Below are 72,089 nucleotides of genomic sequence, written 5' to 3'. Positions count from 1 at the left end.
AAACTATTAGAATTCTAGAGGAAAATGTTGGAAACACTCTCCTAGACATCGCCCTAGATAAAGAGTTTATGAAGAAGTCCCCAAAGGCAATCACAGCAGCAACAAAAATAAATAAATTGGACATGATCAAACTAAAAAGCTTCTGCACAGCCAAAGAAATAGTCATGAAAGTAAACAGACAACCTACAGAATGGGAGAAAATTTTTGCATCCTACGTATCTGATAAAGGGCTGATAACTAGAATATACTTAGAACTCACGAAAATCAGGAAGAAAAAATCAAATAACCCTATTAAAAAGTGGGCAAAGGACTTGAACAGAAACTTTTCTAAAGAAGACAGAAGAATGGCCAACAAACATATGAAAAAATGCTCATCATCTCTAATCATCAGGGAAATGCAAATCAAAACCACAATGAGATATCACTTAACTCCAGTGAGAATGGCCTTTATCAAAAAGTCTCCAAATAACAAATACTTGCGTGGATGTGGAGAGAGAGGAACACTCCTACACTGCTGGTGGGACTGCAAACTAGTTCAACCTCTGTGGAAAGCAATATGGAGATACCTTAATGCGATACAAGTGAATCTACCATTTGATCCAGCAATCCCATTGCTGGGCATCTACCCAAAAATCCAATGACACTCTTCAAAAAAGATACCTGCACTCAAATGTTTATAGCAGCACAATTCATAACTGCAAGGCTGTGGAAACAGCCCAAGTGCCCATCAATACAAGAATGGATTAATAAAATGTGGTATATGTATACCATGGAATACTATTCAGCTCTAGGAAACAATGGTGATATAGCACATCTTATATTTTCCTGGTTAGAGCTGGAACCCATACTACTAAGTGAAGTATCCCAAGAATGGCAAAACAAGCACCACATATACTCCCAGCAAACTGGTATTAACTGAGTAGCACATATGTGGTCATATAGGTACTACAGTAATAGGGTATTGGGGAGGGGAGAGGGGAGAGGGGAGAGGGGGTGGGTATATACATACATAATGAGTGACATGTCCACGATCTGGGAGATGGTCATGCTGGAAAATCAGACTTGTGGGGGGAGGAGGGAAAGGGCATTTATTGAAACCTTAAAATCTGTACCCCCATAATATACCGAAATAAAAAAAAAATAAGAGCAATCAAAAATGAAAAAAGGAGAAGTCACAACTGATATAATAGAAAACAGAACACTATCTTTGAATACTATAAAAATCTCTATGATCAAAAACTTGAAAACGTGAGGAAATGGACAATTTTATAGAATCACCTAACCTTTTATGTTGAAACAGGAAAAAATAGAATTCTTAAATAGATCAATATCAAGCTCTGAAATTGAAGCAACAATAAAAAAGTCCGAGACTAGATGTGTTTATATCTGAATTTTGCAAAACCTACAAAAACTGGTTCCTATATTGTAGAAATTATTCCACAACATTGAGGATGGAATCCATTGCAACTCATTCTATGAAGCTAATATCAACTTGCTACCAATGATAGGAAAGGACACAATAACAACAATAATAATAACAACAAAAAAACACAAAACAATGTCTCCCTTATGAATATAGATCCAAAAATTGTCAATAAAATCTTAGCAAATCGAATTCAATGGCACATCAGGAAACTAATTCATAATTACCACATGGGCTTTATCCCAGAGATGCAAGGATGTTTCAACATATGCAAATCTATAAATTTAATTCACCATATAAATAAAAGTAAGAGCATTGGGGGGAGGGGGGAAATGGGCATTTATTGAAACCTTAAAATCTGTACCCCCATAATATGCCAAAATAAAAAAAAAATTAAAAAATATAAAAAAAAAGTAAGAGCAAAGACCATATGATCTTCTCAGTGGACACAGAAAGAAATTTGACAAAATTCATCATCCTTTTATGATAAGAACTCTTAATAAAATAGGCATAGATGGGTCATATTTTCAAATCGTTAAAGCAATATATGACAAACCCACAACCAAGATCATATTGAACAGGGAAAAATGAAAGTATTCCAGCTTAGAACATGAACAAGATAATGTTGTCCACTATCTCCACTTCTATTCAACATAATGCTGGAAGTCCTTGCCAGAGCAATAGGATAAGAAAAGGGGAAAAAAGGGTACCCAAAGGGGGCAGAAGAGATCAAACTACTGCTATTCACTAACAATATATTATTTTACCTCAAAAACCCCACAGATTCTACCAAGGGACTCCTGGAATTGGTAAATAAATTCAGCAAAGTCTCAATATATAAAATCTATGCATACATATTAGTAGCTTTCATAAATTCCAATAAAAGTCAAGCTGTGAATCAAATCAAACATGCAATAACTTTCACAATAGCATAACAGAAAATTAAATATTTAGGAATATATGAAACTAAGGAGGTGAGAGATCTATATTGGGAGAACTACAAAACTCTGAGAAAAGAAGTTGCAGAGGATGTAAACAGATGGAAAACCATACCATGCTCATGGACCAGCAGAATCAATATTATTAAAATGCCTATACTATTCAAAGTGATCAACAGATTCAATGCAATTCCTAATAAAATACAAACATCATCTTGCAGATCTAGAAAAAGTAATTCTATGCTTCGTATGAAACCAGAGATAAATACATATAGCCAAATCAATATTAAGGAAAAAAGAACAAATTGGGAGGGATTATTCTGCCAGACTTCAGGCTATACTACAAGGCTATGGTAACCAAAACAGCATGTCGCTGACACAAGAATAGAGACATAACCAATGGAACAGGACTGAGAACCCAGATATAAAACCATCCTCACATTGTCATCTGATCTTTGACACAGAAGACAAAAACATACAATGGAGAAAAGCATTCCTATTCAATAAATGGTGCTGGGAAAATTAGATAGCCACATTTAGAAGACCAAAACAGGATCTCCACCTCTTTCCTCTCACAAAAATCAATGTACAATGGATAACAGACTTAATACATGAGGTCATGAGAATTCTAGAAGAAAATGTTGAAAATATTTTTATAGACATCAGACTAGGCAAAGAATTTATGAAGATGACCCTAAAAGTAATCACAGCAACAACAAAATTAAATAAATGGGACCTGATCAAATTTAAAAAGCTTCTGCACAGCCAAGGAAACTATCGTTGGAGTGAATGGACAACCTAAAGAATGGGAGAAAATATTTGCATGCTACACAGCCAATAACTAGAATCTATATACAACTTACAAAAATCAACAAGCAAAAACCAAAGAATCCCATTAAAAAGTGGCCAAAGGACATGAATGGGAACTTTACAAAATAAGGGAGACTAATGACCATTATGCATATATAAAGTTGTTCAACATCTCTAATTATCAAGGAAATTCAAATAAAAACTGCAATGGGATATCACTTAATTCCAGTGAGAATGGCTTTTATCAAAAAGTCCCTAAACAAATGTTAGCACAGATGTGGAGAGATATGATCACTCATCCTCTGCTGGTGCCACTGAAAATTAGTGCAACCTTTATGTTAAATAGTATGTAGATACCTCAAAGTGCTAAAAGTCAAACTGTCATTTGATCCAGCAATCCCAATACTGGGTATTTATACAAAGGAAAAAAAAAAAGACATTCTATAACAACAACAACAACAAATCCGCACTCAAATGTTTGTAGCAGCACAATTCACAATTGCAAAGATGTGGGAACAACCTAAGTGTCCATCAATACATGATGGGATTAATAAAATGTTATATATGTATGCCATATAGTACTACTCAGCTATAAAAAGCAATGGTGAATTAATGCCTCTTGTATTATCCTGGATGGAACTGGAGCCATCTTTGAAGTGAAGTATCAGAAGAATGGAAAAACAAGCACCACAGGTATGTGCCAATAAATTGGCATTGATTGATCAATTAGTATTAATTATGTACACAAATGGTAGTAACATTCATTGGATGTTGGGCAGGTGAGAGGCGAGAAGGTGGGATGGGTAAATTCACAACTAACTGGTGCAGCACTTATGGTCTAGGAGATGGGCAGGCTTGTACCTCTGACTTGGGCAGTTTAAAGGTGATATATGTAACCAAAGTGTTTGTACCTTCATAATATTCTGAAATATAAAAATAAATTTAATAAAAATTCTATCAGGAAAAATGACAGGTAGAATGAGAAATGCATTGACCTTTAAAAAGTTCAAACTATCTGACCATAGCCCAGAATACCCAAAAAGCAATGGAAATATACCTTATAGTTTTAACATTTTACTAAACCTAATGCCTATGCAAGATCATGATTGTTTATGCTCGTGTACATACACACATATACACAAAGTCACACTGTGGTATGAACAATTCTAAGATGTCCGCCAAGATTACTACCCCTCATTGTATATACCCTGTATAATCACCTTCCCTTGATTATGGATGAAATTTGTCAATTTATTGGAGTATCACTCCCATTATTGTGTTATGTTGTATGAAAAAGGATAAGATGCTATTAAGGTCTCTAATCAATTGACTTTGAATTAATCAAAAGATAAATTATCCTGGGTGGATTTGACCTAACCAGATGAGCTCATAAATAACAGAAGATGCTTCAGATGCCCTCTTATTGGTCTTGAAGAAGAAAAGTGCCATGTCTTTGGGAGGGCCACATGGCGGAGATCAATGGGAAGCCCCTAGGAGCTAAGGGCCTCAGTCCTACAACCATAAAATAAATGAATTCGCCTATCAACCAGTGAGCTTGCAAGAGATTTCCAAGTGTCAAAATAGATCACTGCCACAGCCACCATGTTAAATTCAGCCTAATGAGATCTCAATCAGAGGGCTCAGCTAACTCATGCCCAGGCACCTGACCTACAGAAGATAATAAATTTGTGTTTTATTAAGCTGCTAATATTGTAGTTATTTTTATTCAGCAATAAAAACAAATACACATATACTCACATATACTCTTGTATAACAAGATTTTTATCGTTAATTATTAAGACACTCCTGAGTATATGTGTTTCATATGTGTTTTAACCCTTAAATAGTCATTTCTTAAGGGAATTGAATATTATAAATGTTGTTTACTATTGTGCATCTGTAGAATGCTTCCCCTGGCCTTTTACAATATGCTTTGAATGCAAGAAAGGCAGAAACAAAGAGGAAAACCAAAAAACTAACATTTTTTTGTCTTGTTTTGTGCTGTTTTTGAAGAAGATGCATCATATAGAGAAATTACTAGTATACACTATTACTCTCGTTTTCTCCCCAAAATTTAAAATTTTACCTGGATTCTTAAGTCAAACTATCCTATCAATCACATATGTAAGAAACTGAATAACTTTTCTTGAGATAACCCTTGATTTTATAATATAATCTCATGGGATTCAACTATTAATGCCTCTGAAAAGGTTTTCTTCAAATAGCTTCATCCATTCAAATGGCTTTATAAACTAATCTTACTCAGGCAACACTGACAGAGTTAACAAGAACAGGTGATTGTGTCCTTTTGCTTTTATACTCATATTTTATCACTCAAATTAGAATTTCCTGGTATACCTATTTCCAACTCTCCTGTATGCTGAGAATCTTCATGTACATACAAGCTTAGGTAATTCGGATGAACATATATAAACTGGAAGTCAATCAGCTTTTCTCTAAATATTCCAAATATCACTGTACAACTTTATTTTCTATCTTGGTTGACAGTATTATCATCCTGGGTGTACATCAGTTTAAAATCTAATTGCTGGTTGGTCAGAAGATGTCAGATGAGAAAAACCACCAGCCAAAATGTCTCTGCAAGAATGATAGATTTTAGAAGAAAGTAAAAAAAAAAAAAAAAAAAAAAGTAAACAGGCAGACAAACATAAATCAGATGAAGGTCAGAAGGAAAGGTGCCTGAAACTACAGGAGACTCAATGAGAAAAAGCTGCAGAGGAGAACTGGAAGGAGAAAGGTCCTCAAAATGCTTGGAGACCAGTGACAAGGGTAGGTGGAGTGGTTAAATTTCCCCTCGCTTGCATCTGAGACTGCTGGTGTGCTCAGAGCAACAGGCTCCCAGCTCACACAGGGCACTTCCAGGCCTGCATACCTGAGCCAATCAGCAGGCGCCATACTGATTCATTCTCCCCTCCCTTATTGTTATACGTGGCTGCCAAGAGAGAATTTAGCCACTGCCTGGAGGCATCTGCAGGGAACGAGACCTTTCCTTTTGGGGCTCTACAGTGGACAGAGGGGTACTCAGAATGTGAGCTCCCTACCCATCAGCCCACGCGGGTACCGCTTGTCTGGACTCCAGGAGAACAGGGTAAATCCTGAGGTGGAGAGACATTGATCCAGCTGGGGCAACCTATGGGTGATTTGGGACCAGCACTCCTCTCCCTGGCAGTGTCAGGGATTGATTTCCAGGGCCCAGGGGATAGGCTTGCAGACCAGACCCCATACACCCAGGTCTTGATTGGATTGCTCCACGGCACAGAAGAGATATTTGTGAACAAGCCTACAGAGGTGTGTGTGCCTTGAGGATCAGAACAGTGTAACTGAGGGGCAACCCTCCCCACACAAGAAGGCCATCCACCCAGCCAAGGCTGCAATCCTGGGCAGGAAACCTCCCAACCAGCATCACAGCCAGGGTAGATCCACTGGCTTGAGGTCCTGCCTGCTTGCAGAAGCCTGTGAGAAACTGCAGAATAGCGGAGGGGGGAACTGAGTGAGGCCTGCTTCAGACTGCAGGTTTCAGACAGTCCCATCCCACACACAGACTTTTCCACTGAGTGGGACCATTTCAGCCCCTCCCTGGCAGCCTTGCCCAGAACCAGTGTACAGATGTTTTACCCTTGCTAACAGCATTTGTGAAGCTTGAGTGCAAACTCATTCAATCCACCTCCACCCAGACTAACTCCTCAACCCACCCCCACTGAGGTGGAGAATAAGGGCACACTTGGAAGTCCCAGCATCCCACCCACAATCTGAGGCACTAGAGTGCCTCTGCAGAGGAACAAGAGCTGATTATAAGACCAAAAACAACACTGCAGCTTGCTCCTCTCAGCAAGCACCACTTACTGACAAGGAGGTCATTTTGCACACTGTTTTACTTCATCTACTGACTCATCATAAAGGGTGTGGTTGAATCCCACCCACAAACACCACCTCCTGGCTCACAGATAAAATAGGGCATGTCAGAAACAACAGCTGATCCACATGGGAAAGAATTAGTGAAAAAAATCCAGAAAGTATGCAGAATCAAATGGAAAGCACTCCCACAGAGGGGAGCACTAGCTCTCTAGCAATGGACATCAACCAAATTCTGAACAGTAAAATGACAGAAGAATAATTTGGAACATGGATTGTAAGAAAGCTCAATATGTAAGAAAAAAATGGATAACCAACACAAAGAAATCACACACACACAAAAAAAATCCAGGACATAGAAGAAAAAATCACTAAAGAAATTGAAATATTATAGAAAAATCAAACCAAACTCCTGAAAATGAAGAATTTATTCAAGTAATTACAAGACACAGTGGAAAGCCTCAAGAACAGAGTAGATCAAACAAAGGAAAGAATCTCAGGGATGGAAGATAACACTTTTCAATTAAATAAGTCAGTCACAGAGATAGAGCAGATAATTAAGAGAAAATACCAAAGACTTTGGAGGGAAATCAAAAGATTCTTTGAACTAAATGACAAAGGAGACACAGCTAAAACAGTCCTGAGAAGAAAACTTACAACCATAAATGCTTACATCAAAAGACAGAAAGATCACAAATAAGCAATCTAATGAATCATCTCAAAGAACTGGAAAAGGATTAGCAAACCAACCCCAAACTCAGTAGAATAAATGAAATAACAAAGAACAAAGGAGAAGTAAATGAAATTGATAATAAAAAATATGTGGAAGATTAATAAAACAAAAAGTTGGTTCTTTGAAAGAATAAACAAAATTGACATGTCTCTGGCTAGATTAATGAGCAACAGAAAAGAAAGGACTCTAATAAGCTCCATCAGGAATGAAAAAGGAGAAATTACAACTGATGCAATGGAAATAAAAAATATCATCTATGAATACTATCAAAACTTCTGTGCACATAAAACTGGAAAATGTGCAGGAAATGGAAAAATTCTTAGAAACACACAACCTCCCTAGGCTCAGTCAGTATGAAACAGAATTCCTGAACAGACCAATATCAAGTAACACAATTGATACATCAATAAAAAACCTTCCTTAAAACAAAAGTCCCGTATCAGATGGTTTCACACCCGAATTTTACAAGACTTACAAAGAAAAACTGGTGCCTATCCTGCAGGAATTATTCCACAACATCCAGAAGCAAGGCATCCTCCCCAAAACATTTTATGAAGCCAACATCACGCTGATACCAGAACAAGGAAAGCACGCAACAAAAAAGGAAAATTACAGACGAATATCCCTTATGAATATAGATGCAAACATTCTCAACAAAATCCTAGCAAACTGCATTCAGGTGCTTATCAAAAAAATAATCCATTATGAACCAAGAGGGCTTCATAGCAGAGGTGCAGGAATGGTTCAACATACGCAAATCTATAAATGTAATTCACAACATAAATAGAAGCAAAAATAAAGATCATATGATCCTCTAAATAGATGCAGAAATAGCATTCAACAAAATTCAAAACCCTTTTATGGCAAGAAGGTTTAACAAAATAGGCATAGGCAGGACATACCTAAAATTAATACAAAGCACACATGACAAACACACAGTCATCATCATAACGAATGGAGGAAAATTGAAAACATTCCTGCTTAGAACTGGAACCAGACAATGTTGCTGTCTATCACCACTTCTATTAGACATAGTGCTTGAAGTTCTAGCCAGAGTAATCAGACAAGAGAAGCAAATCAAGGGCATCCAAATGGAGGTAGAAGAGGTCAAACTCTCTCTTTACTGATGATAATATCTTTTAAGTAGAAAACCCCAAAGATTTTGCCATGAGACTACTAGAATTGGTAAACAAATTTACCAAAGTCTCAGGTTATAAAATCAATATACAGAAATCAGTAGCATTTCTATATTCCAAAAACAGTCAAACTGACAACCAAATCAAAGACTCAATACCATTCACAATAACAACAAAGAAAATAATGAACCTAGGAATATATTTAACTAAGGAGGTAAAATACCTTTGTAGGGAGGACTATGAAATACTGAGGAAAGAAATAGCAGAGGATGTAAACAGGTGGAAAACCACAGCATGCTCATGGGTTGGCAGAATAAACATTGTTATAATGTCCATACTATCCAAAGTGATCTACAGATTCAAGGCAATCCCTATTAAATACCAACAATATTTTTTCTCAGACATAGTAAAAATAATTCTATGCTTGGTATGAAACCAGAGAAGACTCTATATAACTAAAGCAATCTTATGCAAAAAGAACAAATTAGGAGGCATCAATTTACCAGACTTCAAGATATACTACAAGAATATAGTAATGAAATAGCATAGTACAGGCACAATAACAAGGACATAGACCAATGGAACAGAACTGAGGACCCAGATATAAAACCAACCTCATATAGCCATCTATTCTTTGACAAAGGAGAAAAAAACATACACTGGGGAAAACAATCCTTATTCAATAAATGGTGCTGGGAAAACTGGATAGCCACATGTACAAGACTGAAACAGGGTCCACACCTTTCACTTATCATAAAAATAACTTCATGGTAAATAACAGACTTAAACCTAAGTTGTGAAACTATAAGAATTCTAGAAGAAATGGTGGAAAAAAATTTATAGACATTAGTCTAGGCAAAGAATTTATGAAGTCCCCAAAGTAAATAACAACAACAAGAAAAATAAATAAATGGGACATGATCAAAATAAAAGCTTCTGCACAGACAAAAAAACTTTCAAGAGATCAAATAGACAACCCATAGAATGGGAGAAAATGTTCGCAAGCTACACATCCGATACAGGGCTGATAACTAGAATCTATTTAGAACTCAGGAAAATCAGCAAGAAAAAAATCAAACAACCCTATCAAAAAGTGGACAAAGGACATGAGCAGAAACTTTTCAAAAGAAGACAGACTATGGCCAAAAAACATATAAAAAATTCTCAAGGAAACTATCATTAAGCGACAGACAACTTACATAATGGGAAAAAATTTTCACAAGCTACACATCTGATAAAGGGCTGATAACTAAAATCTATATAAAACTCATGTAAATCAGTAAGAAAAATCAAACAACCCTATCAAAAAGTGGACAACGGACATGAACAGAAACTTTTCAAAAGAAGATAGACTAATTGCTAACTAACATATGAAAAAATGCTCAACATATCTAATCTTTAGGGAAATGCATATCAAAGCCACAATGAGATATCACTTATCTCCAGTGAGAATGTCCTTTACAAAAGAATCCTCAAACCATCAATGTTTGCATGGTTGTGGATAGATAGGAGCATTCATACACTGCTGGTGGGACTGCAAACTAATACAACCTCTGTGGAAAACAATATGGAGACACCTGAAAGAGCTACAAGTAGAACTACCATTTGATCCCACAATCCCCTTTCTGGGCATCTACCCCAAAGAACAAAAGACATCTTATAAAAAGATATCTCCACTAGAATGTTTATAGCAGCACAATTCAATGCCCATCAATGCATGAGGGAAATAACAAAGTGTGGTATATGTATACCATAGAGTTCTATTCAGCCACAAAAACAATGGTGATATAACTCCTTTTGTATTATCCTGGATAGAGCGGGAACTCATTCTATTATATGATCTATCCCAAGAATGGAAATCAATCACGACCATCAAAACAATACTCACCATCAAATGGTACAGTGAAAAATCTCCCTACCATCTCCATTCCATATATGCCCAGTTTCACCTTACCCTCATCCTACAAAAGTAACCATTTTTATTGATTTAATTTGTATTCTTCCAGAATTTCACTGTGCATACAAGCTAATATAAAATATATTCACATTTTCCTCACTTTTTCACACAAAACCTCATTTACTTATACATTAATTTGTACCTTGCCTTTTTCTCTTAATATCTTAATATTATTTTCTAAGCAGTGCATTTAGGGCATCCTCAGTTGTTATTACGGATGAATAGTATTCTATCTGTATACCTAGTATTCTCATTGCATACATACTGTAACACAAACAGTTCTCTTTGATGAAAATTTGTATTATTTCTGACATTTACGCATTTGAAACAAAGCTGTGATATAATAATTTTATATATGCCATTTTGCATGTGTGCTACTTAAAAGAGTAATGAATTTGCTGAAAAAGAAATGCTCTATCAAAGGATACATTACTTGGTAATTTTGATAATTATTGCTAAGTCTTGTACTAGTTTACATTCCTACCAGCAACATATGAGTGTCAGTTTCCCCACAGTTGAGACAACAGAATATCATCAATCTTTTAGAAATGTTTAGTGTCTCATAAGGAAAAATGCTAGCTCAATATTTTTTTTGAGCAAATTGTACTTGACTAAGACATGTTTATTTTCACACAGGACATTATTAGACAATTTGTTGTTACTAGATAGAGAATGACATGAAACTGGCAATCTTTTGGCATTTTTACATTTTCAAACTTCTGAGGTCAAATGATAGAACATCTTGAACACCTTATGATTGGTAGCGGCTGCACAAGAACACAGAAAGAACCTTTTAGCTATGTTTGCTATGCATATATTTAATAGCATGAAGAAAGAGAGGGCTGAGTATACCAAATAATCTATTTCCTAAGTCTTCTTAGAGTACTAATGAAATTGACCTCTTTTGGCAGTCAGTCACATGGCTTCATTCACCCAACAAGCATGTAAAATACTTCCTGTGTGCACTTTTCTAGGATCTGGGCATACAGGATTGACCAAAACAGAAATCCCTGCTCTTATAGATCTTATATTAAAGTAGGAAAATAGAGGCCAGGTACAGTGACTCATACCTGTAATCTGAGCCATTTGGGAGGCTGAGGTGAGAGGATTGCTTGAGCCCAGGAGTTCAAGACCAGTCTGGGGAACATAGCAAGATGCTGCCTTTACAAAAAAAAAATAATAATAATTATCCCTTTGCCATGGTGTACACTTATAGTCCTAGCTACTTGGGAGGCTGAGCCAGAAGGATTCTTGGAGCCTGGGAGTTTGAGGTTGCAGTGAGCTGTGATGACACCACTGCACTCTAGCCTGGGTGATAGAGTAAGACTTTGTCTCCAAAAGATAAAAAAAAAAAAAAAAAAAAGTACAAGAATAAATATAATTAGCTAGAATACAATCATGCATTACTTAATGACAGCAATATGTTCTGAGAAATGTGTTAGGTGATTTTATCATTATGCGGACACTGTAGAGTATATTTACACACACTTAAATGGTACAGCCTACTACACACCTAAGCTATATGGTATAGCTATTGCTCCTAGGCCACGAAACCTGTACAGCATGTTACTCTACTGAATACTATACTCAATTGTAACACAATGGTATTTGTGTATCTAATCATACCTAAACATAGAAAAGGCACAGTAAAATTACAGTATAAAAGATAGTGTGATAAATACAGTAAAAAAATGGTACTCCTATATAGGGCACTTACCAAGAGTACTTGGAGCTTACAAGACTGGAAGTTGCTCTGGGTGAGTCATTGAGTGAGCAGTGAGTGAATGTGAAGGCCGAGGACATAACTGTTCACTACTGTAGACTTTATAAACACTGTACAGTTAGCTATACTACATGTATAAAAATTTCTTCCATAATAAATTAACCTCAGTTTACTATAACTTTTTTACTTTATAAACATTTTTGACTTTTTGATTCTTCTGTAATAACATTTAGCTTAAAACACGAAAACATTTTGCAGCTATACAAAAACATTTTCTTTCTTTATATCCTTATTATATAAGCTTTTTTTTTTCTATTTTAAAAACTTGTTAAGAACTTTTTTGCCAAAAACAAAGAAACAAGCACATATTTTCCTAGGCCAACATAGGGTTAGGATCATTAATATCACTGTCTTTCTACCTCCATATCTTGTCCCACTAGAAGGTCTTCAGGGTCAATAACACGTGTGGGCTAGCTGTCATCTCCTATGATAACAATGCCTTCTACAGGAGTACCTCCTGAAGAACTGGCCTGAGTCTGTTTTACAGTTAACTTTTTTTTGTAAGTAGGAGCACACTCTAATGATAACAATTACAGTACAGTAAATACACAAATCAGTAACATAGTTTATTATTGTTATCAAGTTTTATGTACTGTACATAATAGTATGTACTATATTTTTATACAACTGACAACAGTAGGTTTGTTTATACCAGCCTTTCCACAACCACGGTAGTAATGTGTTAACTGATTTATAACAGTTACAGTGTCATTAGATGATAGGAATTTTTCAGCTCCATTATAATTTTTGGGACTACCATCATACATGTAATCCACTGTTGGCTAAAATGTTGATATACAGCACATGACTGTATGTGGTATTCTGAAGGAAAGGTAAAGCAAGAAGACAATAGGAAATGTGTATATTTGTGTGGAGGCAGTTTAGCTTGATAGGATCACTTAAGAGGGGCTTCAACATGAAGGTGATATTTGAATAAAGCTGTGACTGAATTATGTGGATATCTGGACAAGAGTATTCTAGGCAGACGAATAGCAAATAAAAAGTATCTGAGGATGTATAAGATATTTAGAGAGCAGCAGGGAGGTTAATATGCCTGAAACAGTAAGTGAGAGGGCAGGGGAATAGAAGACAGCTTTAGAGAGAGATAACAGGTGCCTGAATCATTAGGAACCTGTAGAAGACTGAATAAAATAGGGTAAATATGATTACTAGGAAACATTAAGGGCCCATTTTAGGTTAGTAGACATGTATCCCCATATAGCCAACTAATCTTTGACAATGCACACAAAAAAATTCACTGGGGAAAACAATCTTTGTTCAATAAATGGTGCTGGGAAAACTGGATAGCCACATGAAACAGGACCCACACTTTTCACCTCTCACAAAAATCAACTCACACTGGGTAACAGACTTGAACCTTAGGTGTGAAACTATTAGAATTCTAGAGGAAAATGTTGGAAATACTCTTCAAGACATTGGCCTAGGCAAAAAATTTATGAAGAAGACCCTAACGGCAATGACAGCAGCAACAAAAATAAATAAATGAGACCTGATCAAATTAAAAAGCTTCTGCACAGCCAAAGAAACTGTCAAGTGAGGAAACAGACAACCTACAGAATGGAAGAAAATTTTTGCAAGCTATACATCCGATAAAGGGCTGATCACTAGAATCTATTTAGAACTCAGAAAAATCAGCAAGAAAAAATCAAACAACCCCATCAAAAAGTGGGCAAAGGACATGAACAGAAACTTCTCAAAAGAAGACAGAATAATGGCCAACAAACATATGAAAAAATGCTCAACATCTCCAATCATCATGGAAATGCAAACTCCAGTGAGAATGGCCTTTATCAAAAAGTCCCCAAACAATAAATATTGGCGTGGATGCGGAGAGATAGGAACACTCCTACACTGCTAGTGGGACTGCAAATTAGTTCAATCTCTGTGGAAAGCAGTATGGAGATACCTTAAAGTGATACAAGTAGATCTACCATTTGATCCAGCAATTTGACTAGTGTGCATCTACCCAAAAGATAAAAAGTCACTTTATGAAAAAGACACCTGCACTCGAATGTTTATAGCAGCACAGTTCACAATTGCAAAGTTGTGTAAACAACTCAAGTGCCCATCAATTTATGAGTGCATTAATAAAATGTGGTATATGTATACCATGGAGTACTACTCAGCTTTGAGAAAGAATGGTGATATAGCATTTCTTGTATTTTCCTTGATAGAGCTGGAACCCATTCTACTAAGTGAAGTCTCTCAAGAATGGAAAAACAAGCACCACATGTGCTCACCAGCAAATTGGTATTAACTGATCAACACCTCAGTGGACATATAGGAATACCATTTACCAGGTGTCGGGAGAGTGGGAGGGGGGAAGGAGGGGTTGTGTATATACAAACACAATGAGGAGATGAGCAATGTTTAGGGGATGGTCACACTTGAGACTGACTCGAGGGGGGAGAGGGGGCCATGGGCAATATACGTAACCTTAACACTTGTACCTCCATAATACACTAAAATAAAGAAAAGGAAAAAAAAATAAATAAAAAACCGAGAAGATAAGTGTTGGTGAAGATGCAGAGAAGTTGGAAGGCTTGTGCACCATTGGTGGGAATGTAAAAATGGTATAGCTGCTATGGAAAACCATATTCCTCAAAGTATTAAAAATAGAATTACCCTATAATCCAATAATTTAACTTCTGGGTTTGTACCCTAAAGAATTGAAAGCAGGGTCTTGAAAAGATACTTCTACACTCATGTTCATAGCAGCATCATTTGCCTCAATATTTTTTATTTGCATTTATCTTACCGTAAGTTTGGTTGAATAAATATTCTTAAGTTTGAGAATTATATATTTCCTTTTTCAGGGATTCTTCATTCTTATTTCCTATTATTCATTAGGTGATTATTTTTATTTTTTTTATTTTGGAGGTATTTATAATGTTAGAAAAATTAGATCTTTATGAGTCACAAATATTTTTCCAGCTGGGCACCTGTATTTGAAATTTGGACATGGCGTTTTTAGCTATGACTATGTTTTTTTTAAATATACATAGGCTCTTCTTCTTCAGATGAGATTACTGCCGAATAAACTCATAAATTGAAAATTTAAGTAAAAAATGCATAGCTAACTGAGAACTGCTGCTCACTACCTCTGCCCAGAAGCTGTACTAGAAATACAGTTTCTACTGAATATCAATCGGTTTAGCACCAACATAAAGTCAAAAAATAAGTGAACCATCGTAAGTTGGTGACCGTCTCTGGTTTTATTATCAATCTTTCCTTTCATTGCTTATGGATATTGGGTCATAATTTGGAAGGCTTTCCATCCCAAGGTTTTAAATACCTTCTTCCATGGTTTCTTCTAATACTATTATGGTTTTCTTACATAGGCCTAAGAGTGCAATTCCTAATTCCTAATTCCAACCCTGCTTCCCTTTTTCAGTGAACACTATTTCTACTATATTAGTCATCTTGTCATTTTTCAGAAATGTTGCCTACTTCTATTTAAGTGCCTTTGCTTAAGAAAATCCTTTTTGAAAGACATCCTTTTTTTCTCACTGACCCATACCTATTGTTGAGTGACTCATGCATCTTTTAAGTGTCCATATACCCAACATAGTGCTTTCCAAATAGTAAGTTCTCTTATATTAAATTCAATTTCATTTCCTCATCTCTCCTTTTCTTCCTCTTTTTAAAAATTTCTTCTTTTTTCTTCTTTTCACCATCCATTTTTCCATTATTCTTCCTTTTTTTGATCTAATAAATATAGCTTTCAAAATCTATTTTCTTATAACACCATTTCCACTAGCAAATCTAACACCCTGCAATGCTCCAACATAATTGTTTTCTGCAAATCACTCCTCATTTCCTGTACCTCCTCCTATAAATTATCCATCTTGATTAATAGTTAGAAATATAATTATTTTGCTCATATCCAGTTTATAGAAGAACCCACCTATGTTTTTTACAGTACCTGTTTGGGTTTGACCTGTTTACATTTTGATCTCTGACCCTTTTAGAAACTTTTTCTTGTATGTAGTGTAAAAGTAAACTGTTATGTCTCACAAAATATTTACCTTCATTAAAGTACACCTTTATTTGCTGTCTATAATATGAATCCAGTCACTTCTTATTTTATTTTAATAAACTACATACCTTTTTCATCCCAAGTATTTAAAATTATTCATCATTCATATTTAATAATATTCTTAAAATTAATATATTTGGAATCACATTCTCCCATGAGAAATATAAAGAAAAATTTTGTTTCATTCTCTCCATTTGTCTTTACCTTGCCTATAAAACAGGTTTTATATGCCTTCATTTCTTTAATTCTAAAACTACCTTAACAATAATCATCTCTACCTATATTTTCTCAAAATGTAGTAAAATTTTCAACAAAATTTCCCTTAATAAACAGTGGAGACTCATAATGTAGGCTATATCATGGAGTCATGGCTCCCTTATTATTCCTTCTAGCCAGTATTTCCCAAAATATGTTTAGTATTTTCATATGTATATCAGAATGTTTTGTGCTATAAGTATTAACTAACTCAAATAACTATGACTTAAACAAAACTGAATTTATTATCACATGTAACAAGAAGTCTTAAGATAGACAACTCCTAAAATTGTTGTTCAAGGAGTCAATGACATGAAGGACTCAAGTTATTTCCAATTCTCGTTTGCTATCTGCTACATATTATGTATCCTTTCATAGTCACAGAATGACTATAGAAAGTCCATAAGTCACACTCATACATAAACATCAACAAAAATTTGAAGGCATTTTCTGCCATATATCAGTATTTGTTAGAGAGAAAAAAACATTTCCCTGAAACTACCAGCCCACTTCCCTATGACCAGAATTGAGCCACACTCATTGGCCCATGCCATATTTGCAATAAATAAATAAAATTGGAAAAGAAAGTAATTGGCATTTTCCATCTTACTAACTGTAGGTGTCCTCTATTGACTTGGAAGAAATGGGATGACAGCACAGCTGTTGGGTAGGTCTCCATCATTGTCAGCTACCATAAGCTTTCTGTTAAAAAGGGTTCTGTGGAGAGGAATGGAATTTGTGGAAGTGATGGCTCAAAGATAAACAGGTTTCTCTACTGCAAGATTTCTAATAAATTCTATTATAGTAATGTACATTATGACTCTCAAAGAGGGAAATATTCTATGTAGCAGGTCAAACTTATTTGACCATGGAAGTATTTTCCTCATAGAACTACTATTAATAATTCATTAACAACAAAGAAACAACTATATCAAAAATATTAGAGCTCTGAAGAAAAGAATTTGAATAATGTTGCTCTAATAATATTCTGCACATACCTTTTGCATTTTTATATAAAAAGTCGTCAACTTCCATGAACCTAACATTCAAATATCCTGCACATTCATGTGTAATAATAAATGATGTCTTTAAGCTGCCTTTCATATATCAGAAGCAAACTTTATATATTAGTTGTCAGCCTGATATTTTGTCCAGCTTGGGAAGAGTTGTTTTGTCTATACAGAATGTAGAGTCATTTGAGTATTTTATTGTGATTTGACTTCCTTTAATAAAAATGAGTGAGAAGTGGAAAATGTAAAGTTCGCATGCTAATGAAAAGCATGTAGGTCTCATAAGTTCCACATAGTTGGCATAAATATAGAAATGTTGTGTGGCAAAGAAAGAGAATCTTAAATCAGTCAATTGATTGAATCAAGGGACAGAGTTAAATATTATAAATAATACTATTATGTAATTGAAGACTATGTCTGAGTACAAGGTATAAGTGGAGATTTTATCATCATTTAGTTCTGGGAAATTACCTTCTCCACCCTGTGGTATTAAGTCCTGTCTGTCCTCAGCTCACCATCATTCAGTATACACTGTGAAAATATATTTCCCTGCAAGCACTCCAAACTGTTTCTGTGAACCAATGAACCCCATTAGGGTACAATATTACTGTCCTGAGATTGGTCAGTGCTTTGGGGGTATGATGTCATCAGGAATTAACTTTCTCTTTCCTCTCTGTTCATGAAGAGCTAAATATGCCTAACTTACCATTTAAACTTTTATATTTGAGCTTTACCTATCCCCTCACAGCTCTCATGCATGAGAGGAGTCCACCCATATATTGAGAATATGCTTCCCTCTTAATATCTGTCAGTTTCTTCCCTTGTCTGTACCTCTGCTTCTTTTTTTTTCTGGATTTGCATCAAATTGCTACAGTTGCCTAACAACCTAACCTGAACTTAAACTGCCTGACTGTAGTCTTGAAGACCATTGCCAGACACACTTCCAGAACTTTAAGGCCTTGCCCCAGATTCAAACTCAAATCTGCTGCTCTTTCTCTCCTCCAACTGACTCCCTCCTTCTTCAGGTTGGATATTTATTTAACCCATTATTTGACCTACTCAGACTTATTTTAAGTCTTCTGCTTAATGTAATGAAAACTTAAAATAATTTGATTGCCTGTTTCCTTAAGTTTATTTTTAGAAAAACAGGCAAATGGATATAGCAATGATTCCAAAATTGGTATAATGAATCTGGGATGTGGGGAAACATATCAAAATCACTTGAGAGAAATGGTTTTTACTATGTCCCCAGATTCTGATGCACCCAAAGAGGCCTAGTGCCACCCTGCCCTCATTCTTCCCTTTCAGTCATGCAAACCACTGCCTAGTGATCAGCTGTTATTGATGGGAGTATAGTGTATACTTTGATTATATAGGAACTAAAAACAGATTCAGAGTGTTCGTGAATTCTAATAATTTTTTGTTATTTTGACATCCATTTTGAGTATAGCTTTAATTTTCTGTTACCAGAAGCAGAGCTTAGTCACCCTTGACACAGTTCCTAGTTCTTGGCCTTCTCCCAGTTCCTCAATGTGGTCAATCCAGATATCTGCTTTATATGCCCACCTCCTGATGACCACCTCCCTATGGGACAGCTAGATACAACCCACTTAACTTATCCCTCTGATCTGCATACTGTACATGGATTTTGCACAGATGACACAATGACCATCTCCCAGTAACAGTGTGACTCCACAGAACTTGTGCCTGCTTGCTCTAAATCCACCAGTTAGAACTTCCTATAGGAAACCTGCTTGAGTAACAACTTCAAGCCCTGATAAAGGCCTTGGCCCAAAGGTCCCTTTCTATTTCTCTCTTGTTCCCCACTTATTGGTTGAATGTGCATGTTTCAAACAGCTTCTCCCATTCCATTGATCCTGCAAGGCATGCTACCCTTTTCTTTCTGGGATTTGTAAGTAATACACTACTTCCATTAATTTATATGTTTTGTTGAGTTGCCTTCACTGTCTCACCTGAAGAGAACATCTGAACCTAACTTCTTTCACAGTCAAGGCTCTCAAAGAAAATGGCTATCTTGGCAGAATAAATTGAATAAAGGTCAGACAAGGGCCACAAGGCCAGCTTCCAGTATAAATACATTTACTGAGAGATGGACACCGGGTCATGGGTTGGACACTTTAGACATTAGTCTATGAGCAAGGATGAAGAAGTATCCAATGATAGCCACGCTGTAGACATCCATAACTAAATCCTCTAGTGCCCAGTACTGACTGGAGTTTATCATTGCTTTCCTGAGAGAGACCTCAAAACCAAATTAGAAGAAAATATAACAAGAACCATTGCCTAGTAACTTGTAACTAATTCAGAATGAGTATATTTAAACATTATTAAAATTTATTTATGTAAATCACAAATACTACTGTGGACAAGATGTGGTGGGTTGTTCAAATTAATAGAATATGCTGATCCCTTATTCAGAATTCACTTTCTAGTTGGAAAGATTAAATAAATAGTAATGAATTATAAATATTAATTTATCATTCTTGATGTAATGTAAATTTTTCTCTGTGTGAGTAACAATATTATATTTAATGTTCTCATTTTGTCTAAATCAATTTGGTGCTAATGAGCAAAAAGAAAGCAATTAAAAATGTTGTGTTATGTTAAGCAGGTGAAGTGAAGTTTTCTAGCAGTGAGGACACCGTGGCAGATGGGAGGGACACTTATATCCTTGGAAGAAGGCCAGCTTGTTAATGTAATTTGACCATGCAAAACTTGTTGAAATCCCAATAGGACATCACATGCCATGTTACAATATTATTACTCAAACCTCTGCCATCCCATTTCTAAATGGCATTTCCTTCTTTCTTTCCTTTCTTCCTTTCTTCTCTTTTTCCTTCTCTCTTTCCTTCCTTCATCTTCCTTCCTTTTTTCCTTCCAAATTCCGGGTGTATTAAGGACTTGTTTATTTGAGAAAAAAGTCCAAAACATCAGACTCTTTACAAACATAACCTATAGTATCAACTTTAGTAAACAAGCCTTAAGACTATATCATTTCTGTGGGATAGCATTAAAAAACTTAAAAAATAAAGTAGACTATTACAATAATTATTTTTCTAGAGGATTAATTTGACATGCTATTATTTACAAAACCATGTTGTTATAGTTGTGTTGAACATCCCCACATAGCACTCTTATGTGAAGTATAACACATATACCTTTAATTCAAAGCTGCTCTCAGGTGTTATTCTACTAAATGAAATTACCATCACTGCCAGGGAGGCAATTATTGAACTCATGTATGAATTTAAAGAACGATATAGCTTTCATAACAAGAGATTATTTTGGAAACAGTTGACAAAAAACTGTGCATATTTTTATTGTTGAGTCATAAAAAGGTATCAAAAATAAAAGCAAAAATGACGTGGTAAGACTTGACATAATTACTGTGAGCATCAAAGGTAGTGAGAATGTGACTAGGCATAGGGCAATATAAATTAAGCCAGATTAATATCTAAAACATGTCCAGCAATCATTCTGCTATTCTTTCCTGATAAAATAGTATGAGCTTTTCTCTCATTAATACACTGAACAAAAGCAAAGCTTTTATCAGAAGAACAACCCACAGTTTTACCATATGTGGAGCAGATTGCCTCCACATTAGACTTCCTGACAAGAGTGTTGAGATTCCCAATGAATACATGATAATTTATGAAGAGAAGATCTGTTTTGTTGACAACATTCTTTGCCATTGTGGTTGATGATAAGATTCCTCATAATATTGAAAAATACAGATGAAGGTAAAAAAAATCTCACAGGACAAAGGAGGTAAAAGCCATTTGATTCTGAATCTCTTACTCTATGTAGAGAAGCTGACTTGCTGAAAATCAACACCATGGCAGCTGCTCAGTCGTCATCTCTTCACTATCTTTCTTTCTTTATCTCTTTCTTCCATTTGTATTTTCTTTTTCTTCTTTTCACCATGATTTCCATTTAAAGCAAAATTCAATCAAGGGAGATGAATTTTGGGGTCATATTTTTGGTTAGTTACTCTTTTGTTGAAAATAATCTATTACCAAAGGAAACATTCTGGTAGATTTATCAGCATTATTTTCATGACATTAATTAGTTAAAGTAGTTTGCCTTTGTCATAAAAATATTAAAAGATTAATTTCCAAAAATCTATTTGGCTAAAGCCTACTCAAAACTTTAGAAAAGTTATTAGAGATAAGGTAATTCATTGAAAAATATGTTACAATGGAAAAATTATTGAGTTTTCCATTCATTCAAATCTCTGATTTGAAAGAACATTGGAGGGCTGGAAATTAACCTGAAAGATTTCTGGAATACAGGCACTCACAATATGGTTGGAATGGGCTTCCTAAGTATATTCCATGGTTGAAGAGGGAACTTTTTCAGTGTTTTTAAGTATAATTTTTATTTCAAAATATTAGAGGGTACAATTGCTCTTGTTACATGAATGAATTATATAATGCTGAAGTCAGGGTTTTTAGCGTGCCTATCATTGAAACAGTGTACAATACATTGTACTCAATAAGTAAGTTTTTATCCCTCACATCTCTCCTACCCTCTCCCCTTCTTAGTTTTCAATGTCCTTCACACTAATTTATGACTATGTGTACCCATCATTTAGCTCCCACTTATTAGTGAGAACATGTGGCGTTGGTTTTTCCATTCCTTAGACACTTCACTTAGGATAATGTTCTATAGATCACCTTAATATATCACATTTTCTTTATCTACTCATCAGTTGATGGGAACCTGAGTTAATTCCACATAATTGTAATTGTGAATTGTGCTGCAATAAACATTTGGGTACAGGTGTCTTTTTGATATAATGACTTCTTTTCCTTTTGGTAAATTAACCCAATAGTGGGATTGCTGGATTGAATGGTAGGTCTTAGTCTTTTGAGAAATCTCCATCCTGTTTTCCATACAGATTGTACTAATATATAGACCCCACAACAGTGTTTAAGTGGTTCTTTTTACTGCATCCATACCAACACATATTGTTTTTCCAGTTTTTAATTTTTATTTTATTATTATTTTTATGTCCTGTTGAATTCAGTTTGCTAGAATTTTATTGAGGATTTTTAAAGTATTGAGCTGATCACTGCATAATAATTTTGTGGATTCATAATACTACCTAATAAACAAATTGCTTCTAACATGTATACTAGAATAGAGGTAGTGTGCAGTCTTTAAAACCATACAGATCTGAATTCAAATTCCAGATATTACTAATTTTTTCATCTTGGGAATATTACTTTAATCTCTCTAAACTTCACTTTTCTCATCTGTAAACTGGGGATAGTCATATTTATTTAATAACATTTTATAAATAAAATTTAATTACATGATTATTAAATAAATAAGCATATTTATTTAATAAGAATACTTATTTAATAACATATTTAATAACATTTTGTTTTATGAAATAATGAACTATAACTGATATGCCATAAGAGCTACTTTACAGTACATGTCATTTATATTGGCTTTTGTTGTTTTTATTATTTACTAAATCCTAGCCCAAAAGCTATCATTGTTCTAAATATTTGTTTTTTACATATTAGAGTGTGTCTGCCACAGGTTTATTAGTGTGGAAGCCAATACTTAGATGTAGATTTGCATGTAGGACATTTCCTGGTAGTACTATCAGAATCACCACCATGGGGAAATGAAGGAAGCAGGACTGGACATAGAGAGAAGCTGGAGTGCCATGCAATTCCAACAAAGTTTTCACAGATCCTTTAGAAAATGCTGGAGCTACAGTGGTTGGGGCAAGGGTACTGGACCTTTATATGACCACACTGAATAGCCATTGAATATGAGCAGCTTTTGGGCAAGGGTGTGATTGTGGACAAAGCTGTTCCTTTCAGTGGCTGGCAATTCAGAATAAGGACTCAGGTGAGAGCTGTCAGCTACCAACATTTCCAGCAACTGAGAGAATTAGTTTCTTCATTCCTGAAAGGGTAGAGCATGTCGGGTTTGGGGTGATGGTAATCTGGGTGGTGCACCACAGTGCCCCCTACAGTGTCCAATAAATTTTAGATTTTATATGCTCTCCCCCAAGAAGCAGGCTTCTTAAAAAAATGTTTAATTTCCACACACACACACACACACTCACACACACTCAACCACCAACAACAATAAAAAGAGAAGACTAGGGTTGTTTATTATCTTGGTGTAGTACACTTTACAAAGATATGATGAAACTTTTTGGTTCTTACTAGGCCTTATGTCCTCTAAACTTTTCCCTAAAGTATTCCCTAATAGTTTGGTTCCCTAAACTATTCCCTTAGCTTTGTGTGTGCTAAGAAAACAATATAGAAGTTAGAAAGCTGGTTCAGCTATTTAAGTTCCATTGAGTGTCTACTATGTGTAACTTTGCACTTAGTAGTAAGGAAAGAAAATAGTGAGGTTTTCAATGAAAAACAGGAAAAAAAAAGTCTATTTCTGAAACCATATGTCAACAATGGCAAATTCCTATATGCATATAGGATTCATTACAAAAAAGACTCGCCCTAAAAACATTCAAAGTTACAGAATTGATGAATCTGTTCACTTCAGACCTTTTAAAACATGTTGCTACTGACAAAAGAGAGAGGGGGGAATAATGAGATAAAAACTTCAGTAGATATATTATGACCAAGAAAGAAGAAGCAGCCCAATAACTTGATTTTAGATGCTATCTGTTCCCACCTCCACATTCCCATCCCAGCTCTATGAAATTATTTTCTAATTAGAGAGCATCATATTTTGATGGTTAAAATTTCATTATTAGCTTATATGAGCCAAATGCCTTTTAGAATTCTTCACTAGAATATTTCCTTCTCTTACTGAATTTTAACAAATTTGTTTTTTGAATATTTATGCAAGGCATGCAACTATAGTTAGAATATTCTTTCTTGACCTTAACAACCAGAGGAAAATATTACCACATACCAGTAATAATTATAAAGCTAAAATTCTTTTCCAAGATCATAAAATAATTTGATGCAAAAAGTAGTACTTAGTGAAATCTGAGGAACTACACAGTGAACTCTTTGAGCTCAGATATTAAAAAGACTTTTATACACACATCGGATCTAGCTAATTTGTTAGCAAGACATGTCAACTTTACCTCTATCTTTAATTCAGTCTCTTTCTCCATATCAGCCACCATCACTCTAGTCCAAGCAACTATTATCTCTCACTTAAACTCCTACAATAGCCTCCTAACTTACCTCACATCCAGTTTTAATTCCTTATAATCTATTCTCCAAAAAGCAGCCAGAACTATCTTATAGAAAATGTAAATTACACCGTATCATTCTCAAGTGGCTTCAAATACAGAATATAATTCAAAATCTCTACCAGAAAATAATTCAAAATTTCTGCTCCATGATCTGGTGCCTGCCAAACTCTGTCCTTGTTTCATGCCACTCTTCTATCATTCAATGTGAGATAATTGCACCCATATTCTTTCTGTTCCTTCAAAATGTCAATCTCACTCTTCCCCTCTTAAGGTCTATGTATTAGCACTTCCCTATGCTTAGAAAAAGTGTACCCACAGGTGCTCTAATAATCCAGTCATCATAGTAAATGTCACCTCCTCAGAGAGACCAATTCTGACCTAAACTAGCTACCTAGGCATTCTCTATCTCGTAGTCTATTTTAATTCTCGGCATAGTAATTATGTCTATTACTTTTATTTAATCTGTGTTTAGTTGTTTCTTTATTATCTGCCAAATTCCCCTCAAATAGATGTGAACTTCATGAGATCAAGGATATTTTCTTGTTTCCTTTGCCACTATTTAATCCTTAGCATCTAAGAGACCCTGGCATCTAGTAGGCACTCAATAAATATTTTCTAAATGAAGAACAAAATAAATATAAGGATTTTCAAAGGTTAATGGTAAGTAAACAGATATTTTTTTGAGATAGCTTTTAAAAAGCATAACTCCTAACTTCTCCCAGTTTTTTTTCTTCTCAAACATCACCATTTCAATAAATGGCATCCCCAGCCATTCAGTTGCTCAGGTCCAAACATACATTCTTACTCATATAAAATCTATCAGGCAAATCTCATAAATTCTATGTTCAAAACATATCTTATATACATTTATTTCTCTTACTCTTTGCTTCTATACTCATTTCAACCAAGCCATCATGTACTCTTACCCAAAATACTGTAATTTGCTGATAATAGGCTCCCTGCTTCTGCTCTTCTTCTTGCTCACCATTCCCCCAATCTATCCTCCACACAACAAACTGAATGATATATTTTTAAACATAAATCAGATCACATAATCCCATATCTAAAACCCAGGGTCTTCCATTTGCACTTAAAATAATGTGAGTCCAAACTTCTTACCATGGCCAACAAAGTCTTACTAAACTAGACATTACCCTTCCATGATCCCATCCTGAACCAAGCTTCTCCACAATTTTCCCCTCCTCACTGGCAAACATTCACATACTGTGTTCTACCTACATTGGCTTCGTTCTTTCTGCACTTTGAATTGACCAAACTAATTGTTACTCTGGGTCCTTCAAACTTTTTGTTCTTTCTTCCTAGAATGCTCATTCTGTATCTTTTCATTGAAATTCAGGAATCAGTTTAAATGTCACCTCCTAGAGAAGTATTCTCTTATCCTATGGACCTACTTTAAATTAACTTCCCTCTCTAGGAATCATTTTCTGTTTTATAATTCTGCTTAATTTTCTTCATAGAAATTATCCATTCATAGATTATTTTATTAATCTCATAGTCATTTTATTAATTGTCAGTGCCATTAGGATACAAGCTTTATGAAAACAGTGTCAATGTCCTTCTTGTTCACTGTCAAATCCTTAGCTCTTAGGAAAATATCTAGTACTTCATGGTGTTCAATATATATTTTTCAAACTAATGAATAAATTGAATGATTCCAATCTGTCAGATGTATTCTATCCATAATTTTCTTTTGTCTTTACAATGGTAGTTATTATTATTGTTTCCATTCTACAAATGAGAAAACCATTGCTTAGAGAAATTAAATAACTTGCCCAAGTTTACAGTCAGTAAGTAGTATACTTAGGATTCAGTCTTAGGCTGTCCAATTCTCAATTTCCTATTTTTAACTACTCCACTATACAATTATTGTCCTATTTCACAGAACTTTTTCCTAGGTTTTTCACTCAGTGGGTTAAAAGATTATATAAATGGATCAGTTATCTCAATTTCAACCAATAAAAATGGATAAGAGAGGCTACCAGCACAGGTAAGATAATGTAGACTTATTTTCCTAATCATCTCTGATAAACAAAAATGTAAACCCTGAGGCTACCAAAGGAGAACACTGGAAAATGGCAAGAGAAATCTGAGCTCACTGGGACCCCAGGACTGGAGAAACAACAGCGGAAGGGAGTTTTTCAGGCCCCACCAAACAGAAAAAAGTGACCTAAACCTGGCATTTAACCAATCCTCCAATATAGCAACACCAGTTGGTCCTGTAGAATCATGCCTACCTTAAATGAATGCAAGTCCATGTAAGAAGGTAAGACAAGCATGACAGAACCAGAAAAGGGATCAATGGGAAGTCCCACTTACAATAAGTGTCCAGATGGAGTGTCCTTTTCAGCCAAGCCTGAAATTTATATTTTCTTTGAGAGATATTGAGGGTTTCTGGGTTACATTGCCAAGAGGGACCCCACCACAGCTTTTAGACTGACATGGAATGTCTCTTTGTCCTCACGGTTGCCTAGCCTTGGAAAAACATTACAAAGTACCAGCAGAGATGAATTGGAGCTGTAGCAACACCAGATAAATCAGGCAGACAAAAGTAACAATGAAAAGACTGTGAAAATGAAACTATCATTGAAAGCACAACTCAGAAAAGCAGGCCAAGACCCACATACTGATCTGAAGAATGATGGTTGATCATCATTTGTAAACAGAACCCATAAGAGTGATGTCAGGAAAAACTCTAAACTCTTGTTTACCTAAGAAAACTCAAAAAACAAACAAACAAACAAAGCCCACAAAACATCAGAACTCTGGAAAGCAGTGAAAGTTTACAACAAGCAAGCAAACACGAAATAAATGAAAAGGCAACTTCAAAATGAAAGAAAAGTTTTTGACATTGTTACTTGCTTTGTCCCACTTTTCATCTGGCATGGCAGTATTTCTCAAGAGGAAAGCCTGAGTTACCAGTGTGGAACACTGGTCCCTGATTTCAGAGAGAACAGAGCCAAAATTATTCAAGTTGTTGCATATGTCTGTTCTAAACTGTCTGAAGGACTATGGCGAGATACTCATCTTGATTTTGCCTGACATTGTAGTAGGCCAGAAAAGCATCAAAAATTTCTCAAAAACAATGCAAACAAAATTAACAACTCACAGATAGCAGATATTATGGTTAAAATATAAAGCAAACTGCCTAAAGCCTGGGAGCTAAATCTGGACCAAGTGGGAAATTCAAACATTCAAAAGCATCCATAAATATTAGATAATATATTTATTTATTTATTTCTGTATAGGTATAAGAGTACAAGTACAATTTTGTTACATAGATTGTGTAGTGGTGCATTCTGGGTTCTTATCATTCACCCAAATAATGTATATGATATTCATTAAGTTATTTCTCAGTATTCACCCCATTTCCACCCTCTCAATTTTCCACATGTCCAATGTTTATCAATCCACACCCAAAGTACATGTCTACACATTATTTAGCTCCTACTTATAAATAAGAACATGTGGTATTTGACTTTCTGTTTCTGAGTTGTTTCACTCTTAAGATAATGGCTTCCAGTTACATTCTTGTTGCTGCAAAAGATATGGTTTCACTCTTTTTTATAGCTGAATAATATTTCATTATGTGTATATGCCACATTTTCTTTATCCAATCATCAGAATTCATTTATCAAATCTAAGAGATTTTGGTGGAGATTTTGGGGTTTTCTAGATATAATCAGCCCACTTAGGCTAATTCCATGTCTTTGCTACTGTGAATAGTGATATGATAAACATATGAGTGCAGGTATCTTTTTGATATAATGATTTATTTTCCTTTGGATAGATACGAAGTAGTGGGATTGCTGGATGAAATGGTAGTTCTATTTTTAGGTTTTTGAGAAATATCCATACTGTTTTCCACAGAGGTTGTACTAATTTACATTCCCACCAACAGTGTAAAAGCATTACCTTTTCTCTGTGTCCTTGCCATCATTTGATAGTTTCTGACTTTTTAATGATACCCATTGTCACTGGTATAAGATGATACCTAATTATAGTTTTAATTTTCATTTTCTGATAATTAGTGATGTTCAAAATTTTTTCATATGCTTATTAGCCATTTGTCTTCCTTCTTTTGAAAAATGTATATTCATACTCTTTGCCCATTTTAATGAGGTTATTGGCTTGTGTTGTTATTGTTTTCCAGTTGTTTGAGTTCCTTGTAAACTCTGGATATTATTCCCTTGTTGATTGCATACTTTGCAAATATTTTCTACCATTGTGCATGTTGTTTATTCACTCTGTTCATTATTTCTTTTTCTATGCAGAAGTTTTTTTTAGTTAACTTAAGTCCCATTTGTCTATCTTTATTTTATTACTTGTGCTTTTGAAGTCTTAGTCATGAATTCTTTGCCTGGACCAATGTCCAGAAGAGTTTTCCCTAGGCTTTCTTCTAGTATTTTTATAGTTTTAGGTCATACATTTTAAGTCTTTAATTCATCCTGAATTAGCTTTTGCATATGGTGAGAAATAGGGTTCCAGTTTCATTCTTCTGCATATGGTGATCAAATTTTCATAGCACCATTTATTGTAAAGGTTGTCTTTTCCCTGGTGTGTGTTTTTATAGAGTTTGTCACAGATCATTTGTCTGTAGATATATGGTTTTACCTCTGCGTTCACTATTCTGTTCCATCAATCTACGTGTCTAATTTTATAATAGTACCATGCTAGTTTGGCTATGATAGCCTTATAGTATAATTTAAACTCAGGTAATGTGATGCCTCCAGCTTTATTCATTTTGCTTAGGATTGATATGGCTATTCAGGATCTCTGTTGCTTCTATATGAATTTTAGGATTGTTTTCTATTTTTTTTTTTTTTTTGTAAAATGACATTAGCATTTTGATAGAGATTGCAATGAATCTATAAATTTTGGGGGGCAGTATGGTCATTTTTAATGGTATTACTTCTTCCAATTCAATTAGCATAGGATGTTTTTCCATTTGTTTATGTCATCTATAATTTCTTTCATCAGTGTTTTGTAGTTTTCCTTATAGAGAATTTTCATCTTCTTGGTTATATATATTCCTAGTTTTTTTTTTTTTTTTAGTTATTATAAATGGGAGTACCTCTTGATTTTCTTCTCAGCTTGATCATCATTAGTGTATAGAAATGCTACTGATTTTTGTACATTTACTTTGTATTCTGAAATTTTAATGAATTCATTTATCAAATCTAAGAGTTTTGGGTGGAGTCCTTGGGGTTTTCTAGATATAAGATCATATCATCAGTAAACAGAGATAATTTGACTTACTCTTTTCCTATTTAGATGTATTTTATTTCTTTCTCTTGCCTAAATGCTCTGTCTAGGAATACCAGTACTATATTGAATAGGCATGAGAAAAATGGGCATCCTTGTCTTGTTCAAGCTCTTAGAGGTAATGAACTTTAACTTTCATTTGAACTTTGAACATTTCCCCATTCAGCATGATATAAGCTGTGGCTTTAAAGGTGTTTTTTATTTTTTTATTTTTAGTCCCTGATATTCAAGGATATATCTGTCAAACCATTAGATGAACACAAGATAATAAACAGAGATTTCAGTTACCATACATGACAAGAAATACAGTTTTTGAAAAATACCTTGGAAAAGTCATGAAACAAACAGATTACTACAGATTTCAACAATCAAAAAATAAAAATAAAAAAAAACAGCAAGTCCTGGGGAAAAGAAATAATCTGATTTCCAGATTTATCACATTATAATATTCAAATGTCCAGCTTTCAAATTGTGGAAAGCCAAAAGCAAAAAAAAAAAAAAAAAAAAATCTTGAAGGGAACAATAGAGGAGAAACATCGAACCAATGGAGGGGAACAATGAATAACTCAAAAATAATGGTTGAAGACTTCAGTACACCGCCCTCAATAATGGATAGCATTTCTAGATAGACTATCAGGAAGGAAATTAAGATCTTGGAATGTAGACATATACAGAGCCCTCTACCCAAGAGTAGCAAAATACACATTTCTCTCAATGTACTTGGAACATTCTCCAGGATAGACCATATTTTAGACAACAAACAAGTCTTAATATATTAAAAAAATGAAAACTTGCCAATCATCTTTTCTGACCACAGTGGAATAAAACTAGAAATCAATAATAGTAGGAAATCTTGAAAATTTAAAATATGTGCATACTGAATAATACACTTTTGAAGAACCAATGGATCAAAGAGAAATTAAGATAATACTTACAAATGAATGAATACTAAAATACAACACACTGAAACTTATGGCACATTATATATATACATATATATATATATATATATATATATACAAAATTCCTGGGTCATAACTCCCATAGCCATTGTTTTAGTCTTTTGTCACAAAATTGGATGTGTTAGTACCTCAGGAGCAGGCCTCAGGAAACAGAATCTCTTAGATTTGTTTTTTGGCCCTTCTTTTCACCTGCACCAAGGCAGAACTCTAATCTTCTCCTGCCTTCCTAATTGTGAGTCATAAGGCCCTCACTTTAGGGAGGGTCTTATCCTCCTACCCAGTACCCTGGAGGTAACATGGTTGTCCATAAAAACCCAAGAGGACTGGGTTCAGAGATTTGCTGGATAGCTGAACAATTGGAGGTTCCTGGAAAGTGGCACACCCAGGGAGGGCACGAAAGCTCCATACCTCTTCCTCTCATACCTCATCCTGTATATCTCTTTATGTATATCCGTTGTAATATCCTTTGTAATACACTAGTACTCATGTTTTACTGAGTTCTATGAGTCATTTCAGCAAATTAATCAAACCCAAAGAGAGGGCCATGGAAATCCCAACTTGAAGGTGGTTGGTTAGAAGTTACAGAGGCCTTTTCTGTGACTGGTGTTTGAAGAGCCCTCACCCTGAGTGATCTTATGCTATGTCTATATAGATAGTGTCAGAATTGAATTAGAAGGCACCCAAGTAGTGCTGCTACTTGGTGTGTGGGGAAAAAGTCCCATATCTGGTCACAGAAGTCTTCCTCTGTGTTTATAATTGTTGGGGTGTGAAAGATGAGGGAAAGTATAGTTTTGGAATTTTTTTTTTTCTTAAGCTGTTTTTATTACACTCAAGGTATTAAGACAAGTACAAAACAATCTTGTGATTAGGATACTGTATCAGTCAAAAAAATTACTACCGTATGAAGAGATTTACAAATGACTTAAATATACAAGCTGTGACAGAACAATATGAAATAGGAGGGTTTTTTCTTTTAGAAATGCTAAATTTTTTAACAAAACAAGACAAATAAAATACAGTGTTCTAAATATGCATAACCATAAAAATATTAAAGAAAAGTAGTCTTAACACTATTAGCATAACAGACTCCATTGCTTCTATTTAACAGCCTTTGCCAGTATATGCCTACTCCCTTTCCCAACTTTAAGGAACTGTTTCCTCTAAGGAATACTAGTGCAGCATAACCCTTAAATAATTTCATTTATTTTTAAAGTTACAACCTACAGAGAAATTAACATCTTGTCAGTCTAATAACAATTGCAACCATTCTTTACATGTACTTTTCATAGAATAAATCCCCTTGGCTGGCAGGATAAGGTTTATGCTACAGAATCTTCTTTCCCACAGCCACAAATTTTCTTCTACGATATTTCCCTGCTACCCTCATTCCCCTCACCCCCATCCCTACACTAGCATTCACCTTTCCCACCCCAAAAAGTGTAGTTCATGATAACCTTTCTAGAAAATGGGTGTCCCAGAATAACACTTTATAAAGCCCCTCTGAACACCAGAGGTGATGAAAATGAATTGTGTTCTTGGATTTTTTCTTTAAGCCTTCAAAAAGGTGTTCTCTGAATATTTAAGCTTTTGTGTGTGTGGCCATTTTTTATTTCATTAAGATACCCTGGGAGATATAATGGAAAGAACAGCTCCATTTTCCCCAAATTGGGCGTGAGAAAAGGGAAAGAGAAGCAAGCTGTTGCCCCCACTTTGGCTTAGCTTTCCAGCCCTCTTCCTGACTCCGGTTCTTCCGTAGGAACTAGTTATTGCTTCCATAATGCCGTTACACAGAATGTTCCATAAATGCTGTGGACCTAGTCACAGTCCACCTGCAACAACTCCTCTGCTCTGAAAAACAAACCAGCCTAAGGGCTCTTACCCAGAATAAAAATCTTCAGCCCTCAAGGTCACTGAAACTTTAGTGCAGTTTAGAGTAAATGCTTAAGATTTGGCATACATTAAATGATTATTGTCACAATGTTCTCCAGTTTCATGTGTAAATATTGATACGCATGTGGCCAGGGCCCTGGATGGATCAGCCAATCTGCACCATTTTTATGTCAGCAATAATCCTGCAATCTGCCCGGGACTTGGAGGAGGAGGAGGAAGAAGAGGGCATGGAGCAGGGGCTGGAGGAAGAAGAAGAAGAGGTGGACCCCTGGATCCAGGGAGAACTGGAGAAGTTAAATCAATCCACGGATGACATCAACAGACAGGAGACTGAACTCGAGGATGCCCGTCAGATGTTCTGCTCTGTTCTGGTTGAAGCAACGGTGAAGCTGGACGAATTGTTGAAGAAAATCGGCAAAGCCGTGGAAGACTCGAAGCCCTACTGGGAGGCATGGAGGGTGGCAAGGCAGGCTCAACTCGAAGCGCAGAAAGCCACTCAGGACTTCCAAAGGGTCACCGAGGCACTCCATGCTGCCAAGGAGACCATCTCCCTGGCTGAGCAGCAGCTGCTGGAGGATGACAAGAGGCATTTCGACTCAGCCTGGCAGGAGATGCTGAATCATGCCACTCAGAGGGTCATGGAAGTGGAGCAGACCAAAACAAGGAGCGAGCTGGTGCATAAGGAGACAGCGGCCAGGTACAATGCTGCTATGGGCCACATGAGACAGCTGGAGAAGAAAAGAGAGCCATCAACAAGTCCAAGTCTTATTTTGAACCCAAGGCAAAGTACTACGTGCAGCTTGAGCAACTGAGGAAGACCATGGATGACCTGCAGGCCAAACTTACGCTGGCAAAAGGCGAGTACAAGATGGCCCTGAAGAACCTGGATAAGATCCGTTAGCGGTGGTGCTCCAGTGCCATAGGACCTCAGGGCTGCGGCGTTGGGGCTGAGGGCAGTAGCACATCTGTGGAGGACCTGTCAGGGAGCAAGCCTGAGTCGGATACCGTTTCTGTGGCCTCGGAGGCCTTTGAAGATGACAACTGTACCAACTTTGTGTCTGAAGATGACTCAGAAACCCAGTCTGAATCCGCCTTTAGTTCAGGACCAACGAGCCGGTCTGAGATGCCCGACCAGTTCCCTGCAGCTGTGAGGCCTGGCAGCCTGGATCTGTCCAGCCCTGCATCCCTGTCGGAGTTTGGGATGATTTTCCCAGTCTTGGGCCCTCGAAGTGAATGCAGTGGAGGCTCCTCCCCTGAATGTGAGGTGGAACGAGGAGACAGGGCAGAAGGGGCAGAGAATAAAATGAGCGACAAAGCCAACAACAACCAGGATCTCAGAAGGAAGAGAATAATTGTTGTCAAAACCACAAGGGGGTTTCAGTCAGGTCCATTTGCTCATTGCACAAAAATCCAATTATTGAAACAATGAAAATTGCAAGGAAAAAAAGAATTTTTAATATGACATACATCTGTCAGGAGAACATCAGAAGCAGTCTCAAATCCATCTTTCTGACTAAGGGATATCATGGGCTTTTAAAGGAGAGGCCATGTGCCTTGGGGCATGTCATGGTGTGTCTCACAAGGGGATAAACGCATTGAGGACAAGGTTGTGGAAGATGATGAATCTCCGCATCATGAAGTCTACCCAGGGATCTTCAGAATCTCAGCTCTTTTGTCTTGTAGAAAATCCATCCTTTCAGGCTAGATGTTGTGGTCCACACCTATATTTTCAGTATTTTGGGAAGCTGAGGCAAGAGGATCACTTGAGGCCAGGAGTCAAGTCCCTCATTTCTGGGAAACAACTCAATGCATCAAATAGTTAAGGGAGAGGATTATTAAATATATGGATTCATGGAGCCAGTTACATAGTATAATAAAGATTAAAACAGATAAATATCAATAAAACAGAGAATAAAATATAAAAAGTCAAACCAAAATGTGTTTTTTTAAAGTAATAAAAAGAATTGACAGAGTTTTAGAACCTACCCAGACATCAGCAAAATAACAGAATAGGAATTTCCAGTGGTTTTCCCCCCATAGAAATGCCAATTGAATAACTATCCATGCACAAAAATAGCTTCACAGTAGGTAAGGAAATCATTTGAGAGATTATAGCATCTGGATGTAGCACAGAAATTTTAAAAGATGCACTAAAGAGGGTGGGAAGAACAGTTTTACATTACACATGTCACCCCTTCTTCAAGTTGAAGCAGTATAGCATGAAGAGAGATACCCTGTCATTGGGGAAAAAGAGAAAGATGAGCATGGAATTTCACTTTGGCCCCACAATTGCTCCTGACCCAATAAAATCCAATGCTGGAAAGACCCCATATCCCCAGACTTTAGGCTGGTACCCTAAAAATGAGTCTCAGTGCCAAACTAGACCCCACAGCCCCAGGCTTTAAGCATGTCCTAGCACTACATCAATATCCTGGGCTTAGGCATCAGGTCTGCACCTGCAGACAAAGGCTCCAGGCCAACCCAATGCCAGACCAGCCTCTGAAGCCCTAGACACCTGAAGACCCAGGGTCCACCAGACTGGATGCTAGGTCTATGGAGGTTGCTGTGTCAGCAGATCAAGTGTTTAGGCATGTCTCAGGAGACTCTACTGCCAGACAAGCTCCCACAGACCCAGGTTCCAGGACAAATCTTGTGGAACTAGGCTGGCCCCTGTGGCCCCAGGACCCAATCCAGCCCTCACAGGCCTAATCTCTAGGCTTGTCTCCATGGACCAAGTCTGCCAGATGGTCTCATGGACCCAGGTTTCAGATCTACTCCAGCAGATCCAGTGCCCAGGCCTATACTATTAGACCCCAGTACCAGGCTAACTGTCTTAGACTAAGGCTCCAGGACCATCCCAACAAACCCAGGTTCCAGGCCAGCCCCCATGGAAACAGGATTCAGGTCTGCTTCTATATACAGGATCCCAGTACCTGGCAAGCTGTTGTGGCTCATGCTCCAGGCCCATCCCAGTAGAGCTCGACACTAGGACTATCTCAGGACCTGGACAGACCCTGAAGACTCAGGCTCAGGGCCCACCCCAATATTAGGTCAACATCCATGGACACAGGCTTCAGACTATCCCCCATGGAAATAAGCTCCAGCGTGCTCTTGCAGGTCCAGGTTCCAGGCTCACCCCTGAAGATACAACAGGTCTACTCAGGTGGCTCTAGATGCCAGCCCAACTCCACAGACTCAGAATCCTTGGATTGGCTGACTAGTGAAGAGTTTTCCCCAACAAAGCCAGTCTGAAAAGATTGATTAAGTCTCTATTTATTCAAATGGCAGAGATAAATGCATGGCCACAAGCTTCAAGAACAATTAGGGAAAAATAAAATCACCAAAGGAACAAAATAAAACACAGATCCTAATAAATAGACATTTCTGAAAGCTCCTGACAAAGAATTCAAAATAATTACTTTAAGGAAGTTCAGAAAATACAGAGAAGTTATTCAACAATATCAGGAATATAATAAGCAATCAAAATTAGAAATGTAACAGAAGGGTTGAAATTATATATATAAGTCAAATAGGAATTCCAGAGCTGAGAAATGTAATGAATGAAATTTAAAATGTGATAAAGAGTATCTACAGAAGAAGATCAAGCGCAAGAAAGAATATATGAACTTGAAGACAGGTCATTTGAAATTATACAGTCCAAGGGAAAAAGAAAGAATGAAAAGGAATGAAGAAAATTTGTGGGGCTTATGGGACAGTATCAAAAGAATAAATGTTTAAGTTATAGGATTATATCAATTAATATAATTGTTATGGGAGTGGGTGCATTATTATGAGAGTAGGTTGTTATACAAGCAAGTTTGCCCTCTCTTGCCCACTTTCTTTCATGCTGTCTTCCCTTTATGCCTTCTGCCATGGAATGATGCAGCACCAGATGCCAGCTCCTTATTGAACTTCTAACTAGTTTTCTAGAACCATGAGAAATATTTTTTGTTATAAATTACCCAGTGTGGTATTCTGTTATAGCAACACAAAACAGACTAAGACATAAAATTGGTAGTAAGTAGAGCTTTTGTTATAACAAATACAAGAAATCTGGAAGCAATTTTGGACTGTGTAATAAAGACAGGCTGGAAGAATTTGGAGAAGCAGGCTAAAAAAGTCTAGAGTCATCAATAGATTACCAAGGGAAAATTTGGTGAGTGGTCAGAAGAAGAGAGTTGTTGGGGAAGTTTGAAACTTCTTAGGAATTACTTATGTGGTCATGAGCAGAATGCTGGTAGAAATATGAATAGAAAAGGCCATTCTGATAAGGTCTCAGATAGAAAAATGGAAAATAATATTGGAAACAAGAGTAAAGGCCATTCTTGTTATGTAGGGAAAAAAAAAACAAAAAAAAAACCTTGGCTGAATTGTGTCCATGTCCAAGGGCTTTACAGAAGGTACAATTTAAGAGCAATGAACTAGCATATATTGTAGAAGAAATTTCTAGCAAAATACTGAGGTGGCTGCATGACTATTTTTAACCATATTCAATAAAATGTGAGTGGGTAGAAATAAAATTAGAATTTATAATTAAAAAGAAGCATGATGGAAAGATTTTTGACTCGAGGATGGAGGGGGACAAGAGTAATATACGTAACATTAACATTTGTACCCCCATAATATGCTGAAAAAAAGTTAAGGGATTTGCCCAAATCAGCAATCCTTGGGCACATCCATTACCCTTGTCTTTAGTTAAAAATAAAAGTAAGGTTTTCAGGGAAAAAAAAATCAGCCTGGCCCTGTAAAGAATGACAAAAATGTGTTTGGGAGAGAAAACCAAGGGTGTAGTCAAGCACTCATTTGCTGAGGAGATTAGTGTAGATACAAGGGATCATCAAGACAATTGGAGAATGATTTCAAAGGCATTCCAGACTTCTTTGAAGCTGCTCTTCCTTTCACAGACCCAGAGGTCTAGCAGGGAAGAATTGTTTTGGGGAAGAGATTTTGAGTGCACTATAAGCTCATGGCTCACTTCCCAGAGTCACCTTATGTCTCTACTCCCCATATTCTAACACAGCACTCCTCAGCTACTTCAGCTCTGGCTCAGGGAGACCCAGGTGCAGCTCACCCTATCACACTGGAAGGTACAAAGTATAAATTGGTGGTGCCCATGTGATGTTAATTCTTCAGGTGTGCAGAATGAAAGAAGTGTGGTGACATGGCTTGCTTCACTTAGATTTCAAAGAATGTTGTGCACATCATGTAAGAGACTTGTCACAGGGGCAAAGCCCCACAGAGAGTACTCAGTAAGGCAATATCTAATGGAGCAGTGGGACTGAAACATACTCCAAGACCACAGAACTGTAGAATAACCAACATGCAACTCTAGCTTGAGAAAGCTGCAGGTACAAAACTCCAACTTGTGAGACCTAGGTGAACTGAAAAGCCAAAGTAGCAGGGCTGCTTAATGCCTTGGGGGCACAACCCCTGCCCCCCCATTCCCAGAATGTGAAACATGGAGTCAGAGGAGATTATTTTCTAGCTTTAAGACTTAATGTTTTTCCTGTTAAGTTTTGGACTTGTTTAGGGCCTATTATTTCTTTCTTCTTGCCTATTTCTCCTTTGTGGAATGGGAATGTCTATCCTATGCCTGTTCCAATGTTGTATTTTGAAAGCAGACTTGTTAATTTTTTTTTTTTTTTTTTGAGACAGAATCTCGCTTTGTTGCCCAGGCTAGAGTGAGTGCCGTGGCGTCAGCCTAGCTCACAGCAACCTCAAACTCCTGGGCTCGAGTGATCCTTCTGCCTCAGCCTCCCGGGTAGCTGGGACTACAGGCATGCGCCACCATGCCTGGCTAATTTTTTGTATATATATCAGTTGGCAAATTAATTTCTTTCTATTTATAGTAGAGACGGGGTCTCGTTCTTGCTCAGGCTGGTTTTGAACTCCTGACCTTGAGCAATCCGCCCGCCTCGGCCTCCCAAGAGCTAGGATTACAGGCGTGAGCCACAGACTTGTTAATTTAACAGTCTCAGAGCTAGAGTGGAATTTGCCTCAGGATGAATCATTCCTTGAGTCTCATCCATGTCTGATCATATGAGACTCTGAACCTTTGACTTTTGAGTTGATGCTGGAACAAGTTAAGATTTTTGAAGGGATTTTTCTTCCCCTATAGAGATGAAATGAATGCATTTTGTATGTAAGAAGGACATGAATTTGGGGGGCCTAGAGCAAAATGTTATGATTTTAATGTCCCCTCTAAAACTCATGTAGAAATTTAATTGCCCTTATGAGACTATTAAGAGGTAGAACCTGTTAAGTGGTGATCAGGCTATGGGGGCTCTGCCCTCATAAATGGATTAATGTCATTATCATGGGAGGGGTTCGTTATCAAGAAAAATAAGGTCTTACAAAAGCTAGTTTTGGCCTTCTCTTGTTCATTCACTCTCACACTCTCTTGCCTTTCTGTCTTACTCAATGGGATGACATGGCAAAAAGGCCCTCACCTGATGCTGGTGCCGTGCTATGGGACTTTCTAGACTTCAGAACTGTGAAAAATATTTTCTTTTGTTTATAAATTACCTATGCTGTGGTATTCTGTTATAGTAATGCAAATAGACTAAGATAGGAATTGAACACATATGTATTACTTCAAATTTATTAAGGCATATTTTATACTCCAGAAATTTTTTTTTTTGCTGGTGAATATTTCATTCAAGCTTGAAAATAATTCATATTGTTCTGTTGTTGGAGTATTTGTAAAAGTCAATTAGGTCAAGTTCATTGATAATGCAGCTTATGTCAACTATATCCTTATTACTTTTCTGTCTACTTCATCTGTCAATTACTGAAGGAGTGGTGTTAAAGTCTTCAACTCTAATAGTGTTCATTGTTCCTTACAGTTTTAACAGCTTTTGCCTCGTGCATTCTGATGCTTTCTTGCATGAATTCACATTAAGGATTGGTATGTCTGGGGGAATTGATGCCTCCATCATTGAAGTGAGCTGAAGCAAGCAGTCCCAGGGTCAGATTGGCTGAGACCCCAAGTCAGCAGAATGGGAGCCTATTGCTTGTTCCCACAATTAGCAGGACGTGGCTTGTTGACCAGCTGAAGAAACTTTCTCCAGGCAAATGGCCAAGGAACTGTGGCCTCCCATGCGAGCCAAGGTTGCCTGGTAACCAGTACACGGTGCTAGGTGCTGCAAGATGGTCAAGGACTCATGGTCTCGCACTCCAGCCAAGATTGTTTGTTATCTGAAAACAGTGTGTCAAATATCAAAGAGACCTCTTGTAGAAGGTCATGCTTTTTGCTTTGACTGGAAAAGCAGGTGTTATTGGCCGTGAGAAGTCACATACCAAAAAGTAGCTGGGGAAGTAGCTGGCATGAGAAAATAGCTGTGGGACGCTTGCCCAATTAAACTGTATAAAATAAATGACTGGCACAGTTTAACTGCTGCAGTCTGAAACCATCTCTTGTCTCTGTGTCCTTTATTCTTCCGGGACTGCAACCAATTCTGTCTGTCTGCGTCTTATGTATATGTTCTGTGTATTATCCCCCAGTCCTGTAATCGGGCCACGACAATCATTAATTTCACCTTCACCTTTTAAGGATATTTTTAATAAACTTCTAATTTTAGGGGTAGTTTTTCTTTCTTTGCACACTTTAAATATTTAATTCCACTCTTTTTTCATTTGAATGTTTTCTGAAGGGAAGTCCAAAATAATTCGAATCCTTGTTCCTCTGTAGGTAAGATGCCTTTTCTATTCTGGCTTCTTTCAAGATTTTCTCTTTAGCTTTATTTTTCTGAAATTTGAAGATGATGTGTCTAGCTGTGTTTATTTGTTTATTTTCTGATTTTTATCCTATTTATTGTTCTCTGAACTTCTTGGGTATGCAGTGTGGTATGTGTTTTTAATTTGTGGAAAGTTCCAGGTCATTATTACATCAATCATTCTTCTGTTCAATTATTTTTCTTCTCCTTTTGGTATTCCAATTTTTATTTCTGCATTTCAGCTTCATATACCCCTCTTCAAGCTCACTGATTCTTTCTGCAGCTGTTTAAGTCTACTAATGAGCCCATCAAAGGCATTCTTTATATTGCTTCAAATGTCTTTTATTTTGAGCATCTCTTCTAGATTCTCTCTTAAAGTTTCCATGTATCTGCTTACATCAACTATCTGTTTTTGCATGTTGTATTTTCCTATTATAGCCATGAATATATTAACTACAGCTATTTTTAATTTTCTGTGTATTAATCTCAATATGTGTTCTATCTGAATCCGGTTCTGATGGTTGATTTTTTATTATTGTTGTTGTTCTCAAACTGTATTTTTGCTTGCCTTTTGTCATGCTTTGTATATATTTATTGAAAGCTAAGTATTTCTTTTCAGATAATAGGGATAGAGTTTAGTAGGCCTTCATTATGATAATTTATAGTAATCTGGCTAGGATTCAGGTTGCATTAAGTTTCCTATAGCTATATATGCCAAAGGCTTCAAATTCCTCTAGTGTTTTTGTCTTTATCTCCTCTCTTGACTTTATGCTTCCCTAATTTTGTTAAAGGTAATCTGTGTCTTACAACTCATTTACCTGTAATCCACTGTTTTTATACTGGAGACCTAGGGATATGGTAATAAGATGTGGGAAAGAGAAAGAATTCTATAATCTTCCTATTAAATTTTATTGTTTTAATGTGCCTCTTTGGGGAGCTATGGTCATCACAAGAGTTTAATGGTATATCTCTCTCCTCCCCCACAATCTCCTATTCCTTTCCCTGCTGCAAGATTTCCAATCTATTTTCTTTACACCCTTACCCCCATAAGCTATGTTATTTCACTCCATTAGATGAAACAGAAAGGTCAGAGGGTACTGGAGTGAAAGGAATGTTTTCCCCTAACTTAGAATAAGGGTCTGGCAGATTAATTTCCATTGGAACATAAACCTTTGTTAAGGAGAAGACTCTGAGTACATTTTTCAATTATTAAGTTTCCTCTTCCCATGCCGGAGCTACCATAGGATCGTTCTTGGATTGTCACTATTAAGACCTATGGGATCCCTGGAAAGAAAGCCCACAAAAATGTGGATACCCCCCAAGATTGTGGTATCTGGGAATTTCTTAGTGTCAGGCTAGTCCACAATCAGCCTACAGCAATTTGTCAGAATTATCAATTACACATTTTGCCAGTTTATGCCTCCAGTAGCTTCTTCATCAGGTGAGCAGATAACTATGTTGTTTCTTTCCATGAGGCTGTGTCTCAAGATAACAGGAAAGTAGTTTTCCCTGAAACCTCAGTTTTCAGATGAGTCCAAGAGAAGATATTGATTTTCAAATTGCCCATTTTTTCTTATACTGATTAGTATAACACTTCCCAAGCTCCTTACATGTAAGCACTGAAACTATAAATCCAGGATAAAATTCTTAATCCAAAAATTTTATAACAATTATTTCCTTTCTTTCATTTGCACTTAACACACTCTAACTTGTATTACATTTATTTTCTTTTTTAAATTTATTTTTAATTTTTTTAATTTTTTAATTTTAGCATATTATGGGGATACAAGTGTTAAAGTTACATATATTGCTTGTGCCCCCCTCCCCCCTTGAGTCAGAGCTTCAAGCGTGTCCATCCCCCAAACCTTGCACATCTTACTCGTTGTGTTTGTATATACCCATCCCCTCCTCCTCATTCCCACCTGCCCGACACCAGATAAATGTTATTCCTATATGTCCACTTAGGTGTTGGTCTGTTAATACCAGTTTGCTGGTGAGTACATATGGTGCTTGTTTTTTCATTCTTGAGATACTTCATTTAGTAGAATGGGTTCCAGCTCTATCCAGGAAAATACAAGAGGTGCTATATCACCATCGTTTCTTAAAGCTGAGTAGTACTCCATGGTATACCGCATTTTATTAATCCACTCATGAATTGATCGGCACTTGGGTTATTTCCACAGTTTTGCAATTATGCATTTATTTTCTACATATGGTACCATTCTTGGCATTAAGCTCCTTGAGTACATAATTTGTTTCTAATCTATCTTTATATTTATTGCAACACTTACTATGATTACTTGCACATAGTAGACACTTCTTAAATATTTGTTGAACTAAATAAAGTTTTAATAGTATTTTACAACTCATAATGTGATTTCATGTATATAAGCCCATTTAAACATTAGAATTTATGTGAAGTAATCATTATTACCTCATTTTATAAATTAGAGAACTGAGGCTAAGAGAGGTTAAGTGATTTACTGAATATTACTTCCTAATAGATCCAGAAATAAAAAACAGGTTTCCTGAATATAAGTCCAGTCTATTTTTCACTATACCTCACTCAGTTACTTTTAATGAGTTTCCAAATGTATTACTTTATCCTTATGACAAGACAATTGAGAAGCACTGAATTCTTCATTTTGAGGGCAGATAATGGGTCTGGTCATTAATTTTGCTTTAAATATTTTTTAATTTTACTGAAAGTAAAATTTTTGTTCACACTTTTTGGTGAACAGTTTTATGTGTATTGACCAATGCATAAGGCCACATAACCAAAACTATAATCAAGATATAAGATAGTTCCATTATACTAAAATGAATACACTCATGCTAGCATTTTGTAGTCAAACACTTTCCACAACTTTTACTCCTTGGAAAAAACTAATTGCTTCTTATACTTATAATTTTGCCCTTTCCATTATTCCATAGAAATTGAATCATCTAGCATGTAGCCTCGTTATCACCCATGTATCAGATGTGTAGCATGCAAATATTTTCTCCCATTCTGGAAGTTGTCTATTCACTCTGATGATAGTTTCCTTGGCTATGCAGAAACTTTTTAATTTGATCAAGTCCCATTTATTTATTTTTGTTGTTGCTGTGATTGTCTTTTGGGTCTTCTCCATAAATTCTTTGCCCATGCCAATATCTATAAGAATTTTTCAAGCATTTTCTTCTAGAATTGTTATGGTTTCATGCGTTAGGTTTAAATCTGTTATCTATCGGTAGTTGACTTTTCTGAGAGGTGAGAGGTGTAGATCCTATTTCAGTCTTCTGTATGTGGCTATCCATTTCCCACCATCATTTATTGAATAACGATTCTTTTCAACAATGTATGTTTTTCTGTGCTTTGCCAAAGATCATATGGCTATATGAGAATGGTTTTATATCTGGGTACTAAGTTTTGTTCCATTGGTCTATGTCTCTGTTCTTGTACAAATACTACACTGCTTGGTCACTATAGCCTTGTAGTATAACTTAAAGTCTGGAAAACTGATGCCTTTCAATATGTTCTTTTCACTTGGGGTTGCTGTTTCTATATGAGGTCTTCTCTGATTCCACACAAAGGGTAGAATTATATTTTCTGTCTTTTTTTCTGTTACTTTTTATGTTCACCCTTCTCAGTCAGTCCTGGGATATGATTATATTTTCTAGATCTGTAAAAAACTATCTTGCTATTTTAATAGGGATTGAATTGAATCTGTAGATCATTTTGGCTAGTAGAGACATTATAACAATGTTGATTCTGCTGATCCATGAGCATGGTGTGTATTTTCATCTGTTTATGTCCTTTGAGATTTCCTTCCTTAGTGTTTCATAGTTCTCCCTGTAGAGATCTTTCACTTCCTTAGTTAAATATATTCCTAGATATTTTATTGTTCATTGTTGTTACAGTGAAAGTTATCAATTCTTTCATTTGGTTCTCAGTTTTACTGTTGTTGGCACACATAAATGCTACTGATTCGTGTACACCGATTTTGTGACCTGAGACTTTGATGAATTTGTTTATCAATTCTAGTAGTCTCATGGCAGAATCTTTGGGATTTTCTATATATAATATCATACTGTCAGCAAAGAGTGATAGTTTGACCTCTTCTGCCCCCATTTGGATGCTCTTAATTTCCTTCGCTTGTGTGATTGCGCTGGCTAGGATTCCCAGCACTATGTTGAATAGAAGTGGCAATAGAGGGCAAGCTTGTCTGGTTTTAGTTCTAAGCGGGAATAAATTCCATTTTTCCCTGTTCAGTATGATTCTGGTTTTGGGTTTGTTGTATATGGCTTTTATCCTTTTTAGCTAAATCTCATCTATGCCTAGTTTGTTAAGGGTTCTTATCAATAAAAGGTGCTGAATTTTGTTGAATTCTTTTTCTGCATGTATTGAGAGGATCATATGGTCTTTGTTCTTACTTCTATTTATGTGGTGAATTATATTCATAAATTTGCATATGTTGAACCATCCCTGCATCCCTGGGATAAAGCCTAGTTGGTCATGATGAATAATTTTCTTGATAAGCACCTGAATTCATTTTGCTAGGATTTTATTGAGAATTTTTGCATCTATATTCATAAGGCATATTGGTCTGTAGTTTTCTTTTTTGTTGAGTCCTTTCCTGGCTTTGGTATAAGGGTGATGTTGGATCTGTAAAATTTGTTGAGGAGGATTCTTTCTTCTTGATGTTGTGCAATAATTTCTGAAGGATAGGTACTAGTTCTTCTTTATAGGTCTGGTAAAATTCATGTGTGAAACCATTTGGTCCAGCACTTTTTTGTGTGTAATTATTTTTTTAAAAAAATTCAGAATATTATGGGGATGCCAATATTTTGGTTACATATATTGTTTTTTCATTGCCCAAGCCAGAGATACAAGCGTGCTCATCAATCACATAGTGCATTCTGCACCCTTTAATTATGAATTTACCCATCTTCTCTACTGCCTATTATCTGCAAGACAACCAGTGAATATTACTTCCATGTGAGAACCTATGGACAAGAAAATATATTTTAAAAAATGCTCAACATCTCTAACCATCAGAGGAATGCAAATCAAAACAACAATGAGATATTACTTAACTCTAGTGAGAATGAGTTTTACCAAAAAATCCCCAAACAACAAATATTGGTAGGAATGCAGAGATATTGGAACATTCTTACACTGCTGGTGGGACTGCAAATTAGTAAAATCCCTGTGGAAAGTAATTTGGTGTTATCTCAAATAACTAAAAATAGAAACATAATTTGATCCAGCAATCCCACTACTAAGCATCTAACCAAAGGAAAAAAAGTCATTTTCAAATAAAAACATCTGCACTCAAATGTTTATGACAGCACAATTCACAATTACAAAGATGTGGAACAACCCAAGAGCCCAGCAGTACATGAGTGGATTAATAAAATGTGGTATATGTATACTCTGGAGTGCTACTCAACCATTAAAAAATGGTGAGCTAGCGCCTCTTATGTTATCCTGTGTTGAGCTAGAGCCAATTATACAAAGTGAAGTATCACAAAAAATGGAAAAACAAGCACCACATGTACTCACCATGAAAGTGGTACTAACAGGACTTTGTTGTAGGAAGCTTTTTTATATATGTTTCAATTTTTGTGCTTGATATTGGTCTGTTCAGGAATTAAATTTCCTCCTGATTGAGATTACCGAGGCTGTCTGTTTCTAAAAATTTGTGCACTTTCTCCTAATTTTCAAGTTTATGTGCATAGAGGTTTTTCACAGTATTCATAGATGATATTTTGCATTTCTGTCATATCACTTGTAATTTCTCCTTTTTCATTCCTGATTCAGCTTATTAGATTCCTTTCTTTTCCTCTTCTGGCTAGAGGCATGTTGATTTTATTTATCTTTACAATGAACCAACTTTTTGTTTTATTAATCTTCTGTATAGTTTTTGTATTATTGATTTCATTTAAATATGGTCTTATCTTGGTTATTTATTTTATTCTGCAGAGTTTGAAATTGGTGTGCTCATCTTTTCCCAGTTCTTTGACACAATTCCTTAGATTGTTGATTCGTGACCTTTCTGTCTTTTCGATGTAGGCATTTACAACTATAAATTTTCTTCTCAGGATTGCTTTAGCTGTGTCCCACAGATTTTGATACCTTGTGTACCCTTTATCATTTGGTTCAAAAATCTTGTAATTTACATCTCATTTTGCTCCTTGACCTGATTATCATTCAGCAGTAGATTTTTTTAGTTTCCATGGCTTTGTGTAGAGATGAGTGTTTCTGTTGGAATTGATTTCTAATTTTATTCCATTATGGTCCAAGAAGATGCATGGTATATTTTTTTTAATTGTTGAGACATATTTTGTGGACTAGGATATTGACATTCTTACATTATGTCCCCTAAGCTGATGAAAAAAAAATATATTCAGTGATTTTCAGGTAGAATGTTCTGCAAATGCCTGTTAGGCCCATTTCTTCTAGATTTTTGTTTAAGTGCATTGTTTGTTTATTTGCTGTTTGGAAGATCTGTCCTGTTATGTCAGGGGAATGTTGGTATCACCACCTTTTATACTCTTACAGATTTTTTATTTTGTTTAGATCAAGTAGGAGTTGAACTATGAATCTTGGTGCACCTGAGTTAGTTGAAATATATTTAGAATAGTTATGTCTTCTTGTGGAATTGTCCCCTTTCCCATTGTATAATAACCATCTTTATATTTCTCTATTTTTTTTTATTTGAAGACTAAGTTATCTGAAATGAAAACTGCTACACTAGTTTTCTTTGGGTTTCCATTTGAATGGAATATTGTTTTCCATACCTTCACCTTGTGTCTGACTGAATTCTTGAGGAATAGATGTGTTTCCTAAAGACAACTGATACTTGGCTTGTGTATATTTATCCATTTGGCCAGCCTGTTTCTCTTTAGTGAGAAGTTCAAGCCATTCACATTTATTGAAATAATTTATAAGTGTGGTGAATTTCTGTTCATCCTATTCAGTTGAACTTTGTTGCTTTATTTTCTCTCTTGAGCCTTTGTAGCATTTGGTCATTGATCTTTAGCTTTTGGATGATTTTACACTCTCTAAAGGGCTCAGGAATATCAACAAGAAAAATGTCAAACAACTCCATTAAAAGCTTGGCAAAGGACATGAACAGAAACTTTTCAAAAGAAGACAGACTAATGGCCAAGAAACATATGAAAAATTGCTCAGCATCTCTAATCATCAGGGAAATGAAAATGAACTCTAGTTAAAAAAAAAAAAAAAAAAAACTCTAGTTAGAATATATTTTATCAAAAAGTCCCCAAACAACAAATGTTGGTGTGTTTCCACAGAGATGGGAACACTCATATACTGCTTGTGGGACTGCAAACTTGTACAACCTGTAAGGGAAGTTATACGTAGATAGCTAAAAGACCTAAAAGTAGAACTATTGGATCCAGAAATTCTACTAGTAGGGATTTACCAAAAGGAAAAAAAAGACATGCTATTCAAAAGGCATTTGTACTCAGATATTCAGAGCACCACAATTCATAATTGCAAAGATGTGGAAACAATCCAGTATCCATTGATACACAGGTGGATTGATAAAATGTGGCATATGTATACCATAGAATACTACTCAGCCATAAAAAGTGATGAACTAATATCCCTTGTACTATCCTGGATGGAGCTGGAGCCCATTCTTCTAAGTGAATTATAACAAGAATGAAAAATATAAGCATAATGTGTACTTATCATTAAATTGATACTAATTGCTCAACACTTGTGTACACATATGGAAGTAAAATCTTAGGGAATAGGTAAGGTGGGAGTGGGAGGAAGGGATGGGTAAATTCATACCTAATGGATATGGTGCATAATGCCTGGGGGTTTAGCACATTTGTAGCTCTGACTTGGATGGTGCAAAGTCAATATATGTAACCAAAGTGTTTGTACCCTTATAATATTCTGAAATAAAAAAATGTGTGTATGACCTTTTGACTCTGGCCTCTTCCATTTATCATAATACATTTGAGATTCATCATGTATCATGGTCTAGTCATTTTTAATCCTGAGTATAATTGAATTGTATAACTGGACTAATATTTATTTGTTGATTCACCAGGAGAAGGACATTTCATGTTTGTAGTTATTGATTATTGTGGACATAGCTGTTGTAAATATTTAAGTACAGAATTCTGTGTGAATGTAAGTTTTCAATTCACTAGGGTAAATACTTAGCAGTGGGAATGTTGGATCATTTGGTACATGTATTTAACTTTTTAAGAAACTGCCAAACTATTTTCAGAAATGGCTGTGTCATTTTGAAACCCCAAAAGTGATGATTAAGAGTTTCAGCTGATCTACAACCTTGCAATTGGTACTACTCAGAGCTATTCTCGTTTTTTATTTTGTGTATTTTGTTTATTTGTTTGTGTTGTGTTACTTTAGTCATTATGATGGATGTGTAGTGGAATCTCATTGTGGTTTTAATTTTGATTTTCCCCAATAATTAATTATGTTGAGGACATAGTTTCTTTTCAGATTTTTTGCTCATTTTTACTAGGTTTGCTTATCACTGAGTTTTGGAAGTTCTTTATATATTCTGGATTCAAGTTCTTCATCAGATATGTGATTTGTAAATGTTTTTTTCAGCTTTTTTTTAATTTCAGCATATTATGGAGGTACAAATATTAAGGTTATGTATATTGCCCTTTGCCCCCACCTCGAGTCAGAGCTTCAAGCATGTCCATCCCCCAGATGGTGCACATTGCACTCGTTTAGTCCGTATATACTTATCCCCTCCTCCCCCTCCCACCTGCGTGACACCCAATAAATGTTATTCCCATATGTCCACTTAGGTGTGGACATATGAAACCAATATGCTGGTGAATACATGTGGTGCCTATTTTTCAATTCTTGGGATACTTCACTTAGAAGAATGCATTCCAGCTCTATCCAGGAAAATACAAGAGGTGCTATACCAATGCTATACCATTGTATACCATTGTTATACCACAGCTGAATAGTACTCCATGGTATACATGTACCACATTTTATTAAACCACTCATGTGTTGATGAACACTTGGGTTGTTTCTACATCTTTGAAATTGTGAATTGTGCTGCTATAAACATTCAAGTCCAGGTGTCTTTTTTATAAAGTGTCTGTTGTTCTTTTGGGTAGATTCCCAGTAATGGGAATGGCTTTTCTTTTTATTCTCTTATTGTATTTTGTAAAGAAATTAATTAAAAATAAATTCATGACATTCTAGCAATAATTTCTTTATTTTATGGATTGTGGTTTTGGATCTTTTCTAGAATGCTTTCCCAATTCTAAATCAAAAAATTTTACTCTGATATTTTTTAAAAATTATATGGTTTTGCAATATACATTTAGATCTGGGATTCATTTTATGTTAATTTTTATATGTAGTATAAGTTTTAGTTTGAAGTTCATTTTTTTCATATGTATGTACAATTGCCCCAGCACCATTTATTGAAAAGACATTTTTCCCCAGTGAAATGCATTTGTATATTTGTCAGAATTCAATTGACCATATTTGTCTTATTGAAGCTCTCTATTATGTTTTATTAATCCATGTATCTATACTTTCACCAATAGTTGATTACTGTAGCCTTACAGTAAGTCTTGAAATCAAGTCCACAAGCATTATGTTTTTGTAAACCATTTTGTATATTCTAACTTCTTTAAATTTCTGTATAAATTCTAGAATTAACTCATCCATTTTTTTAATCCAACAAAAATACCTGCTGGGTTTTAGATTTTGCATTAACGAATCTATATGTCAAATTGGCAAGAAAGACATCTTTACTGTTAATTTTATTATGAATATTGAATTTTGTCAAATTATGTTTCTGCATCTATTTAAATGATCATTTGATGTTTTTCATTTGCTCTATAAACAGGGTGAATTATGATCTACCTTGATAACTGTGCTGTGTGTGCTTGAAAACAATGTGTATTCTGGTGCTGGTTACTGGAGTGCTCTATAAATGTCAATTAGGTCAAGTCATTTTATATTTTGTTGATGTAATTTATACCTTTGCTGATTTTTTTTTGTTTACTTGGTCTATAAATTCTTGAGGGAGAAATGTTGAATTCTCCAATTACTCTTATGGATTTATCCATTTCTCATTTCAGTTCTGTCAAGTTTTGCTTCATGTACTTTTGAACTCTGTTGTTATGTGCATATATATATATATTAGGACTGTTGTGCATTCTTAGTGGATTGACCATTTTAACATTGTGTTATGTCTCTTATTATCCCTGATAATTTTCCTTGTTATTAAGTCTACTTAAATTTATACAAAAATGAGATTGTTTTAAAATTATTTTTAGTTTCATTTATTTATGTTTTTAGAGTCAGTTCCTTGCCACATTGCCCAGAATGTCCTCTGTTTCCTGGGTTAAAAGTATCATCCCCTCTTAACCTCTTGAGAAGCTGGGACTAGAGGCATGCACCACCACACCCAGATGAGATTTTTTTCTTTAATTAATGTTTGCATAATGCATTTTTGTCATTTTTCACTTTTAATTTACCTCAATTTTCATATTTAAGATGGTTTATTTTGGACAGCAAATGGGGTCATGTTTTCTCCTTCGGTGGATAATGCTTGACTTTTAGTTGTTGGAAATGGACAATTTATATTTTCTGCAATTATTGATATGGTTGAATTTAACTCTACCATTTTATTATTTCTTTTTCTTTGTCTCTCTTTTTTTTGCTCTCTTTCTCTATTTTCTGTTTTATTTTGGATTTTTTTAGTATTTAATTCCAACTTACCTATAGGGTTTTTTTATTTTTATAATTTTAAGGGGCACACACAAGTGCAGTTTTGATGTACTTGAGAAGTGATTAGTGGTGAGGTCTGTGCATTCATTGCAATAATCACCTAGATAGTGTACATCGTGTCTGTTAAGTAATTGTCTGTTTCTTATTGCTCATCTCCCTCGTACCCTCTTACACTCCCAGGTCTCCAATGGCTATTATTCTACACTCTACTTCCTTGTGTACATATAATTTAGTTCTTATTTATAAGTGAGAACATGTAATATTTGGCTGGCTGCTTCTGAGTTATTTCCCTTAGAATAATGGCCTCCAATTTCCATCCATGTTGCTGCAAATTGCATGATTTTATTATTCTTTATAGCTCAATATGTGTGTGTGTCTGTGTATCACATTGTCTTTGAAGAAATGCTAGATTAGGTTTTTTAGACTGAAATAAAGTAATAGCAGAGAGAACCTTAGAACTTCAGAAATGAAGAAATAGAAACATAAATGGGTAATAACTAGATAAATATAATAATTATTAAAAAATATATATGATTGTTGAAAATAAAATTATTAAATTATTGGGAGGCAACTCAACAATTACAGATGTAACATATATATTAGAAACAACATTAAGGAGGGAGAAAAAAGATCTAATGTGACTATAAGTGATGTGAGTTGGCAAGATGTTAACTTTAATTAAATTACAAAATGTTTGGTCAGTATATTGTAATCCCAAGAAAAACTACTAAAAAAATTACAAAAAAAAAGTCAGGCATGGTGGCTCATGCCTGTAATCCTAGCACTCTGGAAGGCTGAGGTGGATGGATAGCTTGATGTCAGGAGTTCAAGACCAGTCTGAGCAAAAGCAAGACTGTCTTTACTAAAAATAGAAAGAAATTAATTGGCCAACTAAAAATATATAGAAAAAATTAGCTGGGCATGGTGGCGCATGCCTGTAGTCCCAGCTCCTTGGGAGGCTGAGACAGGAGGATCACTTGAGCCCAGGAGTTTGAGGTTGCTGCGAGCTAGGCTGACGCCATGGCACTCTAGCTCGGGCAACCGAGTGAGACTCTGTTTCAAAAAAAAAAAAAAAAACCCCAAAAGATTCAGTCAAAATAAAATTGAACATTCCTTCAAGATAAAAATCCTTGCCAAACTAGGCATAGAAGAAACATACCTCTAAATAATAAAGGTGTCACTTTATGGTGTCACTTCATGGACACTGAGATTGGGTCCATATCTTTGCCATTGTGAATAGTGCTGTGATAAACATACAAGTGCAGGTATCCTTTTCATATAATTATTTATTTTTTTTTAGGTAGATTCACAGTAGTAGGATTAGTGGATCAAATGGTAGTTTTATATTAAGTTTTTTGATAAATTCCCATACTGTTCTCTATAGAGGATGTGCTCATTTACATTTCCATCAACAGTGTATAAGCATTCCCTTTTCTTTGCATCCTTGTCAATATTTCTTATTTTTTTTTTTACTTTTTAATAGTAGCCATTATAACTGGTGTAAGCTGATATCTCATTATAATTTTAATTTGTGTTTCTCTGGTGATTAGTGTTGTGAAGCATTTTTCATATATGTTTGGTTATTTGTCTTTCTTCTTTTGAAAAAAAATGTCTATTCATGTACTTTGTCCATTTTTTAATGAGATTGTTGTTGTTGAGTTCCTTCTTTTTTTATTGCCTCATATTATGGGGGTACAAATATTGTTAGGGTTACATATCTAGCCCCTCCCCCTCCCCCACTCTGCTATGCCAGAGCTTCAAGCATGCCCAGCCTCCAAGTGGTGTACACCACACCCACCCTGTAAGTGCATACCCTTCCCCTCCTCCCCCTTTCCACCTGCCCACCTCCCGGTAACAGATTTTTTTTTAGACATTTTGATTACAGTGTATATCTTTGCCTCTCCCTAAAAAGGGATAGAGGCAATCCCTTCCCACCCACAATGCTCACCACATCATTAAGATGTGGGTCTCCCCCCCAAATCCCTATTGAACACTACCATTTTTTGAGCACCATAGTTTTAGTCTGTCAGAACCAATTTGATGGCGAGTAGATGTGTAGCCCATTTTCCAGATCTTGTGTCCTCTCACTTTGTATTATGGGCTTAAGCTTAATCCAGGATAGCATAAACAGTGCTAGCTCACTGTCATTTCTTAGGATTGAGTAATATTCCATTGTGAGCATATACCACATTTAGTTATCCATTCATGAATTGATGGGCACTTGGGTAGTTTCCATGACTGTGCAATAGTGAATTGTGCTGCCATAAATATTCGGGTGCAGATGTCTTTATAATAGAGTGACTTATGTTCTTTTGGGTAGATGCCCAACAATGCTATTGCTGGGTCGAATGGTATTTCTATTTCCAGCTGTTTGAGGTATCTCCAAATACTTTTCCACAAAGGTTGCACTAATTTGCATTCCCACCAGCAGTGTAAGAGTGTTCCTGTCTCTTCACATCCTCACCAGCATCTGTTGATTTGGGAATTCTTGATACAGGCCATTCTCACTGGGATTAGGTGGTATTTCATTGTAGTTTTGATTTGCATATCTCTAATGATTAGAGATGTTGAACATTTTTTTTATATGTTTGCAGGCCATTATTCTGCCTTCTTTGGAGAAGTTTCTGTTCATTTCCATTGCCTGTTTCTTCATGGGATTGTTTGATTTTTTCTTGTTTATTCCTTTAAGTTCTAGATAGATTCTTGTTATTACACCTTTATCAGAAGTGTAGAGAGCGAATATTTTCTCCCATTCTGTGGGTTGTCTATTTGCTCTAATGATTGTTTTCTTGGCAGTCCAGAGCTTTCTTAATTTGATCAGATCCCATTTGTTTATTTTTGATGTGACGGTGATTGCCTTGGGGATCTTCCTCATAAATTCTTTGCCTAAAACAATATCTGATAGGGTTTTCCCAAAATCTTCTTCTAGGATTCTTAAAGTTTCATGCTTTAGGTTTCGGTCTGTTATCCATCTTGAGTGAATTTTTGTGAGAGATGAGAGGTTGGGATCCTGATTCGCTCTTCTGCATGTTGCTAACCAGTTTCCCCAGCACCATTTATTGAAGAGAGAATCTTTTCCCCATAGTATATTTTTGTCTGCTTTAGCAAAGATTAGGTTACCGTATACAGATGGTTTGATCTCTGGAATCTCAGATCTATTCCAGATATTGATGCTTCTGTTCTTGTGCCAGTGCAAGGCAAATTTAACTATTATTGCTTTATAGTACAGCTTGAAGTCAGGAATACTTATGCCTCCAACTTTTCCATTCTGGGAGGTTTTAAATTACTGATTCAATTTCTGAGCTTGTGATTGGTCTGTTCAAGAACTCAGTTTCCTCCTGGGTGAAATTAGGGAGGTTGTGTGAGTCCAGGAATCTGTCTATTTCATCTTCATACTGTAGTTTGGGGCATATAGATTTCTATAGTAGTCAAACATAATGTTTTGTATTTCTGTGGAGTCTGTTGTGATCTCTTCTTCTTCATTTCTTTTTTTTTTTTATTTCGGCATATTATGGGGATACAGATTTTAAGGTACCAATAAATGGCCACATCCCCCCCTCCCCCCAAAAGTCTGAGTCTCTATCATGACGATCCCCCAGATGGTGCACATCTCACTCATTATGTATGTATATACCCGCGCCCCTCCCCCCTCCCACCTGCCCAATACCCTATTACTGTAGTACCTATGTGTCCACTTAGGTGCTACTCAGTTAATACCAGTTTGCTGGAGAATATATCTGGTGCTTGTTTTTCCATTCTTGGGATACTTCACTTAGTAGTATGGGTTCAAGCTCTAACAAGGAAAATATAAGATGTGCTATATCACCATTGTTTCTTAGAGCTGAATAGTACTCCATGGTATACATATACCAAGTTTTATTAATCCATTCTTGGATTGATGGGCACTCGGGCTGTTTCCACAGACTTGCAATTATGAATTGTGCTGCTATAAACATTCGAGTGCAGGTGTCTTTTTTGTAGAGTGTCACTGGATCATTTGGGTAGATACCCAGCAAAGGGATTGCTGGATCAAATGGTAGATTCACTTGTATCACTTTAAGGTATCTCCATATTGCTTTCCACAGAGGTTGAACTAGTTTGCAGTCCCACCAGCAGTGTAGGAGTGTTCCTCACTCTCCGCAACCACGCCAGCATTTATTGTTTGGAGATTTTTTGATAAAGGCCATTCTCACTGGGGTTAAGTGATATCTCATTGTGGTTTTGATTTGCATTTCCCTGATGATTAGAGATGTTGAGCATTTCTTCATATGTTTGTTGGCCATTCTTCTGTCTTCTTTAGAAAAGTTTCTGTTCAAGTCCTTTGGCCACTTTTTAATAGGGTTATTTGATTTTTTCTTCCTGATTTTCGTGAGTTCTAAGTATATTCTAGTTATCAGTCCCTTATCGGATACATAGGATGCAAAAATTTTCTTCCATTCTGTAGGTTGTCTGTTAACTTTCATGACTATTTCTTTGGCTGTGCAGAAGCTTTGTAGTTTGATAATGTCCCATTTATTTATTTTTGTTGCTGCTGTGATTGCCTTTGGGGACTTCTTCATAAACTCTTTCCCAGGCCGATGTCTAGGAGAGTGTTTCCAAATTTTCCTCTAAAGTTCTAATAGATTCATACCTTAGGTTTAAGTCTGTTATCCAGCGTGAGTTGGTTTTTGTGAGAGGTGAAAGGTGTGGGTCCTGTTTTAGCCTTCTACAGGTGGCTATCCAGTTTTCCCAGCACCATTTATTGAAGAAGGATTCTTTTCCCCAGCGTATGTTTTTGTCTGCTTTGTCAAAGATTAGATGGCTATATGAGGATGGTTTTATATCAGGATTCTCACATCTGTTCCACTGGTCAATATTCCTATTTTTGTGCCAATACCAAATTGTTTTAATTACTACAGCTTTGTAGTATAGTTTGATATCTGGCATATTAATGCCTCCCATTATTATTTTTGTTGCCTAGAATTGCTCTTGATACTCGGGGTCTTCTTTGGCTCCATACGAAGCGTAAAATTATTTTTTCTATATCTGTGAAGAATGCTGATGGGATTTTAATAGGTATTGCATTGAATCTGTAGATAAGTTTGGATAGTATAGACATTTTGATGATATTGAGTCTGCCGATCCACGAGCATGGTATGGATTTCCATTTGTATACATCCTCTGCTATTTCCTTCCTCAGTGTTTCATAGTTCTCCCTGTAGAGGTCTTTTATGTCATTGGTTAAGTATATTCCTAGGTACTTTAATTTCTTTGTTGCTATTGTGAAGGGAATTGAGTCTTTGATTTGGTTCTCAATTAGATTGTTGTTGGCATATATGAATGTCTCTGATTTCTGTGTATTGATTTTGTATCCTGAGACTTTACTAAATTCATTGATCAGTTCCAGGAGTTTCTTGGTTGAATCCTTGGGGTTTTCTAGATACAATATCATATCATCAGCAAACAGTGAAAGTTTGATCTCTTCTGCCCCTATTTGGATACCTTTGATTCCATTTTCCTGTCTGATTGCTGTAGCCAAGACTTCCAGCACTATGTTGAACAGAAGTGGAGATAGTGGGCAGCCTTGTCTGGTTCCAGTTCTAAGTGGGAATGATTTCAATCTTTCCCCATTCAGTATGATGTTGGCTATGGGTCTGTCATATATGGCTTGTATCATTTTTAGGTATGTCCCTTCTATGCCTATTTTCTTAAGTGTTCGTATCATGAAAGGGTGTTGAATTTTGTCAAAAGCTTTTTCTGCATCTATTGAAAGAATCATGTGGTCTTTGTTTTTGCTTCTGTTTATGTGGTGAATTGCTTTTATAGATTTACGTATGTTGAACCATCCCTGCATCCCTGGGATGAAGCCCACTTGATCGTGGTGGATTATTTTTTTGATAAGTGTCTGGATTCGGTTAGCTAAGATTTTGTTGAAAATTTTTGCATCTATATTCATTAGGGATATTGGTCTGTAGTTTTCTTTTTTTGTTGCATCCTTTCCTGGTTTTGGTATCAGAGTAATATTCGCTTCATAAAAGTTGTCGGGGTGGTTTCCGTTCTTCTCGATGTTGTGGAATAGTTTCTGCAAGATAGGTACTAGTTCTTCTTTGTAAGTATGGTAAAATTCAGGTGTGAAGCCATCTGGACCGGGACTTTTCTTTTTAGGGAGATTTTTAATTGCTGTTTCTATTTCAGCTGTTGAGATTGGTCTGTTCAGGGAATCTATTTCTTCCTGGTTGAGCCTAGGGAGGCTGTGTGTTTCTAGAAATTTGTCCATTTCCTCCACATTTTCCAGTTTGTGTGCATAAAGATTTTTGTAGTATTCATAAATTGTATCTTGTATCTCTTAGGGATCAGTTGTGATATGTCCTTTTTTGTTCTGGATGGAGCTTATTAGAGATTTCTGTTTTCTGCTTTTCGTTAGCAAGGCCAATGGTGTGTCAATTTTGTTTATTTTCTCAAAGAACCAACTTTTTGTTTTATTAATCTCCTGAATAGCTTCCCTGTTTTCAATTTAGTTTAGTTCTGATTTGATCTTGTTGATTTCACTTCTTCTGCTGGGTTTGGGGTTGGTCTGTTCTTCTTTTTCCAGCTCTTTGAGTCGTTTCGTTAGATTGTCTATTTGTGATATTCTAGTCTTTTGGTTATAGGCATTTATGGAGATAAACTTTCCTATCAGAACTGCTTTAGCTGTGTCCCAGAGGAGTTGATAACTTGTCTCTCTATTGTCGTTTTCTTCATAGAACTTTTTTATTTCCGTCTTGATTTCTTTATTTATGAAGTAATCATTTAGTAGGAGGTTGTTTAATTTCCACGTTTTTGTGTAGAAATGTGAGTGTCTGTTAGGGTTGATTTGTACTTTTATTCCACTGTGATCTGAGAAGGTACATGGTATGATTTCTATTTTTTTTAATTTCTTGAGATTTTCTTTGTGTCCTAGGATATGTTCAATTTTAGAGAATGTCCCGTGAACTGATGAGAAGAACGTATATTCAGTGGATTTTGGGTAGAATGTTCTGTAGATGTCTGTCAGACCCAATTGTTCTAGAGTTTTGTTTAAGTCCATTATTTCTTTATTAATTTTCTGTTTGGAGGATCTGTCTCATGCCGTCAGTGGGGTGTTGAAATCTCCGGCGATTTTGGAGTTGCTATTAATCCATTTGCTTAGCTCCAGTAAGGTTTGTTTTATGAATCTGGGTGCACCTAAGTTGGGTGCATATATATTTAAAATTGTTATCTCTTCTTGTTGGACTGTGCCCTTCACCATTATATAATGACCCTCTTTGTCTTTTACTACTTTTGTTGGTTTAAAAACTAAATCGTCTAAAATTAGAACTGCCACACCAGCCTTCTTTTGACTTCTATTTGCTTGGAATATTGATTTCCACCCTTTTATTTTTAGTCTATATGCATCCTTGCAGGTTAGATGTGTTTCCTGAAGACAGCATATACTTGGCCTGTATTTTCTTATCCATTCAGCCAGCCTATGTCTCTTGAGTGGAGAGTTTAAGCCATTCACATTTATTGAGAGAACTGATAGTTAAGGTAGATTACTGATCATTCTGTTGGGTTGGATGTTGTTTCTATGATTTCTGTCTTGAGCCATTGTAATATCTGACCTTTAGTATCTCTGGGTTTTGGTTGTTTTTATATTCGTGGGTTATTATTATGATGTTCCGTGCATAACGCTGTTTTAAGTACTTCTTGTAGGGCTGCTCTTGTCTTGGTGAATTCTCTGAGCCTTTGCTTGTCTGAGAACGTTTTATTTCTCCTTCATATACGAAGCTTAGTTTTGCAGGGAATAATATTCTAGGCTGGGTATTGTTTTGTTTCAAAAGAGTGAGAATGGGGCCCCAGTCTCTCCTTGCTTGTAAAGTCTCATTGGAGAAGTCTGATGTTATTCGAATTGGCTTTCCCTTGTATGTTACTTGCTTCTTTTGTCTTACAGCTCTTAGAAGGGCCTCTTTAGTTGATACTTTGGTCAGTTTGATGAATGCATGTCATGACGTCTTCCTGTTTGCGTTGAATCTCCCAGGGGTCCTCTGAGCTTCTTGAACTTGTATATCAAGATTTTGAGCAAGGCCTGGGAAATTTTCCTCTATTATGTCTTCAAACAGCTTGTCCAACCCTTCAGTGTTGTCTTCTTCCCCTTCTTGTAACCCTATGACCCTCACATTAGGTTTCTTCACATAATCCCACAGCTCTTGTAGGCTTTGCTCTTTTCTCCTGTTTCTCTGCTCTATTTCTGTGACTGATTTATTTAATTGGAGGGTGTTATCTTCAAGCTCTGAGATTCTTTCTTCTGTCTGATCTACCCTGTTCTTGAGACTTTCCACTGTATTTTGTAGTTCCTTGAATTGATTCTTCATTTCCAGGAGTTCGGTGACACTTTTCTTCATTGTGTCTATTTCTTTTCCCATATCCTGGACGCTTTTTGTGGTTTCTTTATGTTGGTAATTGACTTGCTGTTTCAGCTGGGTGAGTGTTCTTATGATCCACATACGAAATTCCTCTTCTGTCATATTGGTTGCCTCATTTTGGTTGGTGTCCTTTTCTAGGGGCCTGGTGCTCCTCTTTGGGGGTGTGTTTTCCGTTTGGTTCTTCATATTTCCTGAGTTCTTTCGCTGGTTTCTTCCCATGTCGATCAGTTTTTGTTTCTTTCCTTAAGTTATTGTTTGGGTATTCACACACCTTGTTTAGTTTCTGAGGCGTTAGGTGGTCTCTGTGGGTGAAATTGGACCACTCCCTGTATATTGAGTCAGTGGGTGCCATGGAAAGGCTGTGCAAGATGCCGTCCCTGTCAGTAGGTAGTGTTTGCTTGGACGAACAGGCTTTACTGTTGATTTTGTGTCCTGTTAACAGCTCTTGTTCTGAGCGGAGCTGGGTTGGGTAAGCCTTCCCTCATGCCGTTAGCAGGGGTCAAATTTCCATTCTCTGCTTCCAGGGAAAGCTTTCAGGGCGGGGCTGGAATTGTCCCGCTCAGCCAGAAAGTCTGTGTGTGGGGGTCGGGCTGTCTGAGACCGGCAATCCGGAGCGGGCCTCGCTTCTTTCCACCCTCCCCAACTCCACATCTACTCCTGGGCCTATGCCAGCAGGCCAGACCACAATCCACCAGGCCTCCCTGGACTGTGATGCTGGCGGGGAGGTTCCCTGCACAGGAAGGCCACCTGGGTTGGGTCCACGGCCTCCTCCTGGGAGGAGGGTTGACCTCTAGGAAGCCGATCCGCCCCTGGAGGCACACACACCTCAGTAGGCTGTTCACATATAACCCTTCTGTGCTCCGGGCAATGCTAGCCCTTGGTGCAGGGGATATGGTCTGCAGGTCCGATCTCTGGGTCACAGAGTTCAAACTGTATCCCCACCAGGGAGAGGATTTCCGGTCCCAATTCACCCACAGGGAGCCCAAGCTGGGTCTATGTCTCTCAGCCTCTGAGTCGGCACCGTTCTCCTGGTAACACAGTGCCAGCAGCACCTGAGAGGGCGGGCGGGTAGGGAGCTCACAGTCTGAGTCACCCTGAGTCAGGTGTAAGGTCCCAAACGGGAAGGTCCCATTCCCTGGAGTTGCCTCCGGCTGGTGGCTGTATTGTCTCTCTGGGCAGCCGCGGGTAGGGTCGGAGGAGGGTAGGAGGAGTCAATATGGTGCCTGCCGCGCGGCTCGGGTCTGTGCACACGGCGGTGCCCGGAGGAAGTTGAGAATCTGGTGCCACGTCTGCTACTGGCTCGCCGCTGGCTGGCGGCGGCGGTGGTCTCTGAGCTGGTGTCCGCAGGTTTCTCTACCCGCTGGGGAGCCTACCAGCAGTCCCGAATGCAGGGGAGGGGAAACAGCAAATCCACCTACCCTTGCCGCTGGTCTCCGGGCTGCTCCGGTGGTCTCAGCCTCCAGTTCTCCTCCGCAGCCTCCTCCCGTGGAGTCTCCCCGGGTCTCAGGTACCCCTCCTTCTGGCCCTCATCCACTGTATGCTCGTCTTCTTGCTTCATTCCTCTAATTTCTGCTAGAGTCTGTCTTTTCTGCAGAGACACTCTGTCTGGCGGTGTTATTCATCCGCCATCTTGCCCCCCCCTTCTTCATTTCTTATTGAGGTTATTAGAGTCCTTTCCCTTTGGGTTCTTGTCAGCCTAGCCAGAGGGCTGTCAATTTTGTTGATCTTTTCGATAAACCAGCTTCTGGTTTTGTTGATCTTCCATATAATTCTCTTATTCTCCATTTCATTTAGTTGAGCTTTGATCTTAGATATTTCTTTCCTTCTGCTAGGATTGGAATTGATTTGCTCTTTTTTCCCCCAATTCCTTGAGTCTATTCATTAGGTTGTCAGTGTGTAATCTTTCTGTTTTTTGGATGTGAGTGTTTATTGGTATTAGTTTTCCTCCCAGATATGCTTTTGCTGAATCCCATAGGTTTGGTAAGATGTGGCTCCATTGTCCTTTTGTTGGAAGAAATTCTTGATTTCCCTCTGAATTTCTTCCTTGACCCAATAGTTATTCAACAGTAGATTGTTTAGTTTCCATGAATTAGTTATGTGGTGTCTATTTTTGTTAGTATTGAACTCTAATTTTATACCACTATGGTCAGAGAAGACAAAGTATTATTTTTATTTTCTTGAATTTTTTTAGATCAGCTTTGTGGCCTATTATGTGATCAATTTTTGAGAAGGATCCATGAGCTGTTGAGAAGAATGTAAATTCAACTTTTTTTGGGTGAAATGTTCTGTATAGATCTCTCAGAACCTTTTGATCCATAGCTTTGTTTAGGACCCTTATTTCTTTACTTAATTTCTGTTTGGAGGATCTATCCAGTTCATTTAGTGCTGTATTGAAGTCCCCTGATACTATGGCAGTATTGTTTAAGGTGATATTTAGCTCAGACAAAATTTGCTGTATTTCTTTGGGTGCTCCTGCATTGGGAGCATAAATATTAACAACTGTTAGATCTTCTTGTTAGATCTTCCCTTTTATCATTATAAAATGGCCATCTTATCTTTTTTTTTTTTTAACTTTGGCTAATTTAAATCTAATGTTGTCTGGTAATAATATAGCAACCCCTGCTTTCTTTTGACTTCTGTTTGCCTGGATGATAGTTTTCCATCCTTTGATCTTCAGCCAGGAGGCATCTTTATGGTTTAGGTGTGTTTCCTGTAGACAGCAAATACTGGGCTTGTGGAATTTTATCCACTCTGCCAGCCTATGTCTCTTCAGAAGATAGTTTAAACCATTTATGTTTATTGAGAGGATTGAAGTTGGAGGAAGATTTCCATTCATATTGGTGGGTGAAGTCCTGTTGCTTTGTCTTAGACCTTGAGCCATCATGGAGTTAGAGATTTAGACTTTAATTCTTTGAGGATTTTATTTTGAGGAGTGTCTATTGCCCTGTTCACTGTGAAAGGCAGGGCTGAGAATTTCCTGTAGTGCTGGTCTGGTCTTTGCATATTCCTTCAGTGATTGCTTGTCTGAGAAAGATTTTATTTCGCCCTCATAGATGAAACTTAATTTTGCCAGATAAAGAATTCTAGGTTGGGCTTTGTTCTGTTTTAGAAGATTAAGGATAGGCACCCACTCCCTCCTGGCTTGTAAGGTTGCAGATGAGAAGTCTGCAGTTAGACTGATAGGCTTTCCTTTATAGGTTATTTGTTGTTTATGCCTTGCTGTATGGAGGATTGCTTTTTTCACATTTACTTTGATCAGCTTAATAACCACATGACGAGGCAATTGCCTATTCACATTTTTGTCTCCCAGAAGTTCTGTGCACTTCTTGAATTTGGATATCCAGATTTCTAGCTAGGCCCGGCATATTTTCCTCCAGTGTGCCGTAAAATAAGTTTTCCAACCCTTGTGAATGCTCCTCTCCCCTCCCCCTTTCTGGAATCCTAATCAATCTGAGATTTCACTTTTTTACATAATCCCATACTTCCTGTAAGCTTTGATCTTGTGTCTTGTTTCTGTGCACCCTTTCTTCCTCTGATTTGTTTAGCATGTAGGTATAATCTTCAAGCTCTGAGATTCTTTCCTCAGCATGGTCTATCCTGTTTTTGAGGCTTTCCACTGTATTATGGAATTGAATATTTCCTTCATTGCCAGAATTGCTGCTTGGTTTCTCTGAATTACTTCTATATCTTTGGAGAATTTTTCATTCACTGCCTGGATTGTTCTTGTGGTTTCTCTATGTTGGGTTTCTATTTTCTCTTTGATTCTGTTGAGCTTTCTAACAATCCATATTTGGAATTCTTCCTCTGTTAGTTTAATCATATCATGTAAGTTGGTGTCAGTTGGTGGAGAATGAGTATTTTCTTTTGGAGGTGACTTTTCTCTCTGATCTTTCATGATTCCTGATGTTTTTTGCTGGTTCTTCCTCATCTGGATACTTTGTTGAGGACCAGAGGTGCTGGAACCCGATTATGAGCTGTGTCTTGGGTTCCTTTGGAATGATCTTGGAAGAGCTGGGGAGGATATGTTCTGGTCCTGTATCATCTAAGAGGAGTTTGGGCCTATTGGGTTATCTTTGACCTGATGTTTTCACCTTCTGTCCACAGAGTTTTGTGGGTTTGGGTCCCTTGCTTAGACACCCAAGTGATCATTCACTCTAGTGAGATGGAGACCAGTTTCTACCACTAGGATGAAGCAGGAAGCACTGTGTTAAGCACTGAGTTTATCCTTTCTTTTGTTCTCTGTGGTTTGTGGGAAAGAGTCAGTTATCAATATATCCCAAGATCTTTGTATTGCGCTCTAAGCCTCTAAATAGGATATACTGGTGTCTCAGTGTTAAGTGAATGTCTTGCCACTCCTAAGAGTTCCTCAAGTCCTCATGAATAGCAGCCTCCTTTGCTACTCTGCCTTGCTAAGACAGGCTCTGCTCTCTGGGCACAGAACGCCAATGGCTGAATGCAGCTAGAAACCACCCAGGTCCAAACTTGTGAGATAGCCACCGAACAAAGCACCACTCTCAACTTTCCACTCTTCTAAATTCAGCTTCTGAGGCCACCTTCCAGGTTAGGGCAGAGGGAAAGACTGAGTTCACTACCAGAACAGCCCTCTGTAGAGTTTCCATGCTAAGGAGTAGTGTGGCAGAGCTGGGAAATGGCTTCTGGGTTTGCACCCTCTCCCATTCGCTACTGTTTCAGTGGAGCACTGTAAGCTCAACAAGTTGCCTTCTCCAGAAGCCCGAACAGTTCAGCCAGTTTAGGGTAGAGGGGGTGCCAGAGAAAAGCTTCCAGTGCAGCCCCCCGCAGCATCTCCAAGCTTCAGGGCAATGCGGTGGTGCTTGGCTGCCAGGTTTGGACCCTTTCCCCTCCCGCTACTGTTTCAGTGGAGCTCTGGGGGTTAAAAAAGATGCCTTCTCCAGCAGTTCCAACAGTTTGTCTGGTTTGAGGTAGTGGGGATGCCTGGAGAACGCCTCCCCTGTGGCTCTGCACCATGTCTCCAAGCCACGGGGTGGGGCTGTGGGGCTGGGAAGTGGCTGCAGAGCTCGGACTTTCTCCCCACCCACTACCATTTCAGCAGCACGCTGGGAACTCGAGATGCTGCCCTCTCCAGAAGCAGGAACAGTTCAGCTGCTTTGGGGTAGTGGGGATGCTCAGAAAACTCCTCCCGTGGGGCTCGGGTGGGGTGGCAGGGCTGAGGAGTGTGTGCTAGGTTCAGACCCTTCCTGCACTCCCCACTGCTTCAGCGAGGCACTGTGTAGAATTCAAAATGCTGCCTGCTCCAGACTCCCCTCCAAACCGCTAGTCTGCCCAAGTTGCTACCTCCCATCAACTTCAGGCAGTTCCCCGCCTGTGTGAGAGTGGGGATCAGTGGGGAAGGGATCGTCTCCCTGTGTGTGGGAGAAGGAATGCCTCCTCCGGCCAGCCCGTGGGGCAGCAGATGCACGGACGTGCTCCCTCCCCACTATATTTCTGACTCCCCGGGTTTTGTGGAAGAATTTCGGTTCGCCTTTGATTGTTGTCCATGATTTCCATATCCCAGTGTCTCTTTTCAGTCTTTCAAGGCTGATCCAGAGTAGGTGCAGATGACTTGCATGTGGTTGTCTGCCCTCTTCACCTCTTACCCTGAGAGCTGCAAGCCAAGAGGTCAGCCCTATTCCGCCATTTTTCACAACATTGAGTTCCTTCTAAATTCTGGATATTAATCCTTTGTTGGTTGCCTAGTCTGCAAATATTTTCTACCATTCTGTAGTATTTCTGTTCACTCATTTTATTATTTCCTTTGCTGTAAATAAGTTTTATAGTTTAATTAAGTCCCATTTGTCTATTTACAATTTTGTTGTTTATGCTTTTGAGGTCTTAGTCATGAATTCTTTACCTAGCCCAATGTCCAGAAGAGTTTTACCCAAGCTTTCTTGTGGTATTTTTTATAGTTTCAGATCTTACAGTTAAGTCTTTGATCTATCTTAAGTTGACTTTTGTATCTGGTGAGAGATAGGTGTCCAGGATCATTCTTCTGTATGTGGAGATCCAATATTTCCAGCACCATTTATTGAATTGTGTGTCCTTTCCCCAGTGTATGTTTTTGTTGACTTTGTCAAAGATCAGTTGGCTGTAAACATCTAAGTTCTCTATTGTGTTCCATTAATCTATGTGTTTATTTTTATGTCATTTCAATGCTACCTTGGTTACTATAGCTTTTTTAGTATAATGTGTGGTCAGGTAATGTGATGCCTCAATCTTTACTCTTTTTGCTTAGGATTGGAATTGCTATTCAACCTCTTTGTTGGTTGCATATACATTTTGGGATTGTTTTTTTCTAATAATAGGAAAAATTGTGTTGGTATTTTGACAAAGATTCCATTGAATTTGTAGATTTCTTTGGGCGGTATAGTCATTTTAATGATATTACTTCTGATCCATGAGCATAGGATACTTTTACATTTGTTTGAGTCACCTCAATTTCTATCATCAGTGTTTTATAGTTTTTCTTATAGAGATCTTTTACATCCTTGGTTAAATATTAATATATCCCTAGATTTTTTTTGTACCTATTTTAAATGGGATTACCTTCTTGATTTGGTTCTCAGTTTGATCATTATTGGTGTTGTCCTGAAAGTCTACTGAATTCATTTATCAAATATGAGAGTCTTTTGGAAGAGTCTTTAGGGTGTGTAGGTATAAGATCATATTGTAAGCAAACAGAGATTATTTGACTTCCTTTTATCAAATTTTGATGCCTTTAGTTTCTTCCTCTTGCCTGATTGCTCTGGCCAGCACTCCCAGTACTATGTCAAATAGAAGTGGTGACAGTGAGCACCCTTGTCTTGTTCCAGTTCATAGAGGGAATACTTTCAATTTTTCCCCATTCAATGTGATGTTCACTGTGGATTTGTGGTATATGGCCTTTATTATTTTGAAGTATGTTCCTTCTATGCCTAGTTTAGTAAGGATTTTTATCTTGAAGGGATGTTCAATTTTATTTTAACTTCAACTTTTTGTAATTTTTTAGTAGTTTTTCTTGGGATTACAATATGCTGACCAAACATTTTGTAATTTAATTAAAGTTAACATCTTACCAACTCACATCACTTATAGTCACATTAGATTTTTTTCTCATTACTTTATGTTGTTTATAATATATGTGTTACATCTATAAATGTTGAATCACATCCCAATAATTTAATAATTTTATTTTCAACAATCATATATATTTTAAATAATTATATTTATTTAGTTGTTACCAATTTATGTTTCTATTTCTTCATTCCTGAAGTTCTAAGGTTCTCTCTGCTATTACTTTATTTCAGTCTAAAATATCTAATCAAGCATTTCTTCTAGAGCTATTACACTTACTCCAAATTCTCTTAGCTTTCATATATCTATGAAAGCCTTGCCTTCATTCTTGAATGATTTTTTGCTTAATATAGAGTTCTATGATGACTGTTATTTTCTTTTAGTACCACTATCTTCTGACTTCCATACTTTTAATAGGAAAATCTTCATCATTTGAATTTTTGTTCCCCCATATGTTATATTTTCTTTGACTGCTTTCAAGATTTTTTTCCTTCATCTTACATTTTAGCAGTTTAATTTCATGTTTGGATTCATTAAGCTTCTTAAATCTGTAATTTTTGAACAGTTAGGGGAAAATTTTAACTATTATTTGTTCAAATATTTTTATTCCTCCATCTTTTTCACTTCTTCTTTTCAGACTTCAGTGACATAATTTTTGGACACTTTCATTTTGTCACATTCCTACTTAATTATCTTGTTCAATTACTTTGATTTTCTTTTTGTTCATCAAATTGTATAAATTTTGTTTATTTGTCTTCAAGTTTACTATTTCCAATATCATCTTCATTAGTGAGCCCATCCGATATTTTTTCAGATGTGTTAACTTTAAGTTATAAAGTTTCCACTTTCTTTCATATGGTTCTATTGTTTAGTTTCTAATTCTCTGCTGAGAACTTATATCTTCTCATTTGTTTCAAGAGTGCTTACTCTTACTTCATGAAACATATTTAGAGTAGTGATTTTAAATCCTTTGATAGTTCTAACATGTGGTTCATATCATCATTGTTTTCTATGATCTTTTCCTTTGAGAATTGAGAATTTTTCCTTATTCTTTTTATTTCAAGTAATTTTGTATTGCATTCTGGACATTTTGAATAATATACTGTATACTCTGGGTAATGTTAAAATTCTCTGTAGGAGACTGATTTCTTTCTTGCTATTTTAGCAGGAATCAACACTTTTAGGTTCAGACCACAAGTTATGTCTCACCTTCTGTGGGCAGTGGTTCCAGTATGCATTCAGTTCTAAATTTTGCTATGGTATTTGGAGTTTTCCAGTTCATGTGCTGCTAAAGGATAGGGGCTTAATGGAATGGTATTTTAAATTATAGTTAGGTTCTTATTTAATTTGCTATGAACCTTTGGGTTTCTGCCTTACATTCAAAGCTTGTAAGAAAACCTAAAATTTATGTAAAATCACATATTTTTAGGGTATTATAAGAAAAAAACATGTAGACCATAAATGAAAAATTCTAAATATTTCCAAAAGTTTACATGTTTCTTTTATTATCTGGAATAGATTCCCAGGTGAAGAGAACTAAATAAGACTTTACAAAGTCATATGAGTTGGCCAGAATACTGTATTTATTTTGTCAATAAGGAAATGATAACATATATTTACATCTGTGAGCCTATGAAATATGAAATAACATGAACTAATAGCAGTTAGTGCAATGATAGTAAGGGAAGTTCTTTAAATAAAAAAAAGTCTTAAAGAGGTCCTGAGAAAACTGGATAGCCACAGATAGAAGACTGAAACAGGACCCACACTTTTCACCTCTCACAAAAATCAACTCACACTGGGTAACAGACTTGAGCCTTAGGTGCGAAACTATTAGAATTCTAGAGGAAAACGTTGGAAATACTCTTCTAGACATTGGCCTAGGCAAAGAATTTATGAAGAAGATCCCAAAGGAAATCACAGCAGCAACAAAAATAAATAAATGGGACCTGATCACATTAAAAAGCTTCTGCACAGCCAAATAAACTGCCAAGAGAGCAAACAGACAACCCACAGAATGGGAGAAAATTTTTCAAGCTACACATTCGATAAAGGGCTGATAAGTAGAATCTATTTAGAACTCAGGAAAGTCAGCAAGGAAAAATCAAGCAACCCTATCAAAAAGTGGGCAAAGGACATGAAAAGAAAGTTTTCAAAAGAAGACAGAATAATGGCCAACAAACATATGAAAAAATGCTCAACATCACTAATTATCAGGGAAATGCAAATCAAAACTGCAATGAGATATCACTGATCTCCAATAAAAATGGCCTTTATCAAAAAGTCCCCAAACAATAAATGTTGGCATGGATGCCAAGAGACAGGAACACTTCCACACTGGTGGTGGGACTGCAAACTAGTTCAACCTCTGTGGAAATCAATGTGGAGATACCTTAAAACTATACAAGTATATCTACCATTTGATCCAGCAATTCCACTACTGGGCATCTACCTAAAAGATCAAATGACACTCTACAAAAGGGACACATGCACTTGAATGTTTATAGCAGCACAGTTCACAATTGCAAAGTTGTGAAAACAACCCAGGTGCCCATCAATACATGAGTGGATTAATAAAATGTGGTATATGTATACCATGGAATACTATTCAGCTTTAAGAAGCAAATCTCTGTATTTTCCTGGATAGAGCTGGAACCCATACTAGTAAGTGAAGTATCTCAAGAATGGAAAAACAAGTATCATATGTACTCACCAGCAAATTGGTATTAATGGGTCAACACCTCAGTGGACATATAGGAATAACATTTATCGGGTGTCGGTTGGGTGGGTGAAGGGAGGAGGGGATGGGTATATATAAACATAATGAGTGATATGTACCACATTTGGGGGAGGGTCATGCTTGAAGCTCTGACTCAAGGGGGGAGTAGGAGCATGGGCAATATACATAACCTTAACATTTGCATCCCCATAATATGCTGAAATATACAACAACAACAAAAAGAAAATGTATGCAACAGTGAAAAAGAATTGCATGGAAAACTCAAGACTTCATCTAAAGGAAATTTTTTGAAAATTCTATATAATTGAAGCAGTGCATAAATTTACCTCAAAAAGTAGCAGAACTGAAAAATCAAGATGAATAAAAGAGAATCTTAGCTAATAATCAGACAATTTTTCAGAAGTTTGTATAAGCCTAGCAAACTCCCTTGGCTTAACAGCAATATTTTACTTTCAAATTTTCATTCTTTGGAATCCAAAGATTTGCTAAATTTTAAACTATTTTTACAAGGAATAGAAGAAATATTTGTTGTATGACCATCTTCTAATAAAAGCTAAGTATTATATTATTAACTGCATAATAACTTTTAGAAGAAAATAACTTATATAGTAACTTTCAGAAAAAAAAATTCTGTACTATGCAAGTGTGGAATGGGTAGGCTTAATCCTTAGTGGCAGTATTACACAATGTTTATAAAAGTGATATCTAGAGTTCAACAACACTTGTTTTTCTTTCTAACTCTGCTGCTTACTGACTAGCTCTGTCATATTAAACAAGTTACTTAAACATCATGGCCATCATATTCCTCATCTGTCGAGTAGTAATAATAATTATAAAGATATCACAGAGCTATTGCAATGACTACATGAATTAATATAAGTAAAGCATGGCATATAAATACTCCACTAATATAATTATTAATGATGTACTACTAGCAGTTGAGAAATAGGTCACAATCGGTCCCATTTGGTCATTAAGTCACAACCCAGCCTTTTAGAGTTGTGTTCACAAAAATGATTCTTTTCTTGTTACAGATGAATAGAAGGAACTCTATATGGTTAAACAAAGGCTCATACTGGCTCTAGTATAAAATTTACTTTTTGGCACTAAATGTCAGATATTCTTCATATTTTAGCATTAAGTGAATCCTGTTTGGAAGCTAGCACCTGCTCTTGGAACAGCCACTATTTTATATGTACAAATTAGTGAATGGTAGCATGTCAGAGCTCAGTAGTTAACTAGATACATGTGGGAGTTAGAAATGAAAGAGCAACCTAATGTAGACCAAACCACAGTGAATAAACACATCCTGAGTTACTTCATAACTCATTTGGGGAAATCTAGTGAAGTAAAATTTTAGCCAAAGAACATGTAAACTCAAAAAAGCTGAAACTTATTTCTTGAGTTAACTTTGTAAAGTTCTGAACATATGCAGTCATTCACTTACTTGCTTCATGAAATTTGTAAATAAATGTTTCTGCCTATTTCCTTTACTTATATAGTGGTGCTGGGACAAGAGTGTCAGTGGTGACACAGTGTCCAGCCAAAGGAACTGAGGAAAGACTTCTTTTCTAGTGATTTTGTGGTGGTAGGAATGATATTAGTTTTACTTTTATAAAAATTGAAATTATAAAGGATATTTGGTGAGTATTCATTTGTGCTTTTTTACATTTTAAATAACCTGGTTATTTTTCTTTCTGTATCTTATCAAAGGGAGCTCAATGTAATATTAATAATACTTGAAGCAAGAACTAAAACACACCTCAACTAGAAAATATTAAAATATATTTGTAGTCCTAAAAAGTGTAAATCAAAGCTAAAAATGATTAGTAGCTCAAAAGGTACCGGAAAGGCAATATATATATTGGAAATAATTCACACATGGAACCAACCACATGGCTTTTTGATTTATTTCTACCTTTTATAATGACCAATATAAGAGAGAAATATAATATAGGCACAATGTTGTGGAGGTCTTGATATCAATTCCTGGCTATTGTTTTATGTAATCAAATGTTTGTATCATGTGTCATATTATACAGAGGGAACAAAACATCTGAGAATATTTAC

General features: G+C 36.5%; 1 pseudogene; it reads left to right on the top strand.

Moving 5' to 3' along the window:
- Positions 1-33,532: 33,532 nt before the first annotated feature.
- On the top strand, positions 33,533-65,730 carry LOC142865796 (SH3 domain-binding protein 5 pseudogene; annotated as a pseudogene).
- Positions 65,731-72,089: the final 6,359 nt, after the last annotated feature.

The sequence above is a fragment of the Microcebus murinus genome, chromosome X (assembly GCF_040939455.1).
Source record: "Microcebus murinus isolate Inina chromosome X, M.murinus_Inina_mat1.0, whole genome shotgun sequence".
Taxonomy (NCBI): domain Eukaryota; kingdom Metazoa; phylum Chordata; class Mammalia; order Primates; family Cheirogaleidae; genus Microcebus; species Microcebus murinus.
This window is presented reverse-complemented; position numbering and strand designations above follow the sequence as displayed.